At 35.3% G+C, this 69,694-nt stretch overlaps 10 protein-coding genes and 1 pseudogene across 19 annotated transcripts; 8 read left to right on the forward strand and 3 right to left on the reverse strand.

The window, feature by feature from the left end:
- The first annotated feature begins 8,064 nt into the window (after positions 1-8,064).
- On the forward strand, positions 8,065-10,581 carry LOC125212137 (50S ribosomal protein L24). Of its 2 annotated transcripts, XM_048112216.1 has the most exons (6): positions 8,065-8,138; positions 8,248-8,313; positions 8,425-8,520; positions 8,885-8,988; positions 9,064-9,200; positions 10,225-10,581. In XM_048112216.1, the coding sequence occupies exons 2-6, from the start codon at positions 8,254-8,256 to the stop codon at positions 10,305-10,307; spliced, it is 480 nt and encodes a 159-aa protein (XP_047968173.1). In that variant the 5' UTR covers positions 8,065-8,138; positions 8,248-8,253; the 3' UTR covers positions 10,308-10,581. The 2 variants fall into 2 exon arrangements, with proteins under 2 accessions (XP_047968173.1, XP_047968174.1); XM_048112217.1 differs by lacking the exon at positions 8,065-8,138 and having other exon boundaries at positions 8,248-8,305.
- Positions 10,582-11,654: 1,073 nt separating this feature from the next.
- On the reverse strand, positions 11,655-15,329 carry LOC125215202 (replication protein A 70 kDa DNA-binding subunit E). Of its 4 annotated transcripts, none has more exons than XM_048116549.1 (3): positions 14,911-15,322; positions 13,078-14,315; positions 11,655-12,894 (listed from the first exon to the last, which is right to left on the reverse strand). In XM_048116549.1, the coding sequence occupies exons 1-3, from the start codon at positions 15,195-15,197 to the stop codon at positions 11,879-11,881; spliced, it is 2,541 nt and encodes an 846-aa protein (XP_047972506.1). In that variant the 5' UTR covers positions 15,198-15,322; the 3' UTR covers positions 11,655-11,878. The 4 variants fall into 4 exon arrangements, with proteins under 4 accessions (XP_047972506.1, XP_047972505.1, XP_047972509.1 ...); XM_048116552.1 differs by having other exon boundaries at positions 12,279-12,432; positions 12,566-14,315; positions 14,911-15,329; XM_048116550.1 differs by having other exon boundaries at positions 12,279-12,432; positions 12,536-14,315; positions 14,911-15,328.
- Positions 15,330-20,182: 4,853 nt separating this feature from the next.
- Positions 20,183-22,521, forward strand: LOC125210144. Its single transcript, XM_048109716.1, has 3 exons — positions 20,183-20,351; positions 20,713-21,623; positions 21,916-22,521. The coding sequence occupies exons 1-3, from the start codon at positions 20,183-20,185 to the stop codon at positions 22,519-22,521; spliced, it is 1,686 nt and encodes a 561-aa protein (XP_047965673.1).
- Positions 22,522-26,598: 4,077 nt separating this feature from the next.
- Positions 26,599-28,696, forward strand: LOC125210145. Its single transcript, XM_048109717.1, has 2 exons — positions 26,599-27,601; positions 27,955-28,696. Exons 1-2 carry the CDS (start codon positions 26,599-26,601, stop codon positions 28,560-28,562), a joined length of 1,611 nt encoding a protein of 536 aa, XP_047965674.1. The 3' UTR covers positions 28,563-28,696.
- Positions 28,697-32,463: 3,767 nt separating this feature from the next.
- On the forward strand, positions 32,464-38,214 carry LOC125212699 (DNA-directed RNA polymerase III subunit rpc6-like). 4 transcript variants are annotated; one of them, XM_048112933.1, is made up of 4 exons: positions 32,464-32,597; positions 32,784-32,909; positions 33,093-33,323; positions 37,472-38,214. In XM_048112933.1, the coding sequence occupies exons 3-4, from the start codon at positions 33,095-33,097 to the stop codon at positions 37,963-37,965; spliced, it is 723 nt and encodes a 240-aa protein (XP_047968890.1). In that variant the 5' UTR covers positions 32,464-32,597; positions 32,784-32,909; positions 33,093-33,094; the 3' UTR covers positions 37,966-38,214. The 4 variants fall into 4 exon arrangements, with proteins under 4 accessions (XP_047968890.1, XP_047968891.1, XP_047968892.1 ...); XM_048112934.1 differs by having other exon boundaries at positions 33,093-33,311; positions 37,460-38,214; XM_048112935.1 differs by lacking the exons at positions 32,464-32,597; positions 32,784-32,909; positions 33,093-33,323 and adding exons at positions 36,580-36,660; positions 36,893-37,054 and having other exon boundaries at positions 37,241-38,214.
- An 820-nt stretch (positions 38,215-39,034) lies between these two features.
- Positions 39,035-41,933, forward strand: LOC125212854. 3 transcript variants are annotated; one of them, XM_048113131.1, is made up of 2 exons: positions 39,035-41,548; positions 41,661-41,933. In XM_048113131.1, the coding sequence occupies exons 1-2, from the start codon at positions 40,826-40,828 to the stop codon at positions 41,805-41,807; spliced, it is 870 nt and encodes a 289-aa protein (XP_047969088.1). In that variant the 5' UTR covers positions 39,035-40,825; the 3' UTR covers positions 41,808-41,933. The 3 variants fall into 3 exon arrangements, 1 of the variants encoding a protein (XP_047969088.1); XR_007174783.1 differs by having other exon boundaries at positions 39,036-41,578; XR_007174784.1 differs by having other exon boundaries at positions 39,036-41,548.
- An 890-nt stretch (positions 41,934-42,823) lies between these two features.
- LOC125212315 lies at positions 42,824-46,581 on the forward strand. The gene is made up of 9 exons (XM_048112444.1): positions 42,824-43,598; positions 43,811-43,994; positions 44,137-44,214; positions 44,466-44,829; positions 44,956-45,068; positions 45,145-45,309; positions 45,440-45,579; positions 46,050-46,142; positions 46,236-46,581. The coding sequence occupies exons 1-9, from the start codon at positions 43,546-43,548 to the stop codon at positions 46,393-46,395; spliced, it is 1,350 nt and encodes a 449-aa protein (XP_047968401.1). The 5' UTR covers positions 42,824-43,545; the 3' UTR covers positions 46,396-46,581.
- An 81-nt stretch (positions 46,582-46,662) lies between these two features.
- On the reverse strand, positions 46,663-49,682 carry LOC125210146 (putative late blight resistance protein homolog R1B-14). The gene is made up of 2 exons (XM_048109719.1): positions 47,350-49,682; positions 46,663-47,232 (listed from the first exon to the last, which is right to left on the reverse strand). Exons 1-2 carry the CDS (start codon positions 49,680-49,682, stop codon positions 47,052-47,054), a joined length of 2,514 nt encoding a protein of 837 aa, XP_047965676.1. The 3' UTR covers positions 46,663-47,051.
- Positions 49,683-52,146: 2,464 nt separating this feature from the next.
- Positions 52,147-56,084, forward strand: LOC125216310 (protein root UVB sensitive 1, chloroplastic-like). The gene is made up of 6 exons (XM_048117994.1): positions 52,147-53,164; positions 53,700-53,756; positions 53,909-54,107; positions 54,716-54,831; positions 55,245-55,421; positions 55,603-56,084. Exons 1-6 carry the CDS (start codon positions 52,190-52,192, stop codon positions 55,894-55,896), a joined length of 1,818 nt encoding a protein of 605 aa, XP_047973951.1. The 5' UTR covers positions 52,147-52,189; the 3' UTR covers positions 55,897-56,084.
- A 1,224-nt stretch (positions 56,085-57,308) lies between these two features.
- Positions 57,309-58,768, forward strand: LOC125212777 (pentatricopeptide repeat-containing protein At1g31790). The gene has a single exon (XM_048113034.1). It carries the CDS (start codon positions 57,341-57,343, stop codon positions 58,601-58,603), a length of 1,263 nt encoding a protein of 420 aa, XP_047968991.1. The 5' UTR covers positions 57,309-57,340; the 3' UTR covers positions 58,604-58,768.
- Positions 58,769-64,934: 6,166 nt separating this feature from the next.
- On the reverse strand, positions 64,935-69,112 carry LOC125210147 (annotated as a pseudogene).
- Between the last annotated feature and the right edge of the window lie 582 nt (positions 69,113-69,694).

A 69,694-nucleotide genomic window follows, 5' to 3' on the forward strand; every position in this document is an offset into this window, starting at 1 on the left:
GTGGGTGAGTAATTTTCAGCTTATTTATTATTGTACTATCATTTAGGAGTAGTATTTTATAATCATGCTCCCTTCGTATAAAATATGGACACTTACATTTTATTTTGTCCTATAAAAATAATTTTATTTGTATTTATGAAAGTTCTCTCAAACTCATTACTCATACTACATACTAGTATATCAATTATTTACTCCCTCCAACCCAACTTAATAGGCCTAATTAATTAGGGCACGCGTTTCACTTATATATATATATATAGGGGAGCATTAGGGTTCTTTTGCCCCCTAAGTGTCTATTTCCTTCTTAATCTCATCCACTAGATTGAGGGAATGGATGGACTAGATTAAATTGGGTAAACTGATCCCGTGTTGCATTATTTGTACTAATATGTGCATTATAAGGGTATAAGAGTAAAAGCATATTGGCTGTAACACGTTTCAAAACGGAAGGTCCTATAATTAAGCGTGATTTTCTGAAACCTTTCATCTACCCCCCCTCTCTCTCATTCTATCCCATCAACCCCATTCTCCACCATTTCTAAACTGGCGAAAACCCTAGCCGCCGCTCTAACCCCCAATTTTCACCATTTCTCGCCGCAAAAAGCATCGTAGGTCGCCGATTCAGAGGTTTGAAGTACCGATTTCTAGTTTCGTGCACGGCAATTGATTGTCTGACCGATTTTTGTTTCTAAAGGTGGGTTTTTAAAGTTCTGATTTTTGGGTTAAAACACTTGTTAGCGTCGGTTTTTAACAATTTCTGGACCGTAGTCATCGATTGACTTCGTTCTTCGAATAATGCACGAATTTTATGGATCAATTTTTCTGGAAAAAAAATGAAATCGTATGCGTGTGAACTAGGGTTCATTCAATTAGTTAATTTTATAGTTTATTGCTGAGTTGTTTGTGGTAAATGCCCGATTATGTTTGTTTTGGTTTCTGGATTTTGTCGAGTTTGTTCGCTTTTTTTTTTGTTTCTGGCAATTTTTGAATTTTTGTTCAGTGTGTGGTCGATTCTTTCCATTATTGACGATTTGGTTGATTATTGTGTAATATCTCAGATTTTCGTCTAACTGGATGTAGGAATTCAACTGATTTCGTTGTTGTGCACTACAAAATATCGATATTAATGCAAGGCTATTAGTCGATAATGCACATTAACAAAGTAATAGAATAATGGTATACATAAATGGATTAATGCACATAATATCATTATTAATGCAAGGCTATTAATCGATAATGCACATTAACAAAGTAATGGAATAATGGTATAAATAAAGGGAGTAATGCACAAAATATCATTATTAATGCAATGCTATTATTCGAAAATGCACATTAACAAAGTAATGGATTAATGGAGTAAATAAATGGAGTAATGCACAGAATATCAGTATTACTGCAGCTATAATTCGATAATGCATATTAACAAAGTAATGGAATAATGGTATAAATAAAGGGAGTAATGCACAAAATATCATTATTAATGCAATGCTATTATTCGAAAATGCACATTAACAAAGTAATGGATTAATGGAGTAAATAAATGGAGTAATGCACAGAATATCAGTATTACTGCAATGCTATAATTCGATAATGCACATTAACAAAGTAATGGAATAATGGTATAAATAAAGGGAGTAATGCACAGATCCGTCGAATTAATCTTCAGACAGTTAAGTCATGTTGTGGAGTAATGTACATATTCATTCCATATAATGTACGTTTACAGATTAGTAGTGCAAGGCTATTATTCGATAATGCACATTAACTATCGAAAAATGCATATTTATTATGCATAAAATGTTCACGGCACTAGAAATAATAAAACTAGGACAACGAAACATATAATAAGACTGAATACAAGACGAAAACTAATTTTTTAGGTACAAAACATTTTATGCATAATAAATTTATCGTGCATTCACATCGTCTTCCTCGTTCGACCTCTTGCTGCCCTCCCTATTGCATACGACAGAATACCAAGTAGTAACACCGTCCGCCGCCTTTCTCATTCCTTGTTTGCGCGTATCAAAACCAACATCGCGGGCATACACATCATAAAACGCAAAAGCAAAATCTAGGGATTGGAACTTCTGACCAACCACAGGCTTCAATTGTGGAGAACATTCAGGTATAACAAACACTATAAACAAAACCAAAGAAAAAAGCATATCAGAATTTATTTCCATTATATGATATCAACCATACATTAAATATAAGAAAGAATACATTATACATTACTACGCTATCATTATTTACATCCAGAAATACAACACAACAGCCTAAGCAAAAAACGTGTATTAGGGTTGTCCACCAATGATTGCTAAAACCTAGAGGATTAAAATAAACTAATACGTATTCAAACACAAGTATACGAACTAATTGAATAGTATCATTTGGTTTATACCGAGAACGAACACTACACATAAAACCAAAACAAAAAGTATATCAGAATTTATTTTCATTATATGATATCAACCATACATTACATATAAGAAAGAATGCAGTACACATTATTATTCGTACATTATATAAGTCCAGAATTACAACACAGCAGCCGAGAAAACAAAATAAACACTAAACCCTAATACATGAGACTTGTCGCCTAAGCAACATACTAAACCACATCCACCACTGACTGCGAAAGCCTACTCGATTTCTACTTACTAACTGCAAATCACAAAATAGGTAGTTCATGAAATTAAGTGAAACAACTAAACAATGCATATTGCCAAATTCTTCAACGATCAATTACTCCAACAAATCGGTATTTCAATTAACAACTCGGATTAGTAATCAATGACATGCAAGAATTTAATTACCTTCTTCTATTGATGAGAAAAAACGATATCAATGATCTAGTGCTCGGAAATTTTTCGCTGTTTAACAACTCGGAATAATCAGTATTTTTCGATAAGAAATAAAAACGTGTGTTCTTCGATTCATAAAAACAGACAAGAATTGAGGAATGAGAATTTCTTCAATGGAGAAGTGGCGCTGAAATTTTCGAGAAAGAAGAAAGATGGAAGAGTATAAGCGTGGAAAATAAACGTTGATATCTTTGATGGAGATAATCAAGGTAATTACCATAACAAACTACTTTGTGTATACCCATTTTGACCTTTTCGAATTATTAAAATATTTTAATTAAACACATGTGGCATGATTTAGGGCCATCAGATCTTAATAATGTGGGGCTAAGATTAAGAAGGAAAAAGAACAATTAATATGAAAAGGATATGAATACATCCATATATATATATATATATATATATATAGGATTGTGATTCATTGAGATTTTTTATACTAATTGAGAAATGAGATGCAATATCAGTCACTCATTTTTATTAAACTAGTTTTCCACCCGCGCGATGCGCGGTTCCATGTATATATAAGTATTTTTAACTGAAAAAAGTTCTTTAATTCCATATAAAGTAGGTGGAGAATAAAATAAGAGATAGATTTACTAAAGAGGAAAATGACTCATTTATAGTGGGACATCCCGCCCAAAAAGAGAATATGATTCGCTTATCTTAAGACGAATGGAGTATGTTACTTTGAAACACATTAATTATAAGGGCCTCATAGTAGGAATACATCGTTGAAAGTAAGACGATTTAATGGCCTTTTTCACCAAGATATTGCATTTTGTATTCAATTTATATCAAACTTTATGCTTAAATTGCACCAATTTATAGGCCTAATTATTTACTCCCTCCAACCCAACTTAATAGGCCTAATTATTTACTCCCTCCAACCCAACTACATATACAATTCATGTCAACTACACACATATAATGTCAACTATGTGTACAATCCATGTCAATCACACACACAATTTATGTCAACTATGTGTACAATTCATGTCAATTACATATACAATTCATGTTAATTACACAATATAATGTCAACTACATGTACAATTCATGTCAAATAGTATTTATTGAATAAAGTTGTTGACATTTGATGTGTAGTTGACATGAATTGTATATGTAGTTGAATTTTTTTTTTAAAAATAATAAAAAATTAAAAAAATTAAAAATAAAAAAAATAAAAAAATAAAATTACAATTATGCCCCTCTGTTGACATAAACTACATGCTGTTGACATTTCACAAATATTCTGGATGAGTGGCTGAGATTGTATTTCAATTCTCAATTAGGTTGATAAATCTCAACCTAACAAGACCCTATATATATATATATATATATATATATATATATATATATATATATATATATATATATATATATATAGGGGAGTGATCAAAACAAGTATGTGCTTAAATCAAGAAATGCAGCCCAAATCTTGGCCCTAGGATTAAATGATCTAATGGTCAATAATTAACCAAAAATACGGAAGGTCATAATTAAGCAGTTTTAGGTCATATTATAAAATTCGGGTTTATGTCATGTTAAGATCATTTTAGGTCATGCTTTGTTAGCATGACCTACAAATAAACTAACTATAACCTAAAAATACCCTACGTATGACTGTGTTCTGCGTTTCTGTATTTAAATCTAGTTTTTATAGATCAAAACCCTATATATATATATATATATATATTACTTTTATATCAAAATGTGAGTGGAATAAGTTGGTGTAATGTGAGACCTATTTACCATTTATGGTAAAAGTAAAATAGGACTCTTAAGTTGGGACTGGTGGAAATGAAAAAACAGGAGTACAATTTACACCACTAGAGCTTATCATTAAACACTAAAGATAACGTGATGAACACTATTTTCTAACACAATTTTAATTAGGGAAATTGGTTCCTAATATCATGAACTTTGTCCAAATTTTGGTTTTTACCATAAACTTCCAAATTAGTACCATAAATCATGAACTTTCCTATTAGTTTGGTATTTCCCAAAAAAATCCAAAAAAAATTGAAAAAATTCCCTAAAATGTGTTCCTAGCATTTATGAAAGAGAGAAACATGGTTTTGTGTGTTAATTTTTGTAGTGTAGCGTCACATACTCACAGGTGTGTGTTTTTAATTGAATTCTTTGTGTTTTTAATAAATTTATTTTGTTTTCTTTATTTTTAGAGTTTTATTTTGTTAATTAAAAGTAGTATTGTGCTTAATATTCCAAATAAATATGCCAACATGACATGACATACCACGTATAAGAATTCTGGTCAATAGGATCCAAAATGCCATATAAGCTAGCCGGATTTTACTCATGATCCGCCGTGGGAAATACCAAACAAATCTGAAAGTTCATGATTTATGGTACTAATTTGAAAGTTAATAGGAAAAACCAAACTCTAGGCAAAGTTCATGATATTATGGACCGATTTCCCTTTTAATTACTATTTTCATCATCTCTCTTTATTTATCAACCATGCATTAATTCTCACACCTTCCAAATATTCATTTTTTTTTTCGAACGAGGAAGTATGACGAAGTAAATGGGGCAAATTGTAAATTTGGTCAAGATCAAACCCCATCACTTATATAAATAGCAATCATATAACAACTTTGACATAGTATTTCTTTATTATCTCACTTGTTTAGATTTGAGAAAAAATTATGCGAGTGGTATACAAATCTGCAAAAATAACACAGATTTCAACTTCAAAATCATAGAAGTACTGCACAATTCCCCCATTAATCTAAATTAATACCATGACAATTGATTTTTTTTTTTTAAAAAAAATTCATAAATTTGGCTATTTTTGAATGTAATAAGAGAATTTGATCAAAGTTGATCATTACTAACAATTTGCCAAGTAAATATCTCTAAATATATAATGCCACAATGGAATAATTAATTTGACATTTACCTCATCATTGTACTATCCTTCAATAATGATATGAAGTGTATTATTAATTTATTATACCACAGTAAATGCATCTAAATATAGTATTCCACTTAGCAATATGTACTATGTCTCCATATACTATCGTCACAAATAAAACGAAATGGAACAGATTGAATATCTTGAACATCATGCATAGTATTTAATCCTTGACGGTGCTGCAGATAAATATTTAATGCTAATCACCAAAATAGTAAATTAAACGAATTCTGTTATCATGACCCAATTCATAAATAATTCCTTCCCTTTATTAATATAGTTAGCATTTAGTGCCCTCTCCATGTTCGCTTCACATGGATTTTGACTTTTGTTTAATAACGTCTTTTGTGGCGTATTTGTTTTTTTTTGTTTTTATCTCCTTTTCATATCACTATTTGCTTTATATAAAATAAATGCCAAATTTATTCTTCTATAATTGATAAAAAAAATTGATACGCTAAATGTTTTGGCTGAAGACAAAAATTCACGAAGATCGTATCAACACAAAGGGACCAGTTTTAAAGAGCTTTTGGCTTGATGTTTTTCCTCTTTGGTCGGATTTTTTTGTGGGATAACATTATCACCACAACTGTGTCTATACATTAATATTCCAAGCAAAAGAGCCACGATTCATATATTCATATTTCACTTTTTTATTCACATATTCCTCTTGCACTAATTAGTACAACCGAGCCACAATTAATTGATTTTACGATAATTTGCTAAATAAAAGGAGAGACGGAGAAGAGAAAACTATTGTTATATAAATGTTACTCGCGTTGCAAATAAAAATAAATAAAGGTGAACAAATTTGCCCTCTTCTTGCAAAGAATTTGTCTTCCCTAGAATATCTGTATTTAGCCAAATAAAACAGCAAACCTCTATTTTTTTCCTTCCTCCATCGTACGTAGCTTATTTACGCTTTCCCTTTTGTTTAGGTTTGATGTGGGGTTTGTTATAAATGTATATAAAAGAAGTTTTGCATCACCGACATCATTTGTTAATTTCATACTACTATACTTTTTTTCTTTTTTTCTAGTACACTACTTTATTCTTTGCTCGGCCATTGTCACACTTTAATTATACAGCTCAAGAATTTCCTCCCTTTTTGTAGTAACTTGATAATTAACATCATTGGATCTATCATTATTTTCCGATGGTATTATATCCTCTATTTTAATTCTCAGAGTTAATTTATATTGAAATAAATTACTCCATAAGGCATTTTTTCGAATAAACTTCACAATTCACATCGGCAAGAGTTGACTTTTGACTACATAATCATCATTCAGCAAGATTCGACAATTATATATTTTATTTTAATCCATATGGCAAACTTGTGAAGTTATTAAGTTCTAAGGGTGGCAAGTCACGATAATAACAAACACGAACACGATTTGTTCAGAATATTCTAAACACGAACACGAACACGACCCGCTATCCTCAGACACGAACACGACACGAACCCATCAACGACACGAACCACTTCGGGTCAACACGACACGATAACAACACATATATGACACGGCACAATAACAACACTATATTAATATTATTTCTTAACGTGTCACACGAACACGACACTATACATATACTAAGTGCTCCATTAGACTAAATCTAATTTAAATTTTGAAATAAATAAATAATAATAATATTATAATATTATTTCTTAACGTGTAACACGAACACGACGCGAAATTAACTTCGTGTCGACACGATAAGGACACGAACCCAATAAGTTTTGACATATACCCATCAATTTCGTGCGGGTTCATGTCGTGCCAAAAATTGTCAGCCCTAGCTCTACCACTTGGACCAAGTCTGTGTTATGATTGAAAATTGTGTTCATATTTAATCTTTATAGGTTTAATTAAAATTATACTCTCTCCGTTCTTAATAATTTGTTACTATTTAACTCGACACGTGTTTTAAGAAATATAATAGAAAGTGGGTTGAAAAAGTTAGTATTACTACTATTAGTTTTATACAAATAAAATATGCGTGAGAATGAGTTAATAGAATATGAGATCCATTACTAAAATTGATAAAAGGTGACAAATTTTAGGAATGGGAAAAAATAAAAATAAGTGACAAATTTTCAGAGACGGAGGGAGTATCAACCCGATATCGACCCAATTGGCATGTTTGCTAGCAGCCCAAAATTATAAAGACTTCTAAAAACATGCAATGGGCCGACCCATGATTAAAGCCCAATGTATTCGGCCCAAAATTTAATCACCTCACTTGGAAAAACCCCAATTCTGGAACAGCTCTCATGAGTGAAGACTAAAACCCTTTTCATTAATTTGCGTTGCGCAATCTGAAATCTTCAGGTATCCATTCATCTTTTGCTTTTTGATTTCCAACGGGTTGCTAATTTGTAGAATTTTCAGCTGTATAAGCGATGTTTTGAACTAATTTCGAAAGCTGAAATCGGTATAGGGCAAAATGGGTTGGAAGTCAGCACAGAAACTGATTCATCACTGGAAGATTCTTAGAGGTGATAATGTAAGCGCAACTGAAATCATATGCTGCTGCTTCTGATTTTTTTTTGGCGAGATTCGCTGTTTTTTGCCAGTGATTAGTTTTTTCTTAATTTTCCTTCATTATGATTGGCAGGTCATGATAATCAGGGGTAAAGATAAAGGGGAGACTGGTCTTGTTAAGCGCGTAGTTCGATCTCAGAATCGTGTTATTGTTGAGGGCAAGAATCTGGTAAGAAATTTGTATTTGATTGGATGTGATTTATTGTCCAATACTTTGTTTGATTCAAGTGCAAATGCGAAACAAGCTTTCCTTCTAGCTATGTGTGGTTTTTTAATACATGAAAATAGAAATGGATGAAATTTCAATTGTACTGAGTGAACTCAAAGGAAAAAACACATTGGCTGAGCTGATGAATGTCTCTTTATCTGGTTTTTGTTCGTGTCGGGATGCATCACGCTACTTTATGCCAAATCTGGTTTTATCTTGCTTTGTCGCTGATAGTTCATATCTTATACGAGTACTATTTTTGTAGCATTCTCTTAGTGTATCGATTCCTTACTTCACACGTTATCCGATAATAATCTCCTTGCAGGTGAAGAAACATATCAAGCAAGGGCAGGGTCATGAAGGCGGGATTTTCACTGTCGAAGCCCCTCTTCATGTCTCAAATGTTCAGGTTGTCGATCCAGTAACAGGGTGAGATAATATGCCTTTTGCTTGTTTTTTGTTGTACCATGAGAGTGGTGACCAACGATCTTCGTCTGCCTGTAGGAAGCCCTGCAAGGTTGGAATTAAGTACTTAGAAGATGGTAGCAAGGTAAGAGTAGCAAGAGGCAATGGAACATCAGGATCCATAATTCCTCGTCCAGAAATCTTGAAGATGAGGACAACCCCTAGACCTACTGTTGGTAAGATTCTTGCTTTTTCTTCTGCATATTTATGCACGTGTTTTTTTTTCAATTCATTTTGAGCTTGTTCCTGCATATAGCCGTATATATTGAACTTGTTGTAAGATGATTTTATTTTTTCAAAACCAGACAAGATTTAATGGCTGAGTGCAGTCCTAAAACACACCTATTTGTGAGCGGATACTCTAATTGTTATGCTTTAGTGTAGGGACATTGGTGATTAGACTGCAATATGCTGAACTGTAGCTGACAATGCTTAAAATTTGTAGCATGAAAATGAATAGTTTCGCCTTCTCTTGGCTGAGTTGCTCACAACAAATACAGCAGTTCTCGCAAAATGCATTCAATAAGAGATGTCATGTCAAATTAAGCAAATCTGATACTCAAGTTACAACTTCAAATAGATGTACTCTAATTTCACTTCAATTTTTAATCTACAGTAAATTACAATTAAATTTGTGGAACTCCGAATCAGATATGAACTGCTAGAAATTTTCTTTGATTTTTCTGTGGAATTTGCTTTATCCTGGCCTTGTTTGAGGTGTATCTGCCTCCGAAGAAGGACAGTAGAGGCGGATTGTCATGAATTATATTTAAAATTTTCTACATGATATGCATGGTGCTGGGCCTTCACATACATATTTTTTAATACCACTATCACTTCAAAGTTCAAACCCTAGAGAACCAAGATTGTGAGGAGAAGACAGAAAAATGTAAGACGTGTAGTCTGGGTATGGTGATCGAGACTCGAGTTTTGCTGTAATCCCTAATGAGTGCTGATTTACCTATGTATGCCTGTAGATTTGGTTTAATAGAGGCAAGTAATTGACAATAAAATGAGCAACTTGTAAATAGGTTTAGCTGTTTAGTACTGTTCAATTTGTTAATTGCTAACTCACAAACTAATAGATAGTCAATACTTGAATATGATATCACATAATATGCCTAGAGCTATCTAATCCTTTATGGATCCTTTTGTGATTGAAATCAATTCTTTTGCTCATTCTCATATCTTGTTCTACAGTCGGTCCCAAGGACACTCCGATAGATGTTGTTCTCGAGAAGACTTATGACCCTACAACTGGAAAGGGAATGCCAGATCTTTAAGCATCTATGTCTACACTGCCCGCAAAGGAAAGCAGCTGAAGAAACGGTGGTCCTGTTAGCTAGTATTTACCATCAAACTCACAGTTCCTAGTTAGATTTCTGGCTTGGAGCATAGCTAGTTGGAAATTTGGTAATTTCTTCTGGCGCTGATGCACCAATTGCTAATTGACTTGCCACCTTAATAGTGTGGGTGGTTTATTGCATTTCATGAAGCTGTTTTCCAAAATTATTTTCACCTGTGTGCCATACATTTTTAATCAAAAAGTTTACCTCATATTCGAAGTCTGCTTTAGAAGTTGTAACAAATTACTACTACTAAAATGAGAGATGGAAATAACAGAAAGGCGCATTGCTAGAAAAACTTTGAAAAATCAGCTGAAAAAATAATTCAGATTTCTTATTTATAATGTATTGCTGATTTAGTGTATATATGTTTCAAATTAATTGTTGATTTAGTGTATATATGTTTCAAATTAATGGCTAGTTGAATTATTTGCTAAGGTGGTGTTTGGATTTTTAGATAAAATAGTATCAATATATAATTTAGGATTGAGCTGTGATATACTCCCTTCGTCTCCGAATAAGAGTTACTAATTTACATTTTGGTCCGTCCCTAATTAAGAGTAGCACTTCTCTTTTACCACAAATGACAAGTAGGTTCCACATTCCACTAACTCATTTCACTCACATTTTATTATAAAATCAATATAAAAAAGTGGATTTCACATTCCACTAACTTTTTCAATCAACTTTTCTTTTTACATTTCTTAAAATCTGTGTCTGGTTCAAAGTGCTACTCCTAATTGGGGATGGAGGGAGTATAATTTATAATTGAGTTGTGAGATTATTTTAATTGTAGGAGTTGATTATTGAGCCGTGAGATTATTTTAATTGTAGGAGTTGATTATTGAGCTGTGAGATTATTTTAATTGTAGAAGTTGATTATTGAGCTTATTGATCATGTGATTATTTATCTATGATTGAGTTATGAGATTCAATCTCATGAACCAAATACACTAAATATTTATTTAATCTCAGGATACAATTTTACAAACCAACAAACCTCCAACAAGTGTACAAATATTTTTTAATCAAATTCAAAGATGGTGTTGTCTTTGTTGAACCTTTCGAATATCTAGATACAATTTTACCTAAATTCTTAAAAAAATTGAATTCATAAACTTTAATGTAAGCTTCAAGATGGATCAAAATTCATGATATTTCTATCAATAAAACCAATAAAAATTGATTTGAACCTTAGCCCTGTAGCCTTACTACACTTTCCAAATATGATGGTTAGTCAGAAGTTTCTATAAAGAGCTTATGACGAAAAATCGAAACAAAATATTCCACAAAAGATATGATATGACTAATTTACAAAAGCATTTTAAGCAGTACATTCGTAACAAAACCCAAGCCAACAAGAAGCCAGAGCCATTACATGATGAACACCTCTTCACAGAAAATTAAAACACATGACTTGAAAGCCTGCTTCCGCCTAAAACAAAAATATTTAATTTCATAGAAGGCAATCCTTATGTTCGAAAAAAGATATCATCAGCCAGTAAATCTTAGTACTGCTTCGATGCCATTCCGTATCTCCCGGGATTAGCATTATTGCTCCCATAAGCAGGAGGAACATTGCCAATATTAGGGCAGTTCTTTGCCCAGTGGCCAGGTTGATGGCATTTAAAGCAGTCAGGATTGGCATTATTGCCCCCATAAGCAGGAGGAGCACTGCCAACATTAGGGCAGTCATTTGCCCAGTGCCCAGGTTGATGGCATTTAAAGCAGTCTCCAGATGCACCACCACCACCACCAGCAGCCCCAGGCGTCGCCCTGTTGCTAAAGCCAGTTGGCCCAGTTCCATATGATTGTCCAGCACCAGTCATTAGGCTTGGGCAATTTGCAGAGCTATGCCCGGAGCCACCACAGCTACCACAACTTGTATACATTCCAGTCGAACCGGTTGAAGGATATCTCGAGCCACCATACTGGTTACCATATTGACTCATACTTGCACCACCCTCTCTAGCCACATTGTTAGCAACTCCGCTGTAATTCATAGCTGCACCAGTTTCAGGCTGTCTGCTTCCACCAAATCCACCACTAGTCAGCCCGGATACTGCAGACATACTCTCACTTTTAGGAGGTAGTGAACCTAAGTCATCATCTTTTAATTTAGAAACCAAATCAAGCAGATACTTGGTCTCTGTTGGGTAGTTAACCTTATCTGCTCTGACTACAGTTGACTTTACCCGCTGTTCATCGCTGAAAATCTCTTCCTTCACTTTCAGTTTAAAGATAAATTTTGTAAAAAGGACATCATGCACCAGCTCAGAGAATTTATCATCATCTTGTTCTTCATATTTCATGTAGTACAGCTCTTTGGCAGATCTACCCATTATCTCCTCTCCGGTCTCCTGAAATGCAGTCACATATGTTAAGCCAGTGTGATCCTGGATTTGCATCTGGAGGATATACCTATAATCACACTCATCAACTGACTGGTCACATCTCTCACAACGCCATTTCCCATCTCCATTGTTAGTAACCTTTTTGTTGCACTGTCGATCTCCAATCATGACTGGACATGCAGTATAACAAAAGTTATCAACTTTTATGAATACAATTGAGGCAGATACTGTGATCCAATCTGGCTTCTCAGAGGTCCCTAACTTTTCATCTTTGATCTGAGATATGGTTTTGCGTACATCCATACGGGCTGGGCCTGATTCCTTTGAAAGAGATATAGCAGGTGTGTTCTTACCATTGCTGTCGAACCAAGTTTTAAGTTTCTGAACCTCGGGACAATCAGGCTCTATAATCAACTGAGTACTGGATATGGTGCCCACAGATTTCCCATTGAAGTCATTAACCCTGCCAGATTTCACTGCCAAAACAGGAAAAAGACCAGAATCGCACATGGATTGTAGCTTTTGTCCTTCAGCGTTGCAGAAGTTTCCCCACAAAGTCAACTCAACACTTCTCCCAGACATATCCTTCAATTGGAGAGTTCTTTTTTGAGTTTCAGTACCATTTTTCCTCATTATAGAGCTGGGTGGATTGATTGAAGAAACAATAGCAATCAAATCCAAAATACTGTTGTTGTCCAGACCTTCTATATCACTTATGGGGCGGAAATGAAATTGCTGCTGTGGGATGGCCCTATCATCTTCATGACAAGGTTGCACAGTTGATGTACTATCCAGCATTATCTCATGATCATTGCGTAGGTGGTTAAATGCTTTCTGTGCAGGTTTTAGCGTTCCTTTGGAGATCATATAAACCCTGCCAGGCTCAATTAGTTGGTAAAATTGATCCGCAACAGCATTGAAGCAAGTGACCCTTATTTCTCCACCATCAGCATCAACCAGATCGAATGAGAACACTTTTCCATCACCTCGAGGATTGCTGTACAGCCTGAGTTCACTCTTTGTTGTCACTCTGGCCTTGATTGTCCACCTACCTTGATACGGATTCAATGCTGCAATTGGTATTATTCTTGAAGGAGCTTCATTTTTGGCAATTGGACCTCTATTTGAATAGATTGGAGACGGCTGCTGATGCAATGAACTAGGCGGGCGGGCATAATTGTTAAACTGAGCTCGTGGAATGCCTGGACCAACATCAGGTTTGGGATAGGCTGAACCAGGTTCAGGTCTGGGAAATACTTGCGACGCATTCGGAGGGTTATATCTACCCGGATTCATATTGCTAGGAAAAGAATTACCATAAGAATGTGTGCCAGCATTGTACTCTTCCCCTGACTGTTGAAATTGGGCTCCAGCAGGACTAGCACCCACAGGTTGCATTGGAGAGGAAACGCTAAATGATGACTCGGCAGGGTAAGCTGGCTGATTCATCAGCTGACTTGGTGCATATGGTCTGGTTACAGCAGGGCCAGGGGCAGGGACAGGGCCATCACCCTTCACTGGATACTGATTTGGTTGACCAATCTGATCACATTTGTCAACTATCACATCTAGATCAATGATGATGATAATCCTGCACAATGCCAAAATATGGTTAAGGAGCTCAAAATAAAACTACAACCGCACAAGAAAGATGGAGTGAATAAAATTATAAAGATACTACACCTACTGAAAAACACTAAACATGAATAAATAAATTAATTAAATATGTAAAACTTCTATTTCGTTGCATGCATATGGATCGATAGATTGGGGACTAATACACCTAGTATTCATTTGGTTTGGCCTCTACAGAAAAATGTTTAGAGCTCGACCAAAAATATGAAATCTAAAACAGTATCAATATCTGAAGTAGGAACTGGAACTAAGCTGTTCATATTCAAATGAAATTGCTCCGTTATAATTTGGCACACACCAATTTGTTCACAAATATACGACAAGCAAGTGCAGCTACTTCAGATTCAAAAGCAAAAAAACCAAGCAATCAAATGTCACCAAAACTCGATCTTGATAGTCAAATCTAATATTTTCGTCGATAAATAAAACAGAAATGTAACTACAAAGTCTTATTCGATGCATAAAATCAACATAGCCAGGGCACAGAATAATAACTTCAATTTCAATTTTAAAAAAAAGGAAAAACACAACATAAATAGAAGAATACTGACTTGCGATTCTGGACAACGTTGCAGACGAACTGCGTCAACCTAACAACAGAGCCATTCTGCAGATAATTCGATTTCACCAATTCATTGCGCTGGGTGGCCAGCATTCCTTGCTGAGTGAATTCACCATCGGAGAGCAGGACGCGGTAGCGCTCGGCGGTCTGATTCTGAGTATTGACGAGGCGCACACTGACGACCTGCAGCACCGGCTTGAAGTTGGACTTGTCGGCGTCGGCGGCGTCGCTGGTCATGAAAGCTATTGCGCCTTGCGTCAATTTGACCGAATCCATGTTGAGGCGATGTAGGGTTAGGGATTTGGGGTAATTTGTTGGTCGCGTGCGTGGATTTGGATTTGGATTTGGAATTGGAATTGGGGGAGGTGAAGAGATTTTAAAACCCTAAAGGCAGAAACTGAAATGAGGAAATGGGCGCCAAAGGATGAAATATTTTTGTAGTGCGTATCAAGGAAGCAATTGCCTGCTTCTCGAATATTCATAGTATCTACACCGAGCCAATTAGGGATCATAGCATGTACTCCCTTCGTTTCGTGGAGTCTCATTTCTTGACCGCATGAGTTTTAATAAATGTCAAGTAGTGGAATAGAAATCTCATTTATATATATTAGTTTTAAATTGAATGTGAGTGGAATGGGTTAGTGGAAGGTGAGACTCTTTTATATTTATGATAAAAGTGAACCGGAACTCCTATTCACGGACGGATGGAGTATCTATTTGGAGTACAACGTAATGTATTTAAACTCAATTATATACTCCCTCCGTCCACAAAAAATAGAGCACATTCATTTATGGAAAGTTTCAACAAATAATACACATCATTCTACTAACACTATTTCTCACTTACTTTTTCTCATTCTCTCTTACTTTTATCAATTCTACATTAAAATCTGTGTCATACACAAATTGCTCTATTTTTTATGAACGGAGGGATTATTAGCATTTAAGTTCAAAAAAATCTAATTAAGAATATTTCTTCTTTCCATAAAATTAGATAAAGTTGTAAAATAGTATAAGTTGTAAATAAATTGATGTATATAAATAATAAATTTAGAATAAATTTTTATAAATGAAGATAAAATACTTTTATACGACGGACGAAAAATAAAAAAAAGAAAGTGTCATTATTTTCATACGAGAAAGGAAATAACTTTTTAAAATTGCGTACCCAAAACATAATAAGAAGAGTAAAAAATTGGTTGTTAGAGGTGTGAAGCCAAGGCTCGTCTGTCGTACATGGATACTAATTTAATTTTCACGAGATAAGTTACTAAAATCTATTTGTAAACTATTCTTGTGTAATCAATTAAATAGAATATCACAACGCATATTTCAGTTCTTTATACTCCCAAATTTTATGGGCTATGGAGGCTGGAGGCCCATCAATAATCTATCGGGAGAAGGATAAGTTGATTATATAGCGGGCCACCAATTATTTTACAACTTATGCATATTTCATAGATGTGATAACTAATTTAGGAATGGAAATCCATGAACAAAAATTATATTCGATAAAAGATAGAAGTACGAAATATAATAAACGTGGTAAAATCACTAATTAAGTCCTTAAACTGGTAACGTCTCTGTTCTATTTTGTGGCGGGTTATCTTTCAAGAAAATTAAGAAGTAAACAAACTTGTTTACAAAGCCTATTTTACTAATTTTTACAAAAACTAATTGAATTAGGAGGTACTCCATTTAGAAGCGTAGACTTTAATCACACAAGAAGAAAACAACTTTTTTTCGATCCTACGAGATCGACTACTCCGAGGTTCTATTTTGAAATCATTTTTTTCTTCCTTTTGCTTTTCCTTTTTCTTGATTTGGTATATGCACGGGATAAAAGATGTCCAAACAATGATTATTTAAATTGCCTTAGAAAATGCATTAGTAATAAATGAATATATGTGTTATTTTAAAGATTAGATTTTTGACAAAATTTTAAATCATTTCAATTTTCAATTCCCTGGGTCTTTAATTAAATCAGAGTAAAAGATTAAAATAAATTAGTTTTTATTTTAATTTTTTTTTATTATGAGAATTTTATAAATCTATTCCAATTACATGAACACGAAATCCAACAAAAGTACCTAATTAACTCTATACGGGATAAAAGATGTAGACCAAATAATGATTATTTAAATTGTCTTAGAAAATGCATTAGTAATAAATGAATATATGTGTTATTTTAAAGATTAGATTTTTGCCAAAATACTTAAAATCATTTCAATTTTCAATTCCTCATGTCTTTAATTAAATCAGAGTAAAAGATTAAAATAAATTAGTTTATTTTATTTTTTTTATTATGAGAATTTTATAGATCTATTCCAATTACATAAACACAAATCCAACAAAAGTACCTAATTAACTCTATCCAAAGTCCAAAACCCTTAAAAATTACTCTGCAATCCGCCATGTTTATGAATTACTACTATGCAATCCGCCATCACCTTTCTATAGCAAAAGTTTGCTACTTAAAATTTCTCAATATAAGTTGTGCTGCTACCAACCCACATCAATGAGGATATAAGATTTGTTGTTACCAGATGTATGCATCCATTCTTGTCATGCAAATAATACTATCCACTTATCATGCAAATAATATAAATCGCTTTAGTTCAGGTCGTGCAAATTAAATAAGTGATGTAGAACACAGAACCAAATAAAATAGATCATTATAAAAAAATATAAGGTTATTATAAGATTATTTTTAATTCATTATAGAAAATTTGCATTTTAAAATACACTAAAAAAAATCCAAAAATGAACTAGTTCATTTTAAGAATCAGATTACTATATTGAACTAATAATGAAAGAATCTTAATGGTCTCTTATAATGAACTATTTTCATATAGTTCTATATTTGCATTTAAGATAGGTTCTGTGTTGATATATATATGCACACATATGTGAGCATTTCTCATGCATTCTAGAATTCTCTATTTAATCATTTTATATTCGTTATATCTAAACTTTTATACAAATCTAGATATATGTTATTTTATTTAAATGAGAATTCTATATAATTTTATATCTACCCAATTTTATTTGTTTATAAATAAAACTACATGATTATAGAGATTTCTACTACAATTTAGATTTCTCTATTCTAGTATTTATATTTTATTAGATAATAGTATTTTATAAAAATCTAAATATTTATTAGATAATATTAATATTTAGAAAATTCAATATATTTGTTTATCTAAATTCATCTGGATACTCTACTATATATAGATAATACTACCTCCGCCCCACATTCCACTAACTTTTTTCCACTCGCATTTTATTATAAAACTACTACTATAAAAAAGTAGGACCCACATTCCACTATTTTTTTTCCACCAACTTTCCTTTACATTTCTTAAGACGCGTGCCGAACTCAATTGGAACTCCTAAAATGGAACGGAGAGAGTATTATTTATTCTATTAAAACAAGGTAAATATAAATGAAAGAGCTTACATGGAATGATATGCATCCTAGCCACATAAGTTTCACTCTTACTTTTAGTTAAGGGAAGCTCTACGCATCTTAGATTCCTACTTAATTATTCTTACAAAAATATTGTTGGTAGTGGCAAATGCTCTGAAGTCGCAACACCAGTACACCACCAATTACTTTTTCCACATGATTTTTATGCTCACATTTTACATTTGATGTTTCGTTATTAAACAGTCTTGTCATTGATTAACTTTTAATGGGATCAAGTGGTGAATTTTGCGATATGGGAGATCCATGGCTTGATTACGGGGTGGAGACGGCCGATGTAGTTGCGACATGTTGTCATCGAGTAGGCTTGTGGTGTCCAGGCCCCTATCAACTTCCTCTCCCATCAAAATCGCCCCGAGACGGAGGTGATGAAAATTCTGAAGAATAATATTCACTTGACTCCTAAGACGGATGAGAGATGGGCTATAAGACCATTGGACCAACCAATGTACAACATCCTTGATTATTAAATCTATAGTGTTATGGTAAAATTTAAGTTTTTGGAGATTTTTTTAAGGATTGTCTACATCATTAAAAGTGATCTACAACATCTTTGATTTTTCCATATCTTCAAAAGGATTGATTCCCTAACTTGTCCTTACAATATAAAATAAATCTATAATTATGTCATGTGGCGTAATATATGTGGTTGATCACCCTAATTTAAAAGCTCTAACTTGACTTTAGTTTTGATATAGAATTAATTTATTTGATGCATTGCATTATGATGAACCAAATGCAATTAAGAATAATAACTACTCTTGCAATCAATATTAATAATGCACAGTAGTACGTAGCAGGTGCTCTTGAGGAACCCTTCATGTCAAGTAAGTTAGTGGGTGTTTGGTTCTAGATGAATTTAATTATCTTGAAATTGCCAAATATGCATTCGTCTCATTATTGTTGCTACATATTTTTCTGATCGTTAAATTATAATAATTGAGTTAAATGTAAAATTATTGTTGCCAAATTATAGAATTGTTTTACCAGTATATTGCTAGCTAGCTACCGAGTAGTATTACTTAGTCTGTTAGTGTAAAATGTAAGTTAAAAAAAACATATAATGCTCACTTTTGAATTATGTACGATCGAATTGGAATGGCGCTATATATAGAAAATGTATTTACACATGGAACAGTTTTCATTGAATCTGGTATGTTTTCAGTCAAGTTAACTTTTATCTTCATAAAATACCTATTAATGCATATGTATTTTTTTATATACATGGAAGATATGATTGATATGTTAATTTTTCTACAAGAGCTATTGTCATGACAAAAATTTTCTTAACTTGTTATAAATATACCGGATATGATTGACATCATAATGTTTTTTTACAAGATGTGATTGTCATGATAATTTATTCTCCATGATGTGATCGGTATGATATTTTATTTTAATTAATGTAGTTTTCAAAATTAAGAATCTTTAATTCTATGTTCTACTAGAATATTATGCTAAGTTTGTAATTAAATTTCTTAATAAGTTTGAAAAGGGAGTTGACTAAATTTAAAATTATAGAAATCATTGATTCCTATATCAATGGTTAAATTCAAAATTCACACTTGAATTAATGAGAAATTCTGCAAATCATAGATTCCTTTATCAGTGGCTTGATAAAAGATACATACATTAATACTTGAATCAATGAGATTATTTTGTAAATTAGAATGGTAAGCTATATGTATATATTTCGCTAGCTCAACAAAGCTATTGAGTGTGTAAGGGATTATATTAATATGCTTCTTACACAACCTCCTCTTCTGTTATTATGGGATCTTCTTCCACCATTGTTAAATTCTCACTTATTCTTGCATTAAAATATTTGTTGGTGGCCAACGCTCTCAACAACACAACCAATTCATTTTCCCACAAAGCTGACTCTTTCCCAATCGACACCAATTTCATATTTCCTTCTCCACTCCCCAATTGGCCTCAAGGTATAAATACTTCATTGATTTTGTTATACATTTGTACACACGAGCTACACATAGTTATGATATCGTTTGCTAGGGTCGATATCATGTTATCAAGCCTAAAATAATTTAGAATGTGTGTATTATCATGTTCAAATTGTGATTTTGCAAAGGCAGGGATCTGAGTTATTTGGCCTAATTTGTGTCTAATTCTGTACATTTCATACACATCATTTTGAAACATTCTTAGGGCTGTATGCTAGGGTAGATACCGAGTTATTTGACTTAAAATGATCTAAAATGTGTGTATTTTCATGATTAGGTATTGATTTTGATCATCAGATCGAGTTATTTGGCCTAAAATGTGCGTTCTTATCATGACCAGGTGGTGATTTTGCGACGGGAGAGCTTGATCTAGGAGGCCTAAAAGTGCAACAAATATCCGAATTTCATAAAATTTGGTCGACCAAAGGAGAAGGCCCAAACGACGCAATCGCAACATTTTTCGAACCATTCATCCCCGATGGTTTCTCAATGCTCGGCAGCTACGCTCAGCCGAACAACCGGCCACTTTTCGGCTGGACTTTGGTGGCCAAAGCCGCCGATAATTCATCGGATATTCTGAAGCAGCCGACTGATTACACTCTAGTCTGGTCCAACGGTAACAACTCCATCTTCAACCCCGCCTATTTCTGGCTCCCAATTCCGCCCGACGGTTACAAATCCCTCGGCCTCGTCGTCACCACCGCGCCGGGAAAGCCATCCTTAGATAAGATCAAATGCGTCAGATCCAACTTCACCGCCGATGCAGAGATCGACGATTGGATTTGGGGAAATGTATATGGATTGAGGCCTAAAATCAGAGGCGCCGGCGCGCAGGGGGTTAGTGTAGGCACCTTCTCCCTCCAAAGCGACGTCCTTTCGTTGTCTTGTTTGATCAACACGAACCCTAATTACACAACCGGGAAGCTGAATGGATTCCAAATGGAAACCTTATTTCAAGCTTATGCTCCCTACATTTATTTCCACCCCAAGGAAAAATACCTCCCTTCATCAGTTGAGTGGTTTTTCAACAACGGCGCGTTGCTATACACGAAAGGCCAGGAATCGAACCCGGTTAGGGTCGAGTCGGGGGGTCTGAACCTCCCTACGGGAGGTTCAGACGACGGCTTGTACTGGCTCGACCTCCCTACCGAGGATGAAGCCGAGCATTGGGTCAAGAGCGGTGATTTACTAAGTGCTGAGGCGTACGTCCACTTCAAACCGGTTCTCGGTGGGACCTTCACCGATATTCAGGCAAGGGCGGGGCTACAAAATTTTCTATTGTCACATTTTATTATAAAACTAATTTATAAATGTGGGGCCCACTCCCCACTAACCTTTTCTACTCACTTTCCATTATAGTATTTCTTAAAACTCGTGACTGGTCAAAGTGCGATAAGATTTAAGAGAATGAGGGAGTATTTTTCTTTACATTTGAACATTTATTTGAATTCCCCTAAATACCCCTTGATAATGGTTTAAATTATTTGTCTATACATATTTTTCCCCTACTAAATTAAATTCTTGGCTCCACCACTATATCCAGGTTTGGATGTTTTATCCTTTCAACGGCCATGCGATTGCAAAACTAGGGTTTATAAACAGAATGTCGCTCGGGAGAGCCGGGGAGCACGTGGGCGACTGGGAGCACGTGACGCTGCACGTCAGCAACTTCGACGGTGCTCTCTGCAAAGTCTACTTCTCGCAACACAGCGGCGGGAGATGGGTCGACATAACTCAGCTGCAGTTTCAAAGCGGGAATAGATTTGTGTGGTACGCTTCGAGAAACGGGCACGCTGGGAACCATGAGGCAGGAACGTTTCTGCAGGGGCCCGGGAATGGGGTCGGGATACGAAACGATTGGGAGAAGAGCGATAAGGTGGTGGATACAGGGGCGAGTTTTGTGGTGGTGGCGACAGAGTTGGAGGCGGAGGTGGTGGCGGAGCCGGTGTGGTTGGGGTATGAGAGGAAATGGGGGCCGACGAAGGATTACGATACGGCGGCGGAGGTGAGGAGGGCGAAGAAGTGGCTGCCGGGAGAGTTGAAGAAGGCGCTTGAGGGTTTGGTGAAATTGCTTGATGAATTGTTTGGGATGGAAGGGCCCACGGGGCCTAAGCTCAAAAAAAATTGGAGTGGGGATGAGTTAATTTAGTGTTATGTTTTGTACTTACAATTCATTATCTCTATTACATTTTTTAAGATTCGAGGTAAGTCAAAGTGATATTTTTATTGGCAAACAGGGAGTATAATGGTGAACTGGTGATTAATGTGATTATTAAGGGTCATGCTAAATTTTACTCCGTATACTAGTAAATAGTGTAGATTGCAATTTAGAATTTCTAAGGCCATGTTTGGTTGGCGGGAAAGTAAGTTGACGAGAAAAATGACTCTTAGGAAAATCAATCCCGAGAATATGATTCCTAATAACTTTACTGTCCTGTGTTTGGAGAATATCAAGATTTGAAATTTATACTTAATTTAAACACCAAACTAAAAATATATTTATTATTTTTTTATTTATAAAAAAAATAATATTATAAATTTTTTAATAAATTACTATTAGTTATAAATATTAACAATTATATTATTATATTTATCATTACGATGGATGGTTTAAATATGGATTATCCATCATAATATATAATAATATAATTATAATTATAGTTACATGGAGTATTATATACTCATTTATTATAATAATAAATATAATAATTATTATATTATAATTATAATATTTACAGATATTATAATTGAATAAATTTTATAAATTAAAATTACACTATGACTTTATTGATTAATTATTAATTTATAAAATATAATAATTATTATTCATTATACAATTTATATTATATAATTATACTTTAATTATTAATAAATTATTAAGTAATATGATGAATTATTATAATGATAATTTTAATTTTAATTATTTATTATAGTGAAATTAAGTATAATTTATAATTTTAAATTATTTTTAAAAATAGTAATTAATAATAATAATAATAATAATAATAATAATAATAAAACTATACTATATTGCTTAAATATGTAAGAATCCTAAAACTGGAAAAAAGAATACATAAGAAAAGTTAATATTCACAATCCTGGAAAGTTGTACTAATTTTCCTTATTCTTGGATTCTGATTACTTTCTCAATTTGATTAAAAATCGAAACAAACACATGAATTTAAAATTTAAGAAATCAGATTACTTTCCCAGACAGAATTCAGGCAACCAAACATGGCCTAGAAGTTAATCACAAAATGATATTCGTGGAAATTATATCTCACTAGACTCTGCATTCACTTTTAATTGTATTTTAACATTTGAAAATAAGTAACTATGTTAGTGAAGAAATATTAAAAAGTACAAGAGAGTTCCAATTCAATTACTATATATATACTGAGTACTAGTACTATTTTAGATTTTAAAAAATCAGTCATCGCCATTACATGGTAGTATGAACCAAATTATTACTATTGTAATCATTTCTATTTATTGATTTATGGACACTTATATCTAAGTAGTATTAACCAAATTATGACTATTGTAATTAATTCTGTTGTAATGTAGTTGCCAGTTAACAAAATTGTAAATTTAAAAACAAAATTCGATGAGAACTACTATTATTGACAAAGGTTTTTCTTCTATAAACATAATATAGATTTGGTGGAGTAATGCATAAATATTAAGTACTACTCCATACTTATCAATATAAAGCATCCATCTCAACAATATTTTGACCGAACTAGTTAAATATTTTTAATTCATGTGATACTCTTTTGAGTATATATTTCTTTTAGACACATATATTAAAAATAATTTGTTAAATAGATAGTGGATAAAGTAAAAGAGATGAAGAGATAATATAGTACAATAAATTTTTGTCAATATAAAAATGACTCAATTATCAAGGAATAAATTAGAGAGTGAATTATCATTGTCCTACAGTCTAGACTCTGGACACACTAACTCATAACTTAATTGCTAACTACAACTAAATAATAGTCATTAGATATTCAAATTAAGGGCTTAGATCATTAATCCCTAAATGTCAATACGATCAACAAAAAACGTCAATAAGGCCATATGATTAATTCCAAAAAATATCAATAGGGGTATTAATGTCAATTAACTACATATTTAATTATAACTAACTTTTAAAAGAAATCCCAAAACTTTAAATTCATATAACATATATCAAATTAAAGATAATTTCATAAGGATTCCAACGATATCCTACGTGCATATGTTCCGACGTCAAAATTTGTAAAAAAAATTGAATTTTTTTAATTTTTTTACAATTCAGTAAATGTCAACATACTATATAAAATATGTCAATATAATATATGTAGAATGTCAATATAAGCAATGAGTTAACATTCTTAAAGCATTGTGTTGACATTTTCAAAGCATTGTGTTGATATTTTCGAAACACTATATTGACATTTTCATCCAAAACCCTAATTTGGAGTTTTTTTTATCTTTTTTTATTTTATTAATAAAAGCGAAAAATTACGCGTGGCAAATTGTAGACCACATGTTTTCTAAAATCCTATGGCCTTAAATTAGTTATAGTTAGCAATTAAACGATGAGTTAGCAATTGATCACTCCCCTAACTCATATTATCAAATAAATCATTATACGCAAATTAAGTAAATTTGGTCAAATCTTGCGAGAATAGGTCATTATCACAAGTAATCAGTGTGCTAATTGACAAAATAATTCCTGAACATGATCTTAATAAAATTGTCATGCATAAATTCGAACAGTTTGATATTCAATTTTAAAATCAATATTTGATTTTAATAGGTTCAATCTAGATCACAATATTTCTATAATCCGTGAATAACGAGAGACCAATTATTATTCACCAATTTGAACTTGTCGTGTTAAATAAAATCACTTTCTCGCAGCTCTCTCCCTTTTATTGATGACGTGTTAAAAACGTGCGCTAAATGTAAAATTATCTCTTCCTTACTGATTAACGTTTAATGCATTAAATTCTGTATTTAATTTAGGCGTATCTTCAACTTTTTTAAGGCATTAAGCCACGTCAGATTCTTTTGAAAAATTAGTCGTGGGGAACTCTCTTAAAAAGTTAAATAACCATTTTTTAAAAAAAATATTGTCGATGCTTTGTGTAATTACTAATTTCATGACGAATTGCCGCTATTCTTTTTCACCAATGCTTTTTTCAGACATTCTCGATAGATTTAGTTGTTCATAATTATTGCAACATATGTATCATTTATATTATGGAGTAGTATTTTGTGTTTATTATAAGAACCAGGATTGGTACCTTAAGGTGTAATTACTTGCATTGTAAACTAATTGTAACGTAGAGTAACAACAACCGAGCCTCATGTGATTAGTGTTGTACGATAATGTAATACCCACCAATTCGTGATTTGTGATATATATCAATTTCTTTAAGTTGGGAAAAGCAGGGTTTGATAATCAACCCTCGTTCAACTATAACTTTAATTCTGGTATCAAAAAGCAATACGTGTCGCCGCTAAGTAATTTAAACAAATATACCAAAGTAATTAAATTGGACTGAGATGTACAAACAAAAGAAGCAATAACTCTAAAATTAAGGATAAATATGGATTCAAACGTAGCTGACCATTATTCATTCATGTATAGTACTCCGTATATCTTTACTAGGATTTAGTTCATGAGAAGTTGATGATTATATGAATTATGATAATGAGTCAGTAATTACCCTTGTCCAACTAAAATAATCACACAACTTAATTATAAATGGAAGAGTCGTAATCACTCTCATCCAACTAAAATAATCACACAATTTAATCATAAATAGAATAATGATAATTAGTCTAGTCATTCTAACTCCTCCATTTAAAATAATCACACAACTTAATTCTAAATAGATAGTCATGCCAACTAAACGGTACCTCAATATACAATGAAATACAGTAACTAATTAAGATAAGTTAATCTTCATTTGCTGTTTTTCCACGTACAATTGGAAAAGAAGCCATGCATCAATTACTTACACGACAAAAATATATAACTTAATCTTCTTCTTCATTAAACCACATCATTATTATCATCAATGCATCATCATCATTGCATCAACCGTGTGCCGAATTCTCAATATGATAATGCTTAGAATATGCTCCCTCTAATAATTCAACTCTATAAATACCTTCTTCTAATCTCTCCAAACCCTCAATATTCTAATTTGCTACTATAACCATCGACATGGCCAACAATCTCCGCTCCTCCTCCAACGTCAAAGCCGCCGCCACCGCGCCTCTTCCAATCGACACCGTCTTCAAACTCCCTTCCCCACCGCCTACTTGGCCACCGGGCGGCGGCTTCGCAACGGGAGAGATCGATCTCGGCGGCCTCCAAGTCCGCCAAGTCACAACGTTTCAAAAAATCTCCACAACTTACAAAGGAGGCCCCGCCGATTTAGGCGCCACCTTTCTAGAACCTTCCCCAATACCGGATGGATTCACCATGCTCGGCAGCTACGCTCAGCCCAACAACCAACCGCTCTTCGGTTGGGTTTTGGTCGCTAAAACGAACGCAGTCGACACATCGGGTCAAATTATGAAGCACCCAACTGATTACACTCTCGTCTCGACCAACGATGATGCCCACTTCTGGCTCCCGACTCCGCCCGACGGCTTTAGAGGCGTTGGGATAGTCGTCACCGCCTCGCCGGAGAAGCCGGCCCTGGACAAGATCTGCTGCGTCCGGGCCGACTTCACCGACGAGGCAGAGGCTGAAAGCCAGATTTGGGGAAACTTGCATGTAGCAAGGCCAAAAACTAATGGGAGCAATGCCAAATTAGTAAGCGTGGGCACATTTACAATCCAAGGAAATGACAATAATACCCTTATTCCGTTATCTTGTTTGATTAACAAGAAATCATTTTTATCCGCCATGCCTAATCAAGCCCAAATTGAAGCTGTGTTTGCATCGTATGCTCCGTATATATACTTCCACCCTGATGAAAAATACCTCCCTTCCTCTGTGAATTGGTATTTCAGCAACGGTGCCTTGCTGTTCAAGAAAGGAGAGGAGTCGAATCCGGTCCCCGTCCTACCGGAAGGCTCGAACCTCCCGCAGGGCGGTACGAATGATGGGTTGTACTGGCTCGACCTCCCGGCAAAGCCAGACGGCTCTAGGGTTAAAATGGGGGACTTGCCGACCGCGGTGGCTTATCTTCACTTCAAACCAATTCTTGGTGGGTCAGGTACATACTACTCCCTCCGTCCGCGAATAGGAGTCTCGTTTTTCATCCGTCCACGAATAGGAGTCTCGTTTTTCATTTTAGTCCGTTCGCTAATAGGAGTCCCGATTCACTTTTATCACAAATGGTAATAGATCCCACATTTCACTAACATTTCATTTAAAACTAATATAAGTATATATAACTGAGACTCTTATTGGAATGACTTTTTTACACTCACTTTTCTTATCAGAAAAGCAAAAGATTAAAATAATTTGACGGACTTTTTTTTTTCTAACTACTACTTACTAGATATTTTGCTAGCATAAATATTTGCATCTTTACTTTCGTGTGCTTAAAAGATAAGTTTTTTGCAGCGACGGATATCCAGGTGTGGGTGTTGTATCCGTTCAACGGCCCGGCAGCTGCGAAGGTGGGGCCATTCAAAAGAGTCGAATTGGGGAAAATCGGCGAGCACGTGGGGGACTGGGAGCACGTGACACTGAGAATCAGCAATCTCGACGGGACTCTGCGGAGTGTCTACTTCGCGGAGCACGGCGGCGGGCAGTGGGTGGATTCGTCGGAGCTCGAATTCAGCGGCGGCGGAAACAGATTCTCCGTGTATTCGTCGCGGAATGGGCACGCGGCGTATCCTAAGGCGGGGTCGGTTATGCAGGGAGGGGATTTTGTGGGGATAAGGAACGATGCGGCGAAGAGCGCGATGGTGATGGACACGGGGGCGAGGTTCGCGGTGGTGGCGGGGGAGGGGGTGGTGGAGCCGCCGTGGCTGAATTACTACCGGAAATGGGGGCCCACGAGGAGTTATGATGCCGTGGAGGAGTTGAAGAATGTTGGGAAATTCCTGCCGGGGTTTTTGAAGCAGCAGTTGGCCAAGGTGATTAATGGGCTGCCGCCGGAGGTACTTGGGGAAGATGGGCCCATTGGGCCTAAGATGAAGAATAATTGGGATGGGGATGAGAAGTGATCACATTAACTGGACCTAGGTCTATTTATTCTCAAGGTCCTCCAAAATGGGCCCATTTACTTAACAATTCTATTCATAATCTTTATTTCATTCACTATTTTATGTAAAAAAATTGAAATTCTATAAAATTTATGAATTCAGTATTTCTATGTTTGGGATGGTTTATTAAGCATTATGCATGATTGTGAACAAGGTAATTATAGATTAAAGGATTGAAAATTGAGAAACAAGTTAGAAGTACATATTTACATTTCGTTCATTATTCTTTGCGTTTCATGCTGTTCACGCACAACATGTTGTACTGTGTTTTAAAGAATATATTATGAAACTATTAAGTATTGATTTTTTTGTTGAATAATATTTCTTTTATGGTAATATATTTTATATATTAGAATAATACTCCACTTAGTTTTATAACATGGAATATGTGTAATTAACAAGAATTAAGTGTTAATGATTTTTACATGATATTTTATAAAGTGTAAATGATGAAATCCATGTAATAATAATAATAAAAAACTAGTATAATCATGGTATATGAGATTTCATCACTATTTACACTTTTGAATAAAACAAATCAGATTAGTAGTTACTGATTAAAAGAAAATTGAAAACAACTTTTATTCAAAATTATTTACATATTTTGACTAAAGAGATAATAATGCCTCGGTGTGGTGGGGCCATGTGGATGGAATGATGTGAACTAAAGATAATATAGGAAAAAGAATTGAAATTGAAGAAACAAGTTAGAAGTAAATATGCGTTTCGTTCATTATTCTTTGCGTTTCATGCACAATAGACTATGATGTGTTTTAAATAACAGCAGAGCAGAGGATCTGTTCCCATTTAACTATGGAATAAGTATTATCTAAATCTTGATATTCTCTTGGTCCATAAAAAATAGTCTCATTTTTACATTTTGAAATGTCTACAAAAATTAATTAGTCTCATTTCCAAAAAAATAAAAAGTTTATATCTCATACTTTACCTACTTTTTCTCCTTTCTCATATATTACCCACTTTTCCTCCCCTCTTTCTAACTTAACACTTTTTCTCCTTCTCTTTTATTTTACTAATTTTTTTTATTAAAACTCATGTCATGGAGGAAGTATCATGTACTCCATCCGTCCCAGATAATTTGAGACACTTTGGCCCGGCACGGGTTTTAAAAAATCTAATGGAAAATGAGTTGAAAAAATAGGTGGGATGTGGGTCCTACTTTTAAAGTATTAGTTTTATAATAAAATGTGAGTATGAATGAGTTAGTGGAATATGAGGTCCACTACCAAAAACGGTAAAAGTGAAGTGGGACAAATTATATGGGACGGCCCGAAATGCAATACTGGGTCGAATTATCTGAGACGAAGGGAGTAACAGTTAAATTAATTAGGATTATATAATTGAATATCTAGATAATTTGTAGCAAAATTATCTACTTATACATATATATTCTCTAGAAATAGATATTATCTAATAAAATATCTAGATTTTTTTACGAATAAAAGAATAGATACATAATAATATAATATAAAAATAGAGTAGAGAATTCTATAATAGGTGAATAATGCCAATATATATGAGTGTATTGTATATTAGTCTTCATTCACAGTTTGATAACATTGCAATGGAAACTCATTAACGTTAGGAATTGTCTGGATAAAAAGTAGTGTTAACCAATAGTAAATTTTGAATGTGTATGCTATGTGGAATAATCTATGCAAATAATATATATTTTTAATAAGACATTGAAATTTAAAAATGTCGTAATTGACTACAAATGGAAAAAGCATGTCAATTGCGGATTTTTGGTTTGTTTCATTCAAACTCTTGCTTCCTATAGGAGTAGTATTCGTTTCATAGGATGATAAATTTAGTGTTGCTAAATTTCTATGCCTTTATAATGTATTATTTGAATGTACACTTGCCTGATGGAGGTGATTTTGATTCTAATATGCCTTTGATAGTGCTGAATTCGTTTTTTATTGTAATGGAAAGATTGATAACGAAGTTTTTGTTAGTGTTTTATTTTGGTATGGTGTTATTATTCTCCATATTTATTGTACAACTCATTTGTTACTACTATAATATAATTATATGAAATAGTTGTAACCGGATATGATAGGTTACGTACATATATGAAAATCATTGCAGTATGATATATATCTGAAAATGTTTGTAGTAATCCTTCTACGTATAAAATCTTAGCTTCGCAATATCTCGTATGAATGATAGGTTATGAATCATTTGATATTATGAATTTTGCCATGTACTACAATTGATTAGCTAAAAATAACGGTACACATTATGTACCAAATTGAATACAGCGAGATTGAAAAAGTGCCTTTCGCAAAACAAAAATGTTTTCTTTTGAAATTGTCAATTGTTTGTTGTCATGTAGTATCATTGTTTTAAATCCATTTTCTCTTTGAGTATAGTATTATAAATGATTTTGAGTAAAATTACTTTTTGCATATGCAATGTATACCCAAAACGAGTTAATCTGGGTTTATTATAAACGGTCAAACCCCCCGAATTTATATCATCTCTCTCGGCGCTTTAAATAAAATCTAAGCAAGGAAAACTCCACAAACCAATGTTATAGGATCTCAACTCGGGTCAGTGATTCGACCTAGCATTTTTCGATTAGTTTCAGCTTTCCTTCATTTCTATTTGTTTAAACGTCTATTTTGTTTTACCAAATACTATTATACAAAAGCTATACAGAGAGTATTAGAGAGATTAACAATCTAGGTTTTCTTTGTTGAATTGGAGGGCAGAAAATAGAAGTTTGTTCTTTCATACTTCCAGCCTTCTAGACAACAGATTTTCAATCTTTTTTCTCTCTCTCTCCTTTTTTTATTTATTTTTTATTTTTGAATTTTTTTTTCTATCTGTATCTTGTTATGCATGATCAATAAAGAGTTCGAAAATTGAGTCACATCTTCGCTTGTCAATTTTGGGAAACTTAGGCATAAAACAGGTCTTGGTGAGAGTGGTAGAGCATGTTCATTCGCCTTGTGCGTTCAACGGGAGGTCCTGCATATGAGCAGAGTCAGCTAGAGTCAAATGCTAATATCATCCACATTAAGTTGATGCGAAACAACTCCTATGTCACGTTAACTGATCATAAAGGGAACAGAATGCTGGGCAGATGGCTGCGAAAGGAGATATTTGGGAGAAGCAGCAGCTGAGTTAATGGGACGAGTAGTGAAACAAACGAAGATGAGATCAGTCGAGGTGAAAGTGAGCGGATTCACCTTTTTTAGGAGGAAGAAGGATTCTATTTTGGTCTTCTCATTCGCGAGTACTGTTGTGTACATCGAGGACACGGCTAGGAAACCACATAATGGCTGCCGTCTTCCAAAATTTGATTTTCTTGTGTGAGCGGGAAATGGGGATTGAGGCCGTTGTCCGAGTTTTTCGATGAATTTACTACTCATTGCATTTTGCTGAGTTTCGCATTTGACTTCATTTTGAATTGGGAAGGCTTTTGTCTGCAATTAGCCACAAATAATTATGTGATCAATTGGATCCACAAGTATGAGTCGACTTATTTTATGAGTTTTATAATATAACGTTGAGAAATATTGGATATTGATGATTTAATATTTTCATTTTAAATATTACGAAATTAATCAGGATTTGATTAAATTTTATAATTTAAATTGCTTCTTAAAAAAACTAATGCAATTGTTTACTACTAACATAATTTGGAGAAAGAAAACAAATTATTAGTACTAGTTAAATTGTGTGAATAAATTGGAGGGAAAGAAAAATTGAATTAAAAAAAGAAAATTATGAATTATGTTATCAAACACAAATGGGTAAACTTAATGTTAGTAATTAGTAGTTAATTACGGCTTTTTTAAAACTAATGTAAGTATGTAACCCTATGTAGAAGGTAAAACTAAATGATCCAAATCATTGAACAGAACCGAAAACTTCAACTATATAAACTCGCACAAAATAACTGATATAAGACGTGAGACGCCGCCACCAACAAATCATCGACTGAATCGCTTTCACCTTCAACATGTACGTATGAACCTAGAATATACACAACATTTTCATTGTGATTGTGAAATTATTGATGTTTCTCGATTAACCGCTTTGCTTTTTTACTCGACACTATCCTTTACCATTGCTATTCCTATGCATTTTTGCGTCTAGAAAGTAAAAAAAATTGAACACAATTCATAATTGCTTTTTTAATTCTTGCAGTCGGCTCCAGAACTCTATTTGATATAGATATCGAGCCCAATTTTCGCGAATCAAAAACAGAGCAAACCTCGTGGTTAATTGAGATACATCGCAGCTGTCGCCGTCACTACTGATCTACTCTAAAAGGTGTGGTATCGATTCATGATGATATATTATGGCAATCATCAATAATTGCATTAGGTTTTTGAAATTGCAAATTTGGTTATTTTGAATTGGTGAAATTGTATAATGTTACCTGCATTTTGTGTCATTTTGAAGCTGGAGGGTTTATAAATTTGGGGGAAACTGAATAACGATTGATTTTGGTAGGGATGAATCGGGCGGCTGTTGCACTCGGCAGGAACAAGAGGCCTAGGGAATCATCAGGTCTATCAAGTGATGAGCAGAGCATCCTTGACTTGATCCTAAGCAAAGAGGGCTCCGGCATTCAACCTAGAGAGATCAAATACCAGCTCAAGATCCCCGACCCTGTCATCACGAAAGCATCCAAAGCTCTCCTGGCCAGTGGCAAGATCAAAGAGGTGAAAGGCATTCAGCGAGGCGGTGCAGGCATGGCATCATAATTTTGTTATGTTGGTTTGTTCAATGGCAACCAAAATGTTCTCAATAGAGTTCCAATAAAATTACTAGGTTACATTTTACATGTACAATTCCACATGAGAACTATCGATGGATCATTGTTTCATTCACACGGTTAGCACTTAGCACCATGAATATCTGGAAGACGAGAACTTGTGGAAAATCTAAGCCATTTCTTCTTCTCACAATGCTTGATACACGGCTGCAACGAGATTGCTCGGGTGCTTGCCAACACGGGGAAGAAATACCCAACAACAACGAGAACCAGAGTGAAAAAGAGTCCTCGAATGATTCCTCTCGAGTCTCTCAACCTCCAAAATAGAGTGTTGAGACTTGAGATAAAGATTCAACAATAGTTGGCTACGCTTAGGATTAAGCATAATTCAAAATAAAGGGTTATTTCAAGAATTGATTTATAAAGGGTTATTTCAAGAATATCAGCAAAATAAAAGACAAAAAAAAATGAAAATTTGAAGAAGAAACTAAAATATGAGCCTAGTCCCGATTTACCTTTTTCGACGGAAGTGTTATTTATTCTTTGTATCTTAATTTTTAAAAAGAAAATATAATATTTTGCTAGTAAATAAATATATTCCATAGAAATATGTCATATTTTCTTTTCAGCCCATAAAATAGAAATAGATCATATTCATATTTTCTCTCTTACTTTATTATTTACTTTATTATTTATATGTACTGGATTTTGGAACTGAATAGGGCATTCAAGAATTTAAATCACTTCAAAATCTTCTAATTATCATGTTAAAGATTTAAACCGAAGGTGTATTTAGAAAAAATCTGTTTTGGGTTGTTGATTCAACAATATTCATTCTATAGTTGTCCCAAAAAGTTTTCAAGATTTTGTCGTGATTACTATGTTTGTAGTGATGTAAATTGTTTATATATTGTGAAATGTAGTTGCAGTAGACGGTTAGTCTATGGATTATTCTACTTTATTAATTGACCCCACAAATTGAACACTAAATGGAGAATCAAATTATTGATTACAACACGCACTAGTGATTTCACTAAATGCTAAAATTGAAATTTGATTTACAATTAAACCTATTATGCACCTCAATATTACTGAACATTCTCACTTTCCTTTGAATCTTCCAAAACAGACCAAAAATCCATCCATGGCAGCAGCTTTCGCAGCTTTAGTCTCTCTTGAAAATACTTTACGCCTTATCTATAATCACCCCAACCATTCCTTTCACTTTGAGGAAAAACAGACTCAATCCCTTGGAAAAAGTGTCCGTTTCCTGATCGATTTCATGAAAAGCTACGACAATTCTCATGGAGCCACAAAAGAAGCCGCAGAAGCTTTAGAGATGCGAATTGCGCGTGCAGCTCAAGTGGCGGAGGATGTGATCGAATCACATATTGTGGATCACATCCGTGGTGGAAAGACAAGATCATCTCGTTTCCTGTTGGATCTGCAGAAAGCAATCGAATGCACGGATTACATGAGGAGAAAAGCTTTAAACGTGAGAGCGCCAAGTGGAAGGGAGCTGCAGCAGCAGACCACATATTCGTCATCATCTTCAGCCCAGTCAACACCTCTCAACTCTACCATGGTCGGATTTGATGATATCTTACTCCAACTTCTACACCTTCTCACTGGAGTTCCCTCAAGTCGGCGTGTCATCCCCATCCAAGGCATGGGAGGGATTGGTAAGACGACGCTTGCTACACATATATTTCAACATAAGTATATCGTGGAGCACTTTGATGTTTGCCTATGGGCAACGGTATCTCAAGAGTATAGCCTTCACAAAATTCTGTCTGAGCTCTTGTCTCATTTAAGAAAATCCAGTAGCGGAACTATTGATGAGTTGCAAGAAAGGTTATACAAGAGTTTACGTGGGCCAAGGTATTTGATTGTTCTAGATGATATGTGGAACGCCAAGGCTCTGGATGATATGATATTCCTGTTTCCGGACACAAACAATGGAAGTCGAATTGTTTTTTGTTTGTCTTTTCAATTTACCTTCTTTCCTTGGAGTCCATTACTTTTTAAGAATGTATAATAACTTTTTTGAGAAGGTAAATGAGAAATATAACTTCTCAATATATCTTTTCCCCTTGGAGATGCTCTCACCTAGTCTTAATGGATTCTTAGAGATGTAGTTCTCGACTTCTTATGCAATTACGCGTTTGATATTTGCGAGAGTTTGAGCATCCCGGTTACTTCTATAACACCATTGACGCGTCCGACCTCTGCGCTCTCATATACTGTCTGCAATTTCACAACAAAACCAACAGAAAAATGGGGGATTCAGTAGAGATCCCCGGTTGTCTGTTGATTCCAGCGGTGGATCTGCTGGAACTGCATTTCCCTCAGAGTCTTAGCTACAAACACATGGTGGACACTGCGATCAACATTCAAAAATCGGCCGAAGTCATCATCAATTGAATAAACGACTGGCAACAATGGAGAGAGACGTGGGCAACAACTGTTTCAAATTGGAGGGAAATGAGGGCAAAAGTGGGAGAATATTTTGTTTTCAATAGAATGGAGAAACGAGCAACCCTTCTACCTTCTTTTTCCCATGACTGAGTTACACTGCATACAAAGATAGTACTAGTATATGAGAGTGTGAAACCCGCCTGTTTTTTACCGGCCGGGAGAGTGTTTTCGAGGCTACCAAACGAAAGATGGAGATAGTGAACAATGTTTTTTCATGCTATTTCAAGGCTACCAATCAAGCCCTTATAATATACTACTGTTGAGAAAAATTGAATCTTAGTAATTTAATATTGCAATTTCAAAGGTTATGAGATTGATCATAATTTGACCAAATTTAATAATTTAAGTGGTTGCTAACCCAATAAATTATCATCTTTCTTCTTAAAAATAACACTAATGCAATTGTTTACTACTACTAAGTTTTACTAAGTTTTGGTAGATAATAACATAAATTTTAATATGACAGTAATAAAGTTGGAGAAAAGAAAACAAATTATTAGAGCATTAAAATTTAGGTGAATAAATTGGAGGGAAAGAAAAATAGAATTAAAAAAAAGAAAATTATGAACTATGTTATCAAGCACAAAAGGGTAAGTTTTATGCACAGATAAAAAAAAATGTTTATTACTACTGTGTACGAAAAGAGTCGCATTGGGCTGTATTTAAAAAATAAAACAAAATAATGTAACCCTATATGGAATATTAAAAAGGTAAAACTAAATGATCCATTGCATTGAACTGAAACCGAAAACTTCGACTAAAAACTCGCACAAAATAACTGATACAGAACGCCACCAACCTCTCAGCTGCGCTTTCATTGTGATTGTGAGAATCTTTTCTTTTGAACAATTTGATGTTTCTCGCTTAACCGCTTTGCATTTTCTACTCAAAATTCCAAACAGTCTCCTTTACCGGTGAAAAAAAGCTGCTATTCTTATGCATTTGAACACAATTCATACATCACCATTGCTGATTTTATATTTCTTGCAGTCGTTTTTTTTAAGAAAAAGCAAATTTCCAGAACTTAACTGCTCCAGAACTCTATTTTTTGATATAGATATCGAGCCTAATTTTCGCAAATCGCATGTGCGATCGAACTAAAACAGAGCAAACCTAGCGGTTAATTGAGATACATCGTCACCCCTGGCAAACTCTACCTGCAACTGTTGAACTCGCTCTCCGGTTTTCTCCTGCCAGTCCTTCCGATCTACTCTAAAAGGTGCGCTATCTATTCATGATGATATGTATTATGCCAATCATCACTAATTGCGTGAGGGTTTTGAAATTGCAAATTTGCTTATTCTGAATTGGTGAAATTGTACAATGTTGCCTGCATTTAGTGTTTTTTTGAAGCTGAAGGTTTTATAAATTTGGGGGAAATTGCATAACTATTGATTTTGATTAGGGATGAATCGGGCGGCTGTTACACTCGGCAGGAACAAGAGGCCTAGGGAACCATCAGGTCTATCAAGTGATGAGCAGAGCATCCTTGATTTAATCCTAAGCAAAGAGGGCTTCGGCATTCAACCTAGAGAGATCACATACCAGCTCAAGATCCCCGACCCTGTCATCACGAAAGCATCCAAAGCTCTCCTGGCCAGTGGCAAGATCAAAGAGGTGAAAGGCATTCAGCGAGGCGGTGCAGCAAGGAAAATCTTGATGGGGGTCGAGTTTAAGCCCGCTGACGTAGTTAGTGGGGGCATCTGGTACGAGGATGGGAAGATCGACACCGGATTTGTTGATGTTCTTAGAAGGTTCTGCCGCATGTGGGTGATGAAGAGCAAGGTTGCTACTGTGGAGGGGCTGCACAAGGCTGTGTCGGAGGGCAAAGTGGCTACCGTTGAAATCCCTAAGCTGCAGCTGACTGAGTTGCTGACTTCGATGGTGTTGGATAATGAATTGGTGGAGGTGAAGAGCACTGGTTTTGGATTATTTTTCCGGATTCCTATAGGGGAAACGTGTTACAAGCTTCCGAGTGCAGCAGGAGGGGCTAAAAAGGATTCGGTTACAAGTAAATTTGCTTCGATTCCTTGTGACTCGTGTCCCAGGATTGCTGTATGCACACCCGATGGGGTCGTCTCCCCGACTACTTACGTGTATTACAATCAGTGGTTAGACATCAAACTCTAAACTCTCCCAACTTACTGAAGATGTTTCCCTTGAGATACACACATTCTTGTGTTTTTTTGGCATTGGTCTTTTATCTTTAAAACTAGATGATCTTAAGTCTTAAATGGTATTTGAATTCTTGATTTGGAGTGTTCTGTATTGTGCAAAAGAGGATGAAGCATGGCATCATAATTATGATATGTTGGTTTGTTCAAAGGCAATCAAAATGTTCTCAATAGAGTTCCAATAAAATTACTAGGTTACATCTTATGAGAACTATCGGTGGATCATTGTTTCATTCACACGGTTAGCACTTAGCACCATGAATATGGAAGACGAGAGCTTGTGGAAAATCTAAGCCATTTCTTATTCTCACAATGCTTGATACACGGCTGCAACGAGATTGCTCCGGTGCTTGCCAACATGGAGAAGAAATACCCAACAACAACGAGAACCAGAGCGAAAAAACAGAGCCCTCCGATGAGGCGATGACTCCTCTCGGGGCTCTCTCAACCTCCAAAGTAGAGTGTTGAGATAGAGATTCCACAATAGTTGGCTACTATTAGGATAAGTATAATTCAACACCAATATTGAATTATAAAGGGATATTTCAAGGAAATCAGCAAAATAAAAGACAACAAAAAAACGAAATTTGAAGAAGAAACTAAAATATGAGTGTAGTAGAAGATACATTTGGAAAGTTGAAATGAAGTCCTTACTTTTTATTTATCATAAAGAATATCCATTTGAAATGTAACTTTTATTTCCATGAAATGAGATCCATTTGTCAACTTCTTAATGATGTATTAAGAAATGTAGTATGGTTTCGTCTATGCATCTCGTGACATCCTGATAACTTCCATTTCAATGTGTATGATTCTGTCGATGCATATATTGTGATTTTTTCATTTGATTTTTTAAAAAATCAACTTATTTATTTAAATTAATTTTATAGAATTTGTTAATTAGAATTAAATCTTATGGGGAGCAGAGTCGCGGATGTTGTGGGGTAACTTCCAGTGAGGATTGTTCTACTTTATTAATTAACACGCATTCATTGCAATGATTGCGAGTACAACTACTCCGCATTTTCAGTCTCCTTTGAATCTTCCAAAACAGATAAGAAATCCATCCATGGCAGCAGCTTTCGCAGCTCTAGTTTCTCAAAGAATAATCTGCGCCTTATCTACTATCACCCCTACCATTCCTTTCACTTTGAGGAAAAACAGATTCAATCCCTTGGAAAAAGTGTCCGTTTCCTGATCGATTTCATGAAAAGCTACGACAATTCTCATGGAGCCACAAAAGAAGCCGCAGAAGCTTTAGAGATGCAAATTGCGGAAGATGTGATCGAATCACACATGGATCAGATCCGTAGTGGAAAGACAAGATCATCTCGTGTCCTGCTTGATCTGCAGAAAGCAATCGAAGACATGGATTACATGAGTAGAAAGACTTTAAAAGTGAGAGCGCGAAGTGAAAGGGGTCATCAGCAGCAGCAGAGCACATATCAACACCTCTCGCCTTTACCATGGTCGGATTTGATGAAATCCTGCATCAACTTCTGGATCTGCTGACTGGAGTTCCCTCTAGTCGGCGAGTCATCCCCATCTACGCTTGCTACAAATGCATTTCAACATAAATATATCGTGGAACACTTTGATGTTTGCCTCTGGGCCACAATATCTCAAGAGTATAACCTTCACAAAATTCTGTCTGAGCTCGAAAATCCAATACTGGAACTATTGGTGAGTTGTAAGAAAGATTATACAAGAGTTTACGTGGGCCAAGGTATTTGATTGTTCTAGATGATATGTGGAATGTTAAAGCTGCTATTCCTGTTTCCGGATACAAACAATGGAAGTCGAATTGTTGTGACTACTAGGCATTCAGATGTAGCCGAACATTTAGGCGTTTCTCCTGTTGCAATGAGTTTTCTAGATGAGGACAGTAGTTGGCAATTATTTTGTCAAAATGCATTTGCAAAGCAGCGAAGTTGCCCTCCTGAGTTGGAGGAGACTGCAAAGAAGATAGTTGCAAAGTGCAAAGGACTTCCCCTTGCAATTGTTGTTGTCGGAGGTCATCTCAGAAAATCATCAATGGCTCTAGACCACTGGGAGCATGTTGCAGAATCAATTTTCAATCCCACGGGGAGCGATGAACAATGCTTGAATGTATTATCTTTGAGTTATAGCTACTTTCCTGTTCATCTGAAGCCATGTTTCCTATTCATCGGAGCATTTCCAGAAGATGAAATTATCAATGCTCGGGATGTTTTACAACAGGGCGAATGGCCCAACTTGGAAGATGCCGCAAAGTATTGTTTATGGGATCTCTATATGAGAAATCTCATTTTAGTTGACCAGTGGTACCACCTTGATGAAATCTATACATTCAAAGTACATGATCTAGTAAGAGAAATGTGCCTAAAGATTGACAAGGAGGAGGAGTTTTTATATGTGTTTCAAACACCACGAGCCATAAATAGAGAGCGCAGAGTTGTAATCAACGGAGAGGTGAATCATGAAGCAATAGCATCTGATGCTCCAATCCGTTGTGTGATATGGGAAAGGGGTCATTACGACATCAACAATTTGTATGAACTGAAACTGTTGAGAACATTGTGTATCGTTGCTACCACATCAACAAGCGGGTCTATTTTTCAGCAACATAACTTGCGGTATCTTAAGGTTGATTTTGGTTACACGATTCGCCCAACCCTTTATTATCTCCCGTCATCAATGTCAATGCTTTGGAATCTGCAAATTGTACAATTAATATAGCATATCAATCAAAACTGATTGCACCCTATGAGATTTGGGAGATTTGTCTCATTGATCCTCTTCTAGTGGATAGATTAGACCAAGAAAATCACTTGGTAATGAGAAATCTACGCACACTTTTTAGAGTGGAGAATTTTAGGCTCAGTGATGAGGTTTACAAGAGAATCCCGAATGTCAGAGAACTGCAGTTATCCTATTGTGATGAAGTAAGTTTGTATTACTGTCCCCGCAATCTTAGCTGTTTCAATCAATCGAAAGTCCTATGGTTGCACTTCGATGACAATTCCAAGTGGCGTGAGTTTTTTATGAGCCTCACTTTCCCAACCACGCTTGAGATGTTACGTTTACGTGGTTGTGGTGTTCATTGGGAAGATTTGACAATGATGGTTGGATCATTGCCCCATTTTTTTGAGCTTCAGTTATATTGGAATTCAGTCATTGGACCTATTTGGAACCCTATAGAGGAGAAATTTCTTAGATTGAAATACTTGACTATATTTGGGTGTGATGATTTAGTTTATTGGAATGCAAACAAATGTCATTTTCCGGTGCTCAAAGGTCTTTATCTTGGATTTTTGTGTAAATTGGATGAGTTCCCTTCAAGTATAGGAGAAATAGCAACACCCAAGTATATTGAGTTGAGATTTTGCAGCCAATCTTCTACCATTTCAGCAATGAGAACATTGGTAGAACAAGAGGAGCAAGGTAATGACAACCTTCGACTTGATGTATTATTTCAGGGTGATGAGGAAACACTTAAGAGCTTCAAGCACGAGGTTCAAGAAGAGGGTCTTACAAGCATTAATCTATCTCTGCATCTCGTGAGATCCTGATAACTTCCATTTCAATGTGTATGATTCCCTCTATGCATGTATTGTGTCTTTTTTCTTTTGATTTTTTCAACTTATTTATATTATAGAATTTGTTAATTAGGATACTGGACATTTCCGCTACTCCTTCTGGCTGACCCCTAGTCCGATAAGAATTAAATCTTATCGGGCCGGAGCAGAGTCGCGGATGTTGTGGGGTCAGCTCATCGGCCATGGAAGACGTTTCCTAGCAGTTATTGGGGACCGGTGATGGATCAACCAACCCCCAATCCAACTTAACTCTCACAGTCACTTACATATTTTGGCAAGTAACTTATCTATCTCCAAATTATCTTGTACATTCTCCAAACTCAAATTTCAAGAATAAAAGCCAAAAGTTTCCCATGCTCATATAGTAGCCAAATCCAATAATTCTGCAATAATTAATAAACATTTTAGACTGGAATAGTTTGGTACATCAGACGTCAGAGTGGCGGAGACCCCTCCATAAACAATAATTCAATGAATGACTTGATACAATCAAAGAATATTATCATCTCCATCTCTAGCAACTGGATAAATCTCTATATTTATTTCCTTCTCCATCACACTCACACATATTAAAATAGTGCACCCCTAATTTTCCTGTGACTCCAGCTTCTTTGCATTAAGAAGATAGATTACAAAAAAATAATTACTACATTCAAAATAGAGATAACATTACACTATTAATCTAATCTCAACTTTTTCTTCTATGCACCACTCACCTTATCCTCACTGATGTCATTTCTCACCTAGTCTTAATTAAGCTTATTTGTTTAAGTTTAACATGTCAATCTCCACTACGGAAAATTAAATTTTTGTTTCCCCCAATTATGTTTTTGCTCCTTTGTTATGGTAAACATACTTTAGGACTTTAAAAGTAAATTTACTACTATTAGTCAATAACAAATGCATATTCATCTCAATCAACCCAAACTATACAATTTGCTATGTAAAGAAGTCAAAATATGACGTAATTTCCCACCCATCTTTTAAATTTTTGCCCTGTAGCATCTTCTATTTTTCCTCCAAAATATATGATTACATCCAATAAATCAATAAACAATTTAGGCTTACATTTACTTGATTTCTAACATTTGATTACATTCAATAAATCAATAAACAATTTATACTACCTGCTTTCTCTAGCATTTGATTACATTCAATAAATTACAGCGCAAGCAATGTAATTCACAAGTAAACTCGAAAAATCCCATTACAAAAATATACGATGCGTTAGAAATGGATTTTGAGTAAATCAATGTGTCGGAATCGGCAAAGATGCGTTTTTTCCTTGAGAAATGATGTACCTAATCAAGCTGACTTGTTGCCCAATTTATTCATAATTTCAAGTTTTATAGTCCCATTTAGAAGTAATTAGCATGAAATTCCTAATTAAAGATGAGGCTCTTTCTCCACTGTATCAAAATCATAATCTTTACATATATATATAGAGAGAGCTGGGGTAGTAATCCAATTTGCTGATGCTAGAAATGAGAGCTTCAAATACTATGGATCTTTGGAATTCTAGCAATGTCAGCTTCCAATACAATTCATCTACCATTTGCAGCTGCAGTTGCTTCTACTCACCGCCTGCACCTGTGTCTTCCTCTTCCTTCTCTTTGGGAAGTTCTCACTCAATCAAAATGGCCTCATTCAACCCTTGTATCCCCATTCGATTTCCAGGCTCTGACCGCTTGATTCTTGAATTTCTTTGATCAACTTTACTAATTTTAAAAAAGGTCTCTGGTTATTCTTGCTGATTTCATGCTGTTTTGGGGGTCACATTAATAACAGCTGGTGCCGGTCGAGCCCAATTTCAGCAACCATATTTGTTGTTTTCTGTAAAGTTGGGAGCTTTTTTCACTCCATTTTCAAGAAAACCTTGCCTTTTTACAAAGACCCTTTTGTGGAATTTCTTGAAAGATCATTTTTTTTTCTATAATCTCACTCTGAAAATTTTGAAAATGCTGCGTGTTTCCATGGCTACGCCTCTGTTCATGTTGGGGAACTATGGAAGGTAAACTTTTTTGTTTGAGTTGTGAATTTGATGTAGATGAGATTGTTTGTGCTCCAATTTGCATGCAGTTTTGTTGATGAATTTGATTTGGAGTGTATGATTTTGGTTGTGCTTGTTTGTGCAAAAGTTTTAGTAAATGGATTGAAGATGCATTTGTGATGCTACTTGTTGTTGGTGTAGTTCAAAATCCCTTTGTTCTTTACGATCATCAGGTGTAATTTTGATCTTGGTGGATGTTGGAGTGGTTATGGGAAAGAAAAGATGAGCCATGCCCGTGCATTGTCTATGGCTACTGGAAATGCTGCGGCCAAGAAGACGATGTTGAGCATTTCACCTCTTGCTTCTTCTGCACTGACAGAGTCCCGTAATTCGTCTGCAGCCAACTTCTACAAAGAGGTTGTAATACTATCACTTGTGATCTCTTGTTAATTGCTTGTCTGTAGGCGTAGCCACTTTAGTTCGTGGCATAACCACGTTCGAAAACCAGTAATTGGTGATAATAGGATGATCATTGATCTGTCTTTGCGTGACATATCAGGTTCTTGAAGCTGCTAGAGATAAATTTACGCAGGAGATCTCTTTTCAGTCTAAAGACAAAGATATCTCGCTTGCAAAGGTAACTTCTTTAGTCCTCCCCTGTTCTGTTTGTTATGCCCGTCTCAATAAATACCATTGGTTGATATTGGAGTTGTTGAATGCAAATAGTAAAGTATGTATTTTATGCTTTATGAACCCGTCTTTCATTCCCATATTGTTGCTGCCTCTGTGAACTGAACACGTGCTAACGTATGAGTGGCGGGGTTTGTGGATGTGTTAGTTTTATATTAATGGCTTTTAATTTGTATGTTGCTTCCGTGTACTTTGTAGGTGTTGCTTTATGTTGCGGCTGAGGATGAGGCATTTTTGGCGTTCAATCGTGAGATTGACATCTGTTCCGCCCACAATGAAGGAAGAGATACGTCACTGCTTTGTGACGGTAAAGGGAGGGAAAACGTGGAGGCTATGTCAATGGCTGATAAGAATATAAATGAGTGGTTGGCGGAGCTGGATGCCATTTCAAGAGAAGTTGAAGCGGAGCTAGTTTCACGGGATATAGGATGTCATTTGGCTGAAGTTCTGGAAGCAGTGAACAAGGTCCTTTTTGAGTCGAGAGGTTTTAGGAGGTCAGCTGTCATCGTGGATCCAAAGTGTTCATATTTGCACTCTGCTTTAAGCTCTGGGTGTGCCAGTGGTATACTTTCACCAATTCTCTACTCAACTTCATTATTATTTCATCAATGCTTTAAGTCTTAGACTTTGTCTCGCGTTGCCGTTTCCCCAAATTTTTGCTGACTTCGTGACTATGGAATTTGAACAGCGATTTTGCTTAGTGTGATTTATATTGAGGTTTGCCAAAGGCTTAATCTGACCATTGTGGGATCTCGAGTTGGGGAAGAATTTTTGATATGGCCCCCAACAGAGAATCCTGAGGTATACTATTACAGACATTTCAGTTTCTGACGTATCGTTAATAGTTCCTTAATTCGACCTTTTGTAATATCTACAGGAGCTATTCAAGGTCACTTCCGGGCACAGCTTGTTTGGGGTCGTCAACGGGAAGTGTGTGGAGGATCCACGATCTAAGGCCTCAGACATAAACAGCCACTCACTTTTAGGGCTAGAGATTGCAACAAACCGAGATATAATTGGGATTGCTTTGGCGAATTTGATTGTGAGTTCAATCTACTAGTACTTCATTACATGGAAGTTAGAACTTCACTGCCTCAATGAATCTCGCTAAATTTTTTATGGTGAAGATATATGCTTTCATATAATGGGAATAAACATAGCTAATTTTACAGAGGCTTTACTGGAAACGTGCTTCAAGAACAAACCACGGGCTGATGTTGACTTCTCCGCTGAGATCAGTTCATAAATCCGAGGAGAAGTTCAACCAAGATGGTAGTCCAGAAATGCCTTTGTTGCGGCCTCAGGAACTAAGGTAGCTTTCTTTATATTACCTCTTATAACTCCGTACCTGCCAAATTTTGAATGGAGTAGATGGAAACTTGAATTTATTGCTTTGAGTGTGTTTATTTTTTTGAATCAATGTGAAGGTCTCGTTTTGAATGTGGTTAGAAATGAAGAACAGCCTAGTTTCTATGAACGCTAAAATTTTAAATTAGAGATTCGTTAATTTGGGCAGAAAAGGCCGGTAGTAATGCTACTGATTTCTACTACTCTAAAATAAACATTTCATAGCTCTCTGTTATAGTATAATTCTCTTATTCAACTTTTGTAAGCTGAAAATCATCCTTCGATAGTGGATTAGTGGGCTTTCACCACAAAACTAGAACTACTAGAATCACTGGTTATGGATGTGATTTTCTATGTTCACGTTGCGCGCATTTATGTCTCTTCATCATAGGCTGCATTGAGAAAATACCAAACTTGATGTTTCTTCACTTTCAGGCTCGCCATCATGGCTTCAGAGAGATTGCTAATCCTTCAACCACACAACTGGTGTTTGAGAAGAGACTACGGGATGCTGCTGTACTATAAAAGGTAAGACAACGCGGATTTTCTTTGTCTAGTCGTGGCTAGAAGTTGTCTGAGCTCGTTCTCTGCTATAACGAGGTTGACACTTAACCGGTGCAGAGAATATGAGGCTGCAGTCCAAGAGCTGAGCATCTGCATGGCTTTCGCACCAGAAGAAGAGGCGATGGTCTTGGAGCCTTTCGTGGAAAAGCTGCACCTCATGCGGCTTGAAACGTCGTGGAAATCGCTGGGGCAGAAAGGCAGGCTAACAATTCCATGACTTTGTTAGGTGTAGGAGCTTGTCTTTTAACTAGTTGTAACATCTCCTTAGAAACTACAGTTTTTAACCTTATCTCAGTCTTCTGTAAATATTACTTTGGATCGGATCAGATCCTACAATATCTGTTCCAAAATGCATGTATTTATTCTTGATGGTGCTATTACTGAATATACTATATTTTGTAAACTTAATTAAGATTACAAACAAGAAAAATGAAGGTACAAGTACTATTGCAACTAGCTAACATTGTTTCAACAAAAATACAGATTTACAAAAATGAAGGATCTTATTATTTGCTTAATGACTTAAGATAATAAGTTCTCTATTTATATTAACTAAGGACCCTAGGGTTGATTCGACTCTCTTTTGCATATCTGGAAAGAACCAACGAAGAAAATCTGACATGGAGCTTATAATAAGGCTCGACTCTCTATTCCTATTACATTGTACACTAAACATCTGAATGAAATACACCAACATAACTAACTACTAACATAGTCTTGGAAACGAACAGGAGGGCATCGTGTGCGACGAGACTTGGAGTCACTCCATTGCTGTCATCGGCTTGTGTCTGATCAGCCACAACAGTTGCTGGAGAGGTTGGAGATGTCTGATCAGCTCCAGCAGTAACAGGAGAGATTGGAGATGTTTTGGCCTTAGGATCTGTCGAGGTGCAGAGATAGATTAGTGCTTGTGAGACCTTCTTCTTGAACCTTGTGTTTGAAGCTCTTAAGTGTTTCCTTATCACCCTGAAAATATACATCAAGTCGAAGACTGTCATTACCTTCCTCCTCTTGTTCCACTAATGTTCTCATTGCTGAAATGCTCAAAGATGCGCTGCAAAATAACAATTCAATACACTCGAGTGTTGCTATTTCTCCCAAACCTGAAGGGAACTCGTCCAATTTACACAAATATCCAAGATAAAGACCTTCCAGGACTGGAAAATGGCACCTGTCTGCATTCCAATAAACTAAATCATCACAATCATGAATAGTCAAGTATTTCAATCTAAGGAATTTCTCTTCTTCTGGGTTCCAAACAGATCCAGTGACTGAATCCTGAAGTAACTGAAGCTCAAAAAAATTGGGCAATGATCCAACCATCATTGTCAATTCTTCCCAATCAACACCACAACCACTTAAACACAAGAACTCGAGCGTGCTTGGGAAAGTGAGGCTCGTAACAAACTCACGCCACTTGGAACTGTCATCGAACTGCAACCATAGGCATTGCAGATGATGGAAACAGCTAAGGTTGCGGGGACAATAATTCGAACTTACTTCATCACAATAGGATAACCTTAGTTCCCTGACATTGGGGATTCTCTTGCAAACCTCATTACTGAGCCTAAAATTCTCCACTCTGTAAAGTGAGCCTAGATTTCTCATTACCAAGCGATTTTCCCTGTCCACAGGAGGAGGATCAATGAGACAAATCTTGTCAACCTCAAGATACATAAGTTGAAGCATCTCCCAAATCTCATAGGGTGCAATCACTTTTGACTGATCTGTTATATTAATTATTAAAGTTTGCAGATTCCAAAGCAATGACATTGATGACGGGAGATAATAAAGCATTGGGCGAATTATGTGAGCAAGATCAACATTAAGATACCGTAAGTTCAGTTGCTGAAGAATGGACCCACTTATTGATGTCGTGGTAATGTTTCGCAACGTTCTCAACAGTTTCAAGTCATACAGATTGCTGGTATCATAACAACCTCTTTCCCACATCAGAAAACGGACTGGAGCATCAGAGGCTATTACTTCATGATTCGTCCCTCCACTGATTACAACTCGACGCTCTCTATTTATGGCTCTTGGAGTTTCAAACACATATAAAAACTCCTCCTCCTTGGCAATCTTCAGGCACATATCTCTTACTAGATCATGTACTTTGAATGTATAAATTTCATCACGCTGATCCCACTTATCAACTACAATGAGATTTCTCAGGTAGAGATCCCATAAACAATACCCTGCGGCCTCTTCCAAGCTGGAATATTCGCCTTGTTGTATAAATCCTTCGGCAATCCAAAGTTTTAAAACATCCCACGCATCGATAATACAATCTTCTGGAAATGCTCCAATGAATAGGAGACATGGCTTCAGATGAACAGGCAAGTAGTTGTAACTCAAAGATAATACATTCAAGCACTGTTCATCATTCAAATTTGATTCTGCAACATTCTCCCAATAGTCTAGAGCCATTGAGGACTTTCTGAGATGACCACCAATGACAACAATTGCGAGGGGAAGTCCTTTGCACTTTGCAACTATCTTCATTGCAGCCTCCTCCAACTCACGAGGGCAACCTTGTTGCTCTGCAAATGCTATTTGACAAAATAATTGCCAACTATTGTCTTCATCTAGAAAACTCATTGCAATAGGAGAAACGCCTAAATGTTCGGCTACATCTGAATGCCTGGTAGTCAAAATAATTCGACTTCCATTGTTTGTATCCGGAAACAGGAATAACATATCATCCAAAGCTTTAACATTCCACATATCATCTAGAACAATCAAATACCTTAGCCCATATAAACTCTTGTATAACCTTTCTTGCAATCCATCAACAGTTCCAGTTCCAGTTCCAGTTCCAGTTCCACTATCGGATTTTCTTAGATGAGACAAGAGCTCTAACAAAATTTTGTGAAGGCTATACTCTTGAGATATTGTGGCCCAGAGGCAAACATCAAAGTGTTCCACGATATATTTATGCTGAAATGCTTTTCTAGCAAGCGTAGTCTTACCGGTTCCCCCCATGCCTTGGATGGGGATGACTCGCCGACTTGAGGGAAGTCCAGTGAGAAGGTCCAGAAGTTGGAGTAAGACGTCATCAAATCCGAGCATGGTAAAGGTGAGAGATGTTGATTGCGTGGCTACTGCTGCTGATGAGTATGTGCTCTGCTGCTGCTGATGTCGCGCTCTCACGTTTAAAGTCTTTCTCCTCATGTAATCCATGCCTTCGATTGCTTTCTGCAGATCCAGCAGGAAACGAGATGATCTTGTCTTTCCACCACGGATCTGATCGACCATATGTGATTCGATCACATCTTCTGCCACTTGAGCTGCATGCGCAATTCGCATCTCTAAAGCTTCTGCAGCTTGTTTTGCGGCTCCATGAGATTCGTCATAGCTTTTCATGAAACTGATCAGGAAACTCACACTTCCCCGGAGGGACTGAATCTGTTTTTCCTCGAACTCAAAGGAATGTTTGGGGTGATTGTAGATAAGGAGTAGATTACTCTCAAGAGAAACTAGAGCTGCGAAAGCTGCTGCCATGGATAGATTTCTTGTCCGTTAATTTTGGAAGATTGAAACGAGAATGAAGATGATCAACTATAAGAGTTTAAACAATTTTACTAACTAAGATCCAAGTATAGGCTTTCATTACTATCTTCAAGTGTTTGAATTGACATTTCAATAAGAATTTAATGTTAGAATTTTGAAGATATCCTTTTTTAAAATTCAAAGTCCGCGTGGTTTTCTTCAACTTACCACTTACCAATATTGCCGTCATTACTTTATCTTCACCGTTAAAATATACTACTCCCCCATCCCACTTAAGATGACACGCTTTCCTTTTCCGTTTATCTCAAATAAGATGATACATTTCTTTTAGGGAAACTTTTCTTCTTCAACTAATACACTCAACCACTTTATTCTACCCCTATTAAAATATTCATTTTTATTTCTCTCTCTATTTTAATACTTTCACCCTCTTTTTCTCTCTCCAATTAAACACATTAACACATAACTCTGAAAATCCCGTGCAGGCTGAGGAATGTGTCATCTTAGTCAGGACGGAGGGAGTAGTAATAGATATTTTTATTTTTAATAATATGTTCCTTAAAACCTTTTTTAAATTTTCTTTTTAGTTTGTCTTATTTAAGATGTCGATTTTCTATATTAAGAAATAAATTTTTTTTTTTTTATTAAAATATTTAATACTACTTTTATCCCTGAAAATTTGATACAGTTTACTATTTTTGTCCGTCCCCGAAAATTTGATACACTTCACTTTTACCATTTTTGGTAGTGGACCCCATATTCCACTAACTCATTCCTACTCACATTTTATTACAAAACTAATACTTTAAAAGTAGGACCCACATCCCACCAACTTTTTCAACTCACTTTCCATTACATTTCTTAAAACCCGTGTCGGGTCAAAGTGTAGCAAATTTTGGGGGACGGAGGTAGTAACTTTTTTTTTCTACTTAATCTATCCTAACAACTCCTCTTAAAATTTCATGCAAAAAAATGTGATCTTTTTAAGTAGGAGAGAGTATTATTTATGTACATTAATTTATTTACAATTTATTACTCCCTCTGTCCCACTTTAGGAGTCCCGGTTGAATTCGGCACGAGTATTAAGAAATGTAAAGGAAATTTGGTGAAAAAAGATAGTGGAATGTGGGTCATACTATTTATATTAGTTTTATAGTAATAAAATATGAGTGTAAAAAAGTTAGTAGAATGTGGAGCCTAATATTAATTATGGAATATTCCAACCGAGACTCTTAAAGTGAGACACCCAAAAATAGTAAATCGAGACTCCTAAAGTGGGACGGAGGGAGTATAACATTATATCTAATATGGACCCCAAAATTTATAAATACTATTCCCTCTGTATTAAAAAAATAGAAACATTTGAAATGACGCGGGTTTTAATGCAAAACTGGTAAAATAAGTGAGAGAATTGGTAAATTAAGAGCATCCACAGTGGTGCGGATGTCCCGGCGGATTTCCCAAAAGCACCTCCTGCCACGTCATAAGGATATCCCACTGCACAATGGCACAATGGCAAACATCCCCAATGACATCCATAATAATAAAAATTCACAAATTCACAAATATGCAATTTACGGAATTAAAATTTCGACACAAATACGGGAGAAATACAACGATTTTATTTTTAAAAAAAGCATACATATTTAAATTAAAAAAAATACATATTCAACAAAAAAACATCTCAACCAAAAAATGATTCAAACAAAGTACATGTTATGCCTTGAATCTCTATAGTTTGCCACTAGCCGAACGACCGGAAGGCGCGGCCCGGCCCGGGTATAATATGTTTTTGTTTTAGGCCTTCATTTTCGACGATAATACATGCGTTAGGGTTTTTTAAAAAAAAAAACGTATATATAGAGTTTGCAACGAGCCGTATATATAGAGTTTTTTTTTAAAAAAAATAAATAAAAAATTGGGACGTCGCCCGAAAGCCGCAGATCTGCGGTGTCCGATGCGGACCCTCCCGCGCCTAATGGCGGACGTCAGCGGGGAAATCTGCCATTAAGGATGCTCTAAAAGAGAGGAAAAGAAAAATGAGTAAAGTAAAAGAGAAAGAGAAAAGGTAGTGAAAATAGAGATAGTGGATTGTGGGGTCCATGTCCTAAAATAAAAAAATTCTAAAATTTCTATTTTTAAGAAATAAACCAAAATAAAAATAGTTACTATTTTCAAAAAACGAATGAAGTATTTTTATTATCTTTTATCTTTTTACTTTATATATTTTTGTATCTCTTTTATTTTACTAATTTTATATTAGCATGTGTGCTGTTTTGAAAAGTTTTTATTTTTTAAAGAAAGAGGCAATATCAGTTTTATTTATTTTTTGTTTTATGTTTCTCACAATTTCTAAAAATTCAGGCGTAGAATGAGGCCGATAAAATAGGCCAGGCATATTTGAAAGCCCAAAAGAGAAAGGCCCATTAGAGTAGTTTCTCCGTTGTCGTTTTGACTGAGAAAGACTCGCAAAAAAGCTTCCCGTAACCGCCGCAATTATGGGTTGCTCGGCCTGCAACCCCTTCCCCCTTCCTCGCCAACCGTCTTCACCTTCCACTCCTGCCGCAAGCTTTACTCTCTCGATCGCCTCCCCCTTCCCCACCCACCGCACAATTCTTCACCTCAATCACAACCGCTTTACGCCGCTTCATTACTCCTCCCGACCTCTCCACAAAGGCGGCGGAAATGGCGGAGGTGGTGGAAATGGAGGCAGCGGCGACGACGGCAGCGGAAATTCCTTCAATTTCAATCGGAATTCACTCTTTCTTCTGCCGTGGCATTTGATTTTCAGCAATAGAGAAGAATCGCGTTCCGTATCTCGCGCTTTACTTGTTTCCATAGCGAGCTACTTCATCCTCTCCTCTTCTCCGGCGCGAGCGGAAAATGGAGATAACGATGATTCCGTTTACGAAATTAAAGGCGGAAAGAGGATCGAGCTGCTGCCTGATTACAGCAGAGATGAATTCGTGGTGCATGAGAAAGTGTTGTTTTGGCCTTGGAGGTCAAGCGACGGGAGTAATCCGACCTCGTCTGCGGCGACCTTGGGAGATGTTTGGGCGAAATGTAGGGATTTAGCGGCGGGTTTGTTGCTGCCGGAGGGGTTCCCTGACAGCGTTACGAGCGACTACCTCGAGTATTCTCTTTGGAGAGGGGTTCAAGGCATTGCTGCACAAATCAGCGGCGTGCTTGCAACTCAGGCTATGCTTTATGCTATTGGTTTAGGAAAGGGGGCGATTCCTACAGCAGCGGCAGTGAATTGGGTGCTGAAGGATGGGATTGGGTATGTAAGCAAGATAATGCTGTCGAAATATGGGAGACATTTTGACGTGAATCCAAAGGGTTGGAGGTTGTTTGCTGATCTTCTAGAAAATGCTGCTTTTGGGATGGAAATCTTGACCCCTGCTTTCCCTCATCTCTTTGTTCCAATTGGTGCATTGGCTGGAGCTGGAAGATCTGCAGGGGCGTTAATTCAGGTTGGTTTTAACTTAATGTAACTGCAACTGCTTGCAGACTATACTTCTTGGAAGGAATTCCATATATGTGTCAATGTATGTCAATTTTATGCAACTCTTGGTGTATTCATGACATCTAAGAAGATTGCTTACTCTTCTAAAATACTACTGATTAGTGATTAGCTTGGTTTTAGCGAATTACAATAAGAGTTCAAACTTGGCTTCTTTTTCTTTGTTAGATCAGCAAGTTTAATCAGTTAACTGTGCCAGAAATTGTACTATGTTCGTGTATGGCTGTATTTTATCGAAGTAACAACGTTTAGATTCCTATAATTTCCTATTACTTGGGCAATTGTGTTCGTATAATCAGCAAGTTAAATCGGATTACTTTTTGGTCTCTTCCTATCTCATTTCTCAATCCAGTGGGTTGTTTCTATTAGTTTAGTTTTCGTTGAAGAAATTTAAACTATTCCCCATATCTTATGTGCTTTATATTGAAAGCTTATACTACTATTTTAGTATTATTCTCCTTACACAAGAAACTTTTGTTTGATAGGCAGCTACTAGGAGTTGTTTCTATGCTGGGTTTGCTGCACAGAGGAATTTTGCGGAGGTATAATCTACACGATAGATTTAATCTTCATAACCCAATAATCTTGTTTTGGAACTAAATTTTAGGCCCTTTTCTTTTTTGTTATTTCATATGATCATCGGATGTAGCTGCTTCTTAAAATATTGAGGTTTAGAAGGAGTGTTTTATGACAGGTAATTGCTAAGGGTGAAGCTCAGGGAATGGTGAGCAAATCAATTGGAATCATGCTTGGCATAGTATTGGCTAATGCCGTACAGTCTTCTACACCTCTTGCTCTTGCTTCTTTTGGTGTTATAACTTGGGTCCACATGTTCTGCAATCTGAAATCATATCAGTCCATCCAGATAAGGACGTTGAATCCATATCGTGCAAGTAATTCCTTGGCTGGTCTTTTGTTACTTTAGTTCCTGCATTACAACTTGTTACAGTTGTAGTCTTGTAGATAGTATTACTGGTGTTGCAATTCGATGGTTGTTTTCCTCCTCGCGGTGAAATTCGTAATATAGTTATAGCTTTCTCATAGACCAAGCGTAGCTTTATGGAGGGGGTACTATAATGTATGAAGACTATTAACCTAATCTATTTGTATGTGCATGAGAGAGGAAAAGGTAAACTACTTAGATATGCTAATTGAGACAGAATGATATAGTTTGAACTTGATGTACTAACTGATGGGAGAATAGTTCTGAACAAATGTTACGAATCCATTGGGTTTTCTGATTCTCTGACTCAATGGAGTTACCATGAAATTATGCTGTCAATTAGTTCATATGTGGAAACCTGAATTTAAAATTTTAATAATTTAATGAGAACAAACTCCCACTGGTACACACTAACATATACCCCAAAAAATGTTTGTGATGGATGTTTTTGTTTTTTAAACAAGATCCCTGTAGTAGGACTTGCATTTGCTTCTTCTGCCCTTTCTTCCTATATATGCCACGTATGACTTGATAAATATTCTATTGTGTTCCCAACAGGCTTACTCTTCAGTGAGTATCTGCTCAGCGGTCTTGTACCTTCAGTTAGAGAGGTTAATGATGAGGAGCCTCTGTTTCCAGCTTTCCCCCTTTTGATTGTAAAGCCCACATCCGAAGTACGTTTCTTTTCTTGTATCGTTATTCTTATCCTTTTTTCAGTATTTTAGCATGAAATATGAATCGAGAGATCGAATACAGTAACAATTGCACACTTGTCATATGATACCTTTATCCGAGTCTGCTGCCTCTGTCAGTTAAAATGTGAAAGTTGTACACTGACTAACTTGGCAGTGGTTTGAAAAATCATTCAATCCTGAAAAGCAAGTATAATTCTTATCATGTGAAGAATGGCTGATAAAAAAAATTAGATCTATGTTAAACTTTGTTCAAATCGAAAGCAGCAGGAGAAACAAATTCTTAATAAAATACATGTGCCATCTACTGGCAAATTTCAGTTAAAAATTTGAATCAGACAGCATAATACATTGCACCATGTGTGGGTAGTTATTTGATGTCCTGTGTTATCTAGGAACGATTGGACTTGCTATCCACTGATGCAAAGGATGCTGCAGCACAAATTGATCGTCGGTTACAGCTGGGCTCCAAACCCTCCGGGTTTCTGAAAAACAGGGAAGATGCCGTTGCTTTATTTGATTTATACAAAGATGAGGCTTATATCCTGACAGAGCTCGAAGGAAGATATTGTGTATGTTTTTTCTAATTTGCACATGTTTCATTACCTCACATTAATCTCCAATTGCTATACCGCCACTAGTGCTTACTATCCATTTTTGAGATATCAAATCTTATGCTAATATTTTGATATTACTGAGAAGTCACTTATATTTTTCATTCTGAATGTATTCCATTTCCTGTGAATGAATCAGGTGGCATTAAAAGAGAGCTCATCCCCACAAGACATGCTGAGGTCATTGTATCATGTCTGTTATTTGTACTGGTTGGAGAAAAATGCGGGAATAAAGTCGAGCAGTATCGTAGACGATTGCAGAGCAGGGGGGAAGCTTCAAATATCTTTGGAATATGTGCAAAGGGAATTCAACCATGTCAAAAAGGATAGTGAGGTTGCAGGTTGGGTTTTAGATGGCCTCATTGCAAGGCCTCTACCGAATCGGGTGCAGGTAGGCAATGGAACCACATCTTCTGCTGCATCATCGGGCTGACCAGAATTGATATATTGATGGCAAGAATAGTTCAGAATACAAAAGAGTAGCAAAATGTATACTTTAAAAGCTTTAGTTAGGTAGTGGTGAGGAATGCTTGCCACTAACGGTAGGGAGTGATTCACATATTAGGTGTAAGGCGTTTTCTTGTTCATTTAAATATGCATAAACAGAGGTTTAGAGCTTAATCTCAATCTTCCTTTTAATTCAAAAGTTCAAAGTGAATAATGTCTACTAGACTATTTTTCCTTCAATATCATCTCTTACGCTATTACAATACACAATTACACACGGTGTTTGTAAGAATTTTATACTTCCTACATCCAATTTTCGCACTTTTTTTTTAGGTTAAATTTGGAATTGACTTTTTTAGTGTAATTAAATTAATATTTTAATTATAATGAGAAATCACTTAATAAGAAATACTTAATTAATATTATATTAATTAAATATCCTAATTCTTACTTCAAATATAGTAAATATTATTTCTTACTTAAAATATACTCTCTCCGTCCCGCTTAAGATGACACGTTTTCCTTTTTAGTTTGTCCCAACTAATATGACACATTTTCTTTTTTGGTAACTTTCTCTCTCCAATTAATACACTCAACCACTTTTCCTATTAAAACATCCATTTTTCTTTATCTCTCTACTTTAATACTTACACCCACCTTCTCTCTTTTCAATTAAATACTTTAACCAATAACTCCTAAAATCTCGTGCCGACTAAGCAATGTGTCATCTTAGCCGGGACGGAAGGAGTAGTAAATATTATAAGTAGTTTGAGACGAGTCGAACAAAAATTGTGAATAACATACGCTGGAGAGAATATTTATGTTTAAATTTGATTAACAAAGCACTAAAAATCGGCTTAAAAGCTAACAGTAATATAGCAACCGATATTAATCGCATTGATAAAATTGACAAACCTATAATTTTTTTACAAATTTTAAAAATATTGCTGAGTTAACCTATCGAATCACAAAAATCTCTTGTTCTTTTCTTTTTCGATTTGTAGGAGTATATTTTTTCATAGAAGATATTGGTTGCATCGCTACAAAATTTCTCAATATTTTTAATATCTAAAAAAATTAAAATTCATTTACTGCTACCTCTGTCCCTGAAAATTTGATACATATTACCATTTCGGCCCGTCCCTGAAAATTTGATACACTTCACTTTTACCATTTTTGGTAGTGGACCCCATATTCTACTAACTCATTCCTACTCACATTTTATTATAAAACTAATACTTTAAAAGTAGACCCACATCCCACCAACTTTTTCAACTCACTTTCCATTACATTTCTTAAAATCCGTGTCGGGTTAAAGTGTAGCAAATTTTGGGGGACGGAGGTAGTAATATTTAAGGGAGTGTTGCGCCGCCTCAATTTTTACAGGCGAAGAATTGCAGGAACCACATCGATATCAATGCTCTTGCTAAATGGAAATCACAGCAGCCAGAGCCCCATCACTCCTCCACATGAATATCCAATTCAAAAATCTCAACAATTTCAATGCCAACCCTAAAACCCAAATCCAGTTGCCCCTTCACAGACCTAAATACAAACTACCCTTAAAACCCGTAAGAATCAAGCCGAACCAGAAGCCCGTCACCACCACCTCCGACATTTTGCGATTGATGGACGCCCTTAAATTGCCTATACCAATAGATATTTACACTTCACTCATCAAAGAATGTACAGAATCTGGTGACCCTTTCAAAGCTATCCAATTGCACGAGCATATTAGAACGAGTGGGATTCATCCGAGCTTACCTGTGATTAACAGGATTCTATTGATGTATGTGTCTAGTGGCTGTTTGGAGCATGCACGCAAGGTGTTCGATGAAATGACTGTGCGGGACTTCAACTCTTGGGCCATTCTGATTGCTGGTTGTGTTCAGAATGGAGAGTTTAACGAAGCCAATGAATTGTTCGTTAAAATGCTGAGCGATAAAGAATTGGAGGACGCGGGTGCTGATCAGATGGGATTTTCGGTTCCGGGAATTCTCATGTGTGTGCTTAGAGCTTGTGTGTGCACCGTTGACTTTGAACTCGGGAGGCAAGTTCATGGTTGGTTGTGGAAAGTGGGGTTTTCGAAGAACGATGCTTTGAGCAGTTTCTTGATTAGCTTCTACGGGAAGCTGAAGCATTATGAGGGTGCTGAGAGAGTTTTCCAGCAAGTTGAGTGTCGGGATACAGCTGTGTGGACGTCTAGGATAGTGAATTGCTGCAACGACCACAACTTTGTGGGCGTAGCTAATGTGTTTAAGGAGATGGGAGAGGAGGGAGTAAAGAAGAACGAGTACACATTCTCGATTGTTCTCAAGGCTTGCAGGAGGATCGGTGCTATTAGGTACGGTCGACAAGTCCACGCGAATGCAATGAAACTGGGACTAGATTCCGACAGCTTTGTGCAGTGTGCACTGGTGGATTTGTATGGAAAATGCGGTGCACTGAGCGATGCAACAAGGGCGTTCGAGTTTGGTCGTATTAAGAGGAATAGCGCATGTTACAATGCAATGTTGGCGAACTATATGCAGCATGGCCTCTGTGTCAAGGCGGTTAGAACTCTCTACGAAATGAGGACTGCCGGCTACAAACCTCGGAAAGCAATGGTCGATCGAGTGGAGTTAGCTTGTGGGAGAGAGACTGTGTATCGGATGAATAAACAGAGCATTGAACTTGACCAAAGTCATCTTTGACAGCCACTTCGATGGTGGATTTCTAAGGCAGGGGTGTTGAATGAATATTTTGTAAAAAATGGTTGCTTTATTATTACATATGTCATGTTCATTTTGGCTTGTGAACCTGCATTAAAAGTGTGGTGTATAGAGTGAATACAAGGTGAATGAGTGAATTCTTGAGTTGCTCTGTTTTCTTGTAGTATATATTTTGAAGCTCAACTTTTCATATAGTTTTACTACTACTACTACTACCATAAATACCAATATAATCTTGATCCTTAATAACTATCCAAATATTATATTTTTTGAAGAGGAATAACTTTTCAAAATCTCTAAAAAATTAATGATACCAATTTAATAAGTACAATAACTCAAAATATCTATAAATTAATAAAATATTCGTTACACTTTAAAAGCAAATTTACTTACCTTAACTACAAATGCAATTAGTTTTTTATCTGCAATATTTATCTGCAATATCAAATTTATCAACAATATCAAATTAGACTTGAAGTGCATGTAAAAATAATTAATCTATTGCAGGATTAAATATAATCATAGTACTAGGTATATTTATTGGCTAGCTATATATATTCCCATGCATAACGCCATGACGCTATTACATATTTGATAATTAAATGCAAATCATCTATTTATAAGTAATTAAAGAGTGAACCTCAAAAATGATCTCTGGACTATGGGTTTATCTCGCCTATAGTTCCTGGACTTTAAAAATATCATCAGTAGTCCCTGGATTAAGGGTTTATCTCGAAATTGGTCCCTTTGGCTTTTTTAGTACGAAAATACCCTTTTGGGGGGTTTTGGGCAATTTGATCTTTTTACACTTTAATATTTTAAATATGATATTATTTTAGTTATGTACTAAATCTGATATATTTCAAAATTATCATTCTTCTTCCCGTTTGGCATCCTTCACTTTGTTTCTTTATTTCAATATTAGATTTAATTTTACAAAATTTTAAATTTCAATTTTTAAATATCAATAAATTTTTTTAATTATAAAAATTACTCCCTCCGTCCACGAAAATTCGTCCCTGTTTGACCGGGCACGGGTTTTAAGAAATGTAATGGAAAGTGAGTTGAAAAGGTTAGTGGATTGTGGGTGCTACTTTTAAAGTATTAGTTTTATAATAAAATGCTTTGTCAAATGAGTTATTGAAACCCTAGAAAATTCTCCCTTCTTAAAGTCCCATTGGTCGTGACCTCCCGCATTTATTAACCCTAGAAAGGGCGGTCGTGACAGAGGGAGTATTAAATAACAAAAATTAATAGTCATAATCAATATTTGATAGTGTATAATATTTAGTTAATAAGGTATGACAACGCCTTAGTTTTAATCAATATTTAATACTCCCTCCGTCCGGCATTAGGAGTCCCGGTTGACCAATTTCATTCGTCCGGCATTAGGAGTCCCGGTTAGACATTTTCATAAAAAATGAAATAAAAATATTATAAAATAAAACACTAAAAAGCACAAGTAAACACACATCCAAAGAATAAAGCAAATAATAATGCAAATGGGTCTCACATTCCATTATCACACACTCCAATTATTACACACTCAAACATTTCTTAAAATCCGCACCCAACTCAACCGGGACCTCTAATGCCAGACGGAGGGAGTAGCTTTAATCATAAATAGATCATATAACACGATTTATTTTGAAATAAATATGCATCTAATGTAAGACTGATATAATTTTCGTTTATTAATTTGAAAACAATAAAATTTACTAGAAAATTTCAACAAAAATACTCATATATAAAATTTTTAGTAGGATCAAATTTTTAGTCAACTTCATAATATTCAATCACAAGCAATTATAACAACCGAACGAAGGCTAAATAGAATAACTCTTATTTTTCCATCATGATTAATATTATTTTTCTGTATTAATAACAAAAATTAATAGTTTTAATCAATATTTATAATGTCCATGAATTAATAGTTTTAATTCAAAAAAATTATTGATATTTAAAAATTGAAATTTAAAATTTAATTGTATAAAATTAAATATAATATTGAAATAAAAAAAAACAAAGTGAAGAATGACAAAATGGAAGAAGAATGATAATTTTTAAATAATATCAAATTTAGTACATAACTGAAATAATATCAGATTTAAAATGTTAAAAGTGTAAAAAGACCAAATTGCTCAAACTCCCCCCCTCAAAAGGGCATTTTCCTACCAAAAAAAGCCAAAAGGACCAATTTTGAGATAAATCCTTAGTCCAGGGACTACTGACGATATTTTTAAAGTCCAGGGACTATAAGCAAGATCAATCCATAGTCCAGGGACCATTTTTGAATTTCATTCGAAATTGAAATATTTCAATACGAGAACAGTATGTGAATATTTTTTCAGCGGATCACGTTCTTACATATCTAAAGTTTAAATGTGATATCTCTTAGTAGGCCTATAAAATAACTCGACAATCCACACATTAATCTTGGAAAAAGAAAATGAAAAACACCATGATACAAACCCTCTTTCTCTCCCTCTTACTCATTGCTCTCATTCCTCAACAAGTTTTGAGTGCATGTGAAGTCTCACAACGACAAAGAACTTTTATCCAAGACACACTTCCTATCAATGCCAAAGCACTAGAAGTGCATTGTAAATTTGGTGATGAAAATCTTAATAGTCGTACCCTTTACCAATTCGATGAATTTGTGTATGAGATTTGCAAAGGCTCAGTGGAGAAGAAATTAAGTTGCATTTTGCAATGGGGAAATAAGAAAAAAGAGTTTGATGCATTTGTAGATTTACCAAATGAGAGCCCCATTTTGGAAACAAAGTGGTCAGCAAGAGTTAATGGCATCCATTTAGAGAACTCGTCTGGTAAAGAGGATTTTCTTCTTTGGAATTAGATTGATCAATGTATAAAAATTTTTCAAATATTTGAATAATAATCTTGTGAGTTACTTGTGTTATTTCATATCGTTATCGTATCGAAAGTTTCGATATATCGAAATTTCGATATATCGAAATTTCGATATGGATAATATTCATATCGTTATCGTATCGATATTTCAATATATCGTACCGAAATTCGATATATCGTTCTATATCGAATTTCGGTACGATATATCAAAATATCGTATCGTATCGTATCGAAAACCTGTATATAAAAAAAATGATTTCAAAACTGAAAAATGACACAAAATTAATAAAACTTCAACACAATAAAATAAATAGTGTTCTTATGTCCATAATCAAAATACAACACTATCATTCCAAAAAAAAAACTAGTAGTTGTCTTGATCTTGATTCTTGAACACCGAACCCTTCATCTTGTCGAAATCATCTAGAAATATTAACCTACATAATCCAAGATCAAGAGAGATGAGAGATTAGAATTGAACAATAAAATGGGCATATACAATTAGATATACAACACAAAGAAGTGGTCATTTAATTGACAAATTACAAACACAAATAAGAGAATAGCACTGACTATATATTGCTTGAAGTGTTACATAATAATTTTGTCATGGATAACTTAGTCACTTAGACTAATGACTCAATGTTAGCAGACAGTTTAATGCAGTGAGCTTCATATCAATTTTATCAAATAAATTAATGATTTAAACTATCTGCTTTAGCAAAATGAGAGCTCTGCAAACACAAGCTAAAATCAAAGTCTAGAACAATAGACCAATCGGCCAATCCTGCCATATCTTCTCATGTAGTACCACTTATGAACTCAATCACAATTTATAAATCAAAGTCTATAATAATAGACCAATCCAGTCATTTCAACTCATATAATTTACTTATGAACTCAATCTCAATTAAGAAGCCTAATGGCTACCACATATCAGATAGCAACCAAATTTAAGACTAATACCTCATCATTTGGTGGATCAACTAGTAGAAGATACATTTAGAGAACCATCTCGAGTCTCTTGAGTAATGGTTGAGTGACTTGAGCCTAAAAAAAACATAAAATGGAATTAATAATATATGACAAATGAATGAGTTTTAATATCTTATGCAGGGACCATCAAATGCAAGTGGGGATTTGTCTGTATCTGCATCTGGAGAAGGTAATCATCCTTCAAAAAATTTCCATAGAACCTGAACAACACCAAGAAACATACATACTTATAATTTGATTGTTGCTTTAGAACAGACAACAGTTGATTATTGCTCCTTAATATTCACACATATTAAAGACATATTGAGAATGATTGGATTTGGAGTATACTGAATACTTTTCGTTTATGATGCTGATGCATTCATATTTAATCACTACTTAATTAAATCCATTGCAAATAAATAGCATACCACATTTGTACAACAACTTGGCTTCAAATAAAAAGTGACCAACTTAATTTGGTAAGATAATTAAAGAATGGAATCATCTTGGAAGTTTATAAACCATGAAATTGCTTATATAGAACATAAATTAAAATACTCACTTAATTAATTTGAGTCTACTGAAGCTGAAGGGTTGTAGAATATAGGAGCTGCAAGCCTGCAGCCGCTCGCCGGAGATAAGAGATGCGGTGGGGAGCGTGAGAGAAGCTGGAGGACGTCGCCGGAGATGGACCGTGGAGGCGTGGACGATGAATTGTGAGAGAATCGTATTCGTGAGAGTGAGATTGAGATTTGAGAGATAGACGGCGTGAGCGTGAGGTGAGCGATAGGGTTCCAAATCCTAGGGATTTAGGGTTTCATGTATATATTTTATAAATATATTAATTAATTAAATGGATTTATATATATTTATAATTTTAAATTTTAATATGTATTGAATTTCAATATGTTTCGATATATACGATATATATCGTATATTCGATATAAAACGATATTTCGAAAATATCGATATATATCGTATATTCGATATAAAACGATATATCGCGATATAAGAAAATTCATATCGTTATCGTATCGAAAACTTACGATTACGATATATCGAAAATTCGATAATTTTTCGATAATTTTTAATACGATATGAGCGATATATCATTTTTTCGATATTTTTCCCCAGCCCTAGTTATTTTTGAAAAGATCCAAGTTTTTCTTTAGAATGCTTATTTCATACTAGTAGTATTAAATTATTTACAAGTTATATTATACTATAGCATATGACTATATGTCATGATTTTAGGACATAATGTATATATTTGTTGTAAAAGAGTTTAATAAGTAATTTAGTTTTAATCCGTCTCCAATTAAGAATCATATTTTGTCATTTCTGCTCGTCCCATATTAAGAGTCCTATTTTATTTTTACCGTTAATAGTAAATAGGTTTCACATTGTACCAATTTATTACATTCACATTTTATTATAAAACTAATATATATAAGTAGAACTTATATTCCACTAACTTGTTCATCCAGCTTTTCTTTAATAGTATAAGTTATAAATAAAATAATGTGTTTTTTAAATATTCCAGTTTGAAAAATTCATTATACTTTCTAGGCACGGACTAATAAAGAAATAGTTCATACTTTTTTTAAGAACGAACAAAATAATAACAAGCTAGTGGTGTGGAAAGTTTCTGTATATTAAGGCAAGTAGAACTGTAATATTGGCAGATTTATGGGATTACTCTCTCTGTCCTCCATTAATTGACACAAATTTCCTTGTCCGTTTGTCCCGAATTAATTGAAACTATTAGGAGTAAGTATGAATACTCCCAAAAAAGTTAGGCACATGTCACGTAACACGCAATTATATTCCGTACAAGCTTTAGGTACTCCCAAAAAAGTTAGGCACATGTCACGTAACTCGCAATCATATTCCGTACAAGCCATAGGTGGTCCCAAAAAAGTTAGGCACATGTCAGTAACACGCAATCATATTATGTACAAATATGTGGTAGTCAATCAACCTGTCACGAGTGTGATACATTAATAACAAAACACAAGTTTCGTAATCAACCTTAATTTAGATGGATTTTAGTAATTATGTAGGTGCAGGTAGTACTGTTTTGCTCTTAATGTTTTTAATACTTTGAGAAAACACTATACTTTGTTGTTTGAAGACTAAGAAAAGTGAGTTAAAAAGGTTGGTGGGATGTGAGTCCTATTTTTAAAGTATTAGTTTTATAATAAAATGTGAGTAGGAATGAGTTAGTGGAATATGTGGTCCACTACCAAAAATGGTAAAAGTGAAATGTGTCAAATTATATGGGACGACCCAAAATGGAATACTGAGTCAAATTATATGGGACGGAGGGAGTATATCAATTCTCTTTTTAAAAGATCCAGTTGGGTTGTAAGTGAAGAAGTTGGGAGTACGTAATAAATAAGCAAATGTTTAACTCTAATTAGTTGGATATCTTTAAATTCAAAATAGATAAATGTTTCCTTTAACAAGTTTGGACACATAGAGTCTTATTATATAAAATAAATTATTGAAGTAAACCCTCACATTTTGAGGAGGTCACTTTGCTTCACGAAGATAGAATGGAAGCCTTGAGGCACTCTACGGGGCAGCTTAACAGCAGTTTCAAGCGTGGGTGATTTAGCATCCATCACCACAAAATGCGACTCTTCCGTATTCTCATTGTTCACGTAGGCCACCAAGAATCCATCATCCTCCTCCTCCGCGCCCTCCCTCGCCACGAAAGCTGGCTCGCTTCCGTAGCACCCCGGCCCGTACATGCGGCTCGCCACCGTACAATCCTCCGAGTCCGATAACGACAGATCTAGCTTCACCAAACCTACCATTTTTGGCATGCTTTCAAGCACCGCCGCATAAACATACCTGCATTATATAGGTCAATAAAATCTCATTAGTTCATTTTAGTCACTCAATTTAAATCATTAGAATGATGGTACGTTACATGTTAGGGTTGCTTACATGCCTACACCATCACAAAGTGGGATGAAATCCTGATTTTGTCCCAAATTTTTAAAAATCAGAATTTCAAATCACTTAATTTAAAATATTCTCAGTTTTTCCATTTGACCAAATTTGTTTTATTTTATATTTTAATATTTTACTACTCCCTCCGTCCCATAAAATAGACCCTTTAGGATTGACATAGGTTTTATTATATAGTTGATAAAGTAAAAGAGAAGGAGAAAAAGTAGTTGAAATTGTGTAGTGAATGGTGAGACCCATAAATGATAAAGTAAACGAGAAAGAGAAAATGATTGTCATAAATGGATATGAACTATTTCTATGGGACATACGTAAAAGGAAATATGGCATTTCTATGGGAATGGGACGGAGGGAGTAGTTTTTAGGCACAAAACGACATCGCTTAATCGTCCATATCGTTACATTAATATACATTTATGTCACTATTCACTGATATACCAAAATTTTACATATATCCATCAATTTGCCATCCCATAAGGTTAACATGAGACTGTTGAGAAATTTTAGAACATTATGTTTTGTCATTCAAACTTTAGTCACATTTCATGATTTTATAGGAAATAATCTTAGTAAGAGCATCCCCAAGGGGAGAAGGTATATAGAAAAGGTATATCGTCCATATATCTCCTGAAAAAGTGAAATATACCCTTACAAAAAGAAACATACTTCAAAGGAAAAGGGTATATAGAAAGGTAAATGATTTTTTAAACATAAAATATTAGTACAAAATGCATTAATGATACCTTCTCAAATACCTTCTCCCTTGGAGAAAGGGTTTTTTATGAAAAGAATGCAAATATGGTAGTTATAATGGAGAGGTAAAGATATCTCTTCAAAATGGAAAAATATATAATATCTTTTCAAATACCTCTCCCTTTGGAGAATGATTTTTCATAAAAAAAAAATAAATATAGATAGTTATATTGGTTTACCTCTCCATTCACCTCTCCTCTTGGATAACACAAAATTGTTGAAGTGTTCTTAATAGAAAATCAGGTGCATCTAAAATAAAAACTGACTACAAATAAATACATATTAATTTTAGTGGATAACAAAATGAAAAAAACAAGACTATTTTTGGTGACTGAAGTAGCAGTACTTGGAAAGAACAAACCTATTCTTCTTCCCGGAATATCGAGCATTAATGGCGCCAAAGTCGAGATTCCTTCTAGAAACACGATATCTGCCGATGATCTTCTTCTCCAATTGATCCGATCCAAATCACTTAAAGCGCGATCAACGCACAACACATTCGACGCCACCACCACTATTTTATCGCCTCCGTCTTCCTCCCACGCGTTCACCGTGTGCACGATGTTCAATCCCGGCGTCTCCATCCAATACATCTCCTTCTCATCCACCGCGTACCGCGGAATCACCCCCAGCCTCGGCGTTTTCCCCAAATCCGCCCCCATCACCGCTTTCCCGATCAAAATCCGCAGAGGATCGATCACCATCTGCGGATCTGGAAACACCGCGAAGCTTTTCGTCATTGCGAAATCGTGGACTAATGAAGCAGCACTCATGGAGAAAATTTCGACGTCGGATTGTTTAATTCCGGCGGAATCGAACCGGAAAAATGTGAGGAAGGGAGGGGTTACGAAGTAGCGGAATGCGAAGGTCTCGCCGGTGTCTGGATCGGTTTTCGGATGCGCGGTCATGGTGAGAAACCGCTCTCCGTTGACTCCGCCTCCGAATTGGCGGCGGCCGACGGTTTCGATGTCGCCGGCCGGCGTGATTCGGATTTCGTAGGGGAGATCGGTTTCGGCTAGGGCGAGGAGGCGTCCGGCGACGAGAGCGACGCTGGTGTTGGCGGTGCCGATGCCGTCTGCGAACGGATTGAATTGGAACGACATAAATCTGGCGGCCGTGAGCAGCATTGAAGGTCTGAGATTGCTGATGAAGAAGGCGACGGCGTTGGGGAGGACGGGGTAGCCGAGGCCTCGCTCGGTTTCGAATTTGAAGGTTTTGACGAAGCGGCTGCAGAAGGTGGCGGAGATTTTGAGGGAGTGGAGCATTCCGTCGCCGTCGGTGTAGTAGTAGGGCGGGAGAGGGGGGAACTGAGGGTTGAGGCCGTTTTGGATGTAGGCGCCGTCAAGACAGGGCGGGAGGGGGCCGATTTGGACCAGTGGCGGATCCAGGCCTCGGAAACGGAGGGGGCGGTATTTAATATTTTTAATATTAATAAATATAATATTAAAATATTAAAAAATAAAAATTATATTATTATATTAATATTTAATTATCACTAGCTTCTTTAATAAAATATAAACATGCATTAGCTTGCAAATATACACTTATTATTCATCTAAAAACATAAAAATATTGAAATATTATATACATTCAAAATCAATATAAATATTATATATAAAAGTTATATAAGTGAAGTAATAAATATAAAGGTTTCACGCACATTTAAATGTTTATTTTGTTACATAGAGAATAAGATGCAAATTGGATTACAAATTATAAGAATTTTAGGACAAATATAACATTAACAAAAGTATTAAAAAGATTTTAACTAAAAAATAAATATAACAAAATAATAAGGAGTATATGCAAATTAGTAAATTTTTTGATTTCATAGAGTATTTAAAATTTTTAATTTGATAATAAGAAGCATTATTAATTGATAAAATGAAAGAATAAGGAATGGAAAAAATATGGGTATTTAATATTTTTAATATTAATAAATATAATATTAAAATATTAAAAAATAAAAATTATATTATTACATTAATATTTAAATATCACTAGCTTCTTTAATAAAATATAAACATGCATTAGCTTGCAAATATACACTTATTATTCATCTAAAAACATAAAAATATTGAAATATTATATACATTCAAAATCAATATAAATATTATATATAAAAGTTATATAAGTGAAGTAATAAATATAAAGGTTTCACGTACATTTAAATGTTTATTTTGTTACATAGAGAATAAGATGCAAATTGGATTACAAATTATAAGAATTTTAGGACAAATATAACATTAACAAAAGTATTAAAAAGATTTTAACTAAAAAATAAATATAACAAAATAATAAGGAGTATATGCAAATTAGTAAATTTTTTGATTTCATAGAGTATTTAAAATTTTTAATTTGATAATAAGAAGCATTATTAATTGATAAAATGAAAGAATAAGGAATGGAAAAAATATGTTGTTGTTGGTTGAACTCTTGACCTCTAGGTGAAAAACCTAATAACTAAACCATTGGACTACTACAATTTTTTAGGACTTCTATTGAAAATAAAAGTATATTTCTACACTCCACGGAGGGGGCGGATATGCTATTTTCGGCTCGATTCAAGGGAAAATATAGGCTCTCCGAACGGCCGTTTTGGATGTAGGCGCCGTCAAGACAGGGCGGGAGGGGGCCGATTTGGACGTCGCAGGAGAATTTGCCGGAGAGGATGTGGTTTGGGTCGAGGTGGGGAGGGAGATTGTTGGTAATGGTGGGGAAGGTGGATATGAGATTATGCAGTGGCTTGAAGATTTTTTCGTGGAGAGATGGGTTTTGCCTTTGGGTTGAGGATGTCGTGGTTCGTCTTGGCGTTGGCTTCCCACGGCGGCGATGCTTTGCTTTGCCGACGAATGAAGCGTCGGAAAATGGAAGAGAATTTGGAAGGGTAGAGGAAAGTAGGGTTTCCATCGTCGAGTGCTTCAATTTGAATGTGATTATGTGAGTACTTGGTTTTTTCGTGTGCATCATTTATAACCCTCTGGCCAAGGAAAATAGGACACTTTGTGAATGACACTGAGTTTTAATATATAATTAATAAAATAAAAGAGAATGAAAAAAAGTAAGAGATAAATAGTGTTAGTGGAAATATGCCTTATTTTTCGTGGATGAATGAAGTATGATTTTTGATAGAGCTTTTTAGAAAATAGTTCATATCTATTTATGGTAACCTTTTTTCTCTTCCTATTTTACTTTATCATTTATAGGTCGCACTATCTACCACACAATTTCAACTATTTTTTCTCTTGCTCTCTTACTTTACCAATTACACATTAATTCCGTGCCAAATCCAAATAGCTTATTTCTGTGGGACGGATGGAGTATTTTATTAACGGAGTTAGTGTTAATTAAATATTATAGTACTACTATTATTATTTTCTTTGTTATTAAAACTTATACTATTAAATTATATTAGTAATAATTAAAATTTTAAATTTTGCCCCTCGGTTACCGAAATCTGAATCTGCCACTTTATACAGATTTAATTTATTT

The sequence above is a fragment of the Salvia hispanica genome, chromosome 3 (genome assembly GCF_023119035.1).
Source record: "Salvia hispanica cultivar TCC Black 2014 chromosome 3, UniMelb_Shisp_WGS_1.0, whole genome shotgun sequence".
Taxonomy (NCBI): Eukaryota; Viridiplantae; Streptophyta; class Magnoliopsida; order Lamiales; family Lamiaceae; genus Salvia; species Salvia hispanica.

Excerpts from the sequence above, each read along its gene's own strand:
- LOC125212137 (XM_048112216.1), top strand. The coding sequence starts at position 8,254 with ATGGGTTGGAAGTCAGCACAGAAACTGATTCATCACTGGAAGATTCTT. Across the intron at positions 8,314-8,424 it reads AGATTCTTAGAGGTGATAAT|GTCATGATAATCAGGGGTAA; the intron begins GTAAGCGCAACT and ends TATGATTGGCAG. Across the intron at positions 8,989-9,063 it reads GTTGTCGATCCAGTAACAGG|GAAGCCCTGCAAGGTTGGAA; the intron begins GTGAGATAATAT and ends GTCTGCCTGTAG.
- LOC125215202 (XM_048116548.1), bottom strand. The coding sequence starts at position 15,197 with ATGGATTCGGTCAAATTGACGCAAGGCGCAATAGCTTTCATGACCAGC. Across the intron at positions 14,316-14,910 it reads AACGTTGTCCAGAATCGCAA|GATTATCATCATCATTGATC; the intron begins GTCAGTATTCTT and ends GGCATTGTGCAG.
- LOC125210144 (XM_048109716.1), top strand. The coding sequence starts at position 20,183 with ATGGGATCTTCTTCCACCATTGTTAAATTCTCACTTATTCTTGCATTA. Across the intron at positions 20,352-20,712 it reads ACTCCCCAATTGGCCTCAAG|GTGGTGATTTTGCGACGGGA; the intron begins GTATAAATACTT and ends TATCATGACCAG. Across the intron at positions 21,624-21,915 it reads GGACCTTCACCGATATTCAG|GTTTGGATGTTTTATCCTTT; the intron begins GCAAGGGCGGGG and ends CACTATATCCAG.
- LOC125210145 (XM_048109717.1), top strand. The coding sequence starts at position 26,599 with ATGGCCAACAATCTCCGCTCCTCCTCCAACGTCAAAGCCGCCGCCACC. Across the intron at positions 27,602-27,954 it reads ACCAATTCTTGGTGGGTCAG|CGACGGATATCCAGGTGTGG; the intron begins GTACATACTACT and ends AGTTTTTTGCAG.
- LOC125212699 (XM_048112933.1), top strand. The coding sequence starts at position 33,095 with ATGAATCGGGCGGCTGTTGCACTCGGCAGGAACAAGAGGCCTAGGGAA. Across the intron at positions 33,324-37,471 it reads GGTGAAAGGCATTCAGCGAG|GCGGTGCAGCAAGGAAAATC; the intron begins GCGGTGCAGGCA and ends GCATTCAGCGAG.
- LOC125212854 (XM_048113131.1), top strand. The coding sequence starts at position 40,826 with ATGAGAAATCTACGCACACTTTTTAGAGTGGAGAATTTTAGGCTCAGT. Across the intron at positions 41,549-41,660 it reads TTAATCTATCTCTGCATCTC|GATACTGGACATTTCCGCTA; the intron begins GTGAGATCCTGA and ends TTTGTTAATTAG.
- LOC125212315 (XM_048112444.1), top strand. The coding sequence starts at position 43,546 with ATGCTGCGTGTTTCCATGGCTACGCCTCTGTTCATGTTGGGGAACTAT. Across the intron at positions 44,830-44,955 it reads AAGCTCTGGGTGTGCCAGTG|CGATTTTGCTTAGTGTGATT; the intron begins GTATACTTTCAC and ends GAATTTGAACAG. Across the intron at positions 46,143-46,235 it reads ATGCTGCTGTACTATAAAAG|AGAATATGAGGCTGCAGTCC; the intron begins GTAAGACAACGC and ends TAACCGGTGCAG.
- LOC125210146 (XM_048109719.1), bottom strand. The coding sequence starts at position 49,682 with ATGGCAGCAGCTTTCGCAGCTCTAGTTTCTCTTGAGAGTAATCTACTC. Across the intron at positions 47,233-47,349 it reads GTTTATTGGAATGCAGACAG|CGCATCTTTGAGCATTTCAG; the intron begins GTGCCATTTTCC and ends GTTATTTTGCAG.
- LOC125216310 (XM_048117994.1), top strand. The coding sequence starts at position 52,190 with ATGGGTTGCTCGGCCTGCAACCCCTTCCCCCTTCCTCGCCAACCGTCT. Across the intron at positions 53,165-53,699 it reads CTGCAGGGGCGTTAATTCAG|GCAGCTACTAGGAGTTGTTT; the intron begins GTTGGTTTTAAC and ends TTTGTTTGATAG. Across the intron at positions 53,757-53,908 it reads CACAGAGGAATTTTGCGGAG|GTAATTGCTAAGGGTGAAGC; the intron begins GTATAATCTACA and ends GTTTTATGACAG.
- LOC125212777 (XM_048113034.1), top strand. The coding sequence starts at position 57,341 with ATGGAAATCACAGCAGCCAGAGCCCCATCACTCCTCCACATGAATATC.